Source organism: Pectinophora gossypiella, chromosome 8 (assembly GCF_024362695.1).
Source record: "Pectinophora gossypiella chromosome 8, ilPecGoss1.1, whole genome shotgun sequence".
NCBI lineage: Eukaryota > Metazoa > Arthropoda > Insecta > Lepidoptera > Gelechiidae > Pectinophora > Pectinophora gossypiella.
Window position 1 is genome coordinate 424662 of NC_065411.1, and position 72089 is coordinate 496750.

Sequence of the window (72089 nt, forward strand, 5' to 3'; positions counted from 1 at the left end):
GCGGCCTTATTGCTAAGGTAGCAATCTCTTCCAGGCAACCTTTAGGTATAGGATATGAATTTAATGAAAAATGTAGCGGGATAGACAGTGCAAAAAAAATAAATAAAATAATAAAATGTTGAAAAATATAAGTACTTATAACTAGATAAACTATAATATATTAAAAACAATACATAGAAGACAATAAATAATGATTATAATATGATATTAACATACATAACGTAAACACCCTATATACGTCCCACTGCTGGGCACAGGCCTCCCCTGACTCAACCGGAGGGAGTATGGAGCATACCCCACCACGCTGCTTCACTGCGGGTTGGTGGAGTATTTGGGTTAGTAGCCCGGGACCAACGGCTTAGCGTGCCTTCCGAAGCACGGAATCATCTTACTTTTTCAGACAATCACATGGTTCAAGCCTTCAATGTCCATACCAAACAAAAGAAAGTCTCAAAAAGTGATTTCGACAATGTCCCCATCGCGAATCGAACCCGTACGCCCAGATCGTAAGCCCAACGCTCAAACCACTAGACCACTGAGGCTGATATGAACTGATTTTTTTATTTTATTTTTTAGTTCACACAGCGTGTTAGTTACATCGAATCGAATATTCAGGGGGATGATTCAGACCGTAATTCGGAGTACTTAAATATATTTATTATAATTATTATTTTATTATACGGTCCAAGGTTCGAACTTCGTATACATAAATTGTGATTCCTAGTTTGGTCATTACAGGCTTATCACTCGATGGTCTGAAAGTAAGATGATCCGTTCTTCAGAGGGCACGTTAGGCAGTTTGTCCCGGCTATACGACTCAAGCGAAGAAGAGAATTTCATTTTTTTTTGGCGTGACTTATTGTATTTGCCGCAGATGGCATTCAAAATTCAAAAATTCAAAATTATTTATTTGCATTATTTAAATTAATAATTTAATTTAATAATTAATCATTTATTTATTTATTTTAATTTATATTTTAATTATTTGTTTTCATTAACTACTTGGCCGGAATTTCATAAAACACACACACACTTTAAGCGGAAAAATATCGTATATAAGTTTCTCTTAAAAGCGTTTGGTCCTCACTTTCAAATCGAGGCCAGATACTTCAAAGAATCTCAACAATACACTCACATATCTATCCATCATGTCTACATGTTTCTTTACAAGTTTGGTCACACAAAGCTTTCTCCAAAAACACCTTATGACTGATGAAATGTAAGCGATTCATCAACGTTACGGATACAAACAACCGTTAGCTGTGAGAAATACCAGGATTTTGCTCTTTCAGTGGATATATAAAGTGTTTCACTTAGAGCTCTATCTCACTTTGACACTATTCTAGCGCTACGTGTCACCACGATCGCGTGTTCACGGTCACACCAGCATGATCAAGCCACAACAGTCGCGCCACCATGGTTATAACACCATGGTCCCACTCGCATTACGGCCGCGTCACCACTGTCTTGTCGCCACAGTCGCGGCACCACAGTTGAACCAGCACAGTCATGCCATCACGGTCATGACACCACGGTCGCACTCGTACTACGGCCGCTTCACCACTGTCGCGTCTCCATAGTCGCAGCACCACGGTTGGATCACCACAGTCATACCACCACGGTCATGACTCCATAGTACCACTCGCACCACGGCCGCGTCACCACTGTCTTGTCTCCACAGTCGCGGCACCACGGTTGAACCACCACAGTCATGCCACCACGGTCATGACACGGTCGCACTAGTACTACGGCCGCTTCACCACTGTCGCGTCTCCACAGTCGCAGCACCACGGTTGAACTACCACAGTCATGCCACCACGATCACGTCACCACAGCCGTGCTACCAACTCCTGGGAGGTTAACCAATTTGCAAACGATTTCAAAAAAGTGTCAGTGATACAAATGTATGGAATTGACATAAAGTGACATGTCAGTTGCATACATCTGGCCTGTAGGGCTAACATGCACGAAGTGATAAAATTATCGATCGATTCAATAACTTTTGTCGAAATCGATAAGTTTGTTTGTTTCCCTAACATGTCTTACTTGGGTTCACATATTAACACCAGTTACGATCCAAACATGAATTCGAAAACCAATTCGACTATCATTGGTTTAGGCCTGTGCTGTATTCGATCCTGCGACCTCAAAGTCAGAGGCAAGCGTTCTACCAACTGGGCTACCACGGCTCACCTAAAAAGCTCTTAAGTAATAAAAATAAAAAGATAGGTGAGGTATTTCTTAACGTAATTGAATGTCTAAAGGATTTCACGTCGGCTACAATATTAGTGTCTAGAATCTAGACCGACGTAGGTTATAGAGCAACATAGGCCTCAGGTATCTAGGTACTATTATTTATTTTTTCTACTCCTCTACTTTAATCTGGCATTTAAATAACCAAAAAGTCTAATATAAGTACATACATAATTAAACTCTTTGAAAAAGTGTACGCTCTATGGCCTATAAAAGCATTGTTTACAAAGTGTAACTGTACTATAATGTCGCCAAAAAAGCATTGTTGTTGTTTTTTTTTTTTGACCTGGAAACTGGCAGCTTTACTTTGTTTGGTGCCATAGATATACTATAAAAAAAAAGTATACATTTGCCGCCATTTTCCCGCGCGTTGGAAAATAAATTGGAAAATTTTTGTGTTTCGTTTAAAATTACGTCGTCGTAGAAAAAGTATTGTATGCAACGTTGTATAACTAGGTCAAAAAATGCTCGTGGCGTCTCTTATTGCGATGTTCGCCAAGGCTCACATCGCAACTCACGCCACTCGCATTTTTTGACCCTTCTTATACAACTGTTGCATAAAATACTATAATACCACGACACACGAATCCCTCGATATGCGGATGCCAATCACACCAACCAAACGTGAACCACAAATTAAATGCATCTGAATCGAACCGAATTAGTGGTAAATATCGACCCACCGAAACTAATTTATACGCGCGCCGTGAATTTTACTAAAGAGAGTACATAGCCCATTGATACATAAACAGCCTATATACGTCCCAATGCTGGGCACAGGCCTCTCAATCAACCGGAGGGGGATGTGGAGCATACTCCACCACGCTGCGGGTTGGTGAAGGTGTTTTTACGGCTAATAGCCGGGACCAACAGCTTAACGTGCCCTACGAAGCACGGAATCATCTTACTTTTTCAGACAATCAGGTGATTCAAGCCTGAAAAGTTCTTACCAAACAAAGGACAGTCTCACAAAGTGATTTCGACCATGTCCCCATCGGGAATCGAACCCGGACCTCCAGATCGTGAGCCTGACGCTCTGACCACTAGACCACGGAGGCTGTTGATATTACCTCATTATTGGTTTTGCCACTGTTTGCTGGTTGAGGCCTGAGGCACAGTAAATAAGCTTATATATTAACTGTGGTAGATCATTGTTCACATCCACGATATAAAGATTTACTTATTTATTTATTATGGTACATTAACACCAGTACATACACAAACACACAAAATAAAATACACATAGGAAAAGTTCCGGTATGCCTGCCAATTATACGCACACAACACTGATAATAAAAAGTAGAAACTAAAGTTAACAAATTAAAAAGAACAATAATTGAAAATAAAATTAAAAAAAAAAACATAGATCGTGTAAACTTTCTTTAAATAATATTTAAATAATATGAAAAAATAAAAGGAAAACTAAAACTATTGCAAAATAAAACTTAGAAATAGGTAGGTAAGTACATAAAATTATAAAATTACATAAAATTAATAGTGGTGTGGGATAAGTTTCAGCATTAAAGATATAATAAATAGAATTAATTAGATATAATAATAAATAGTTCCGAAACTACGTGTAGGTACAGACGGGTATGTAAATACAAATAAGTACAAAACCTTTCCTAATTTCGGAATTCTTTATTTATTTAGGTACCGATATGGCAATTCAGGTCATTGGTTTTGGTTTCAGACACAGGGACAGAGTCACCTTCTCTGTCCTCCACTAGGGCTATTCATGTCCGGCGCGTCCTTACCGCGGACGCCTCTTACTTCAGTAGGCCGGAGTGATATGGTGGCCGAGTTCGGATAGCCCCAGACCTACGAGGTATAACGTAGAACCCTTGGTGAAGATCTCCACGATTGCAGAGGCGGAGATGGGAGCCATCGGTAAGGCGATGCAGGACGGAAGGGGCGCGTCACAGGTACTGTAACCTGGAACCTGACAGAGGGCAGCAGCAACTGATTACTATTCAGAGGCGGAAGACAGGGGTCCTAGTACGGCTTTGAAATAGACTACTCTGGGCGCCACGCCACTCATGTCAGACAGAATACTGCGGAGTGGAAGGCAAGAGCGAAACCGCTGCCCTATTTTTCCCTAAAAAGTAGAATGGAGAAAATGTTGAAATGCTACTCCGACTAGAGCGTGACTTTGACGTGGATATTCGTATATTTGCAAGTCACAGCTCAAACTCAAAAATATCTTAGTGAGTATACATGTAACACAGTTCCTTTGTTCATTTGTTATTTATTATTTGCTAGATTCTTGCCAGTGCTGGCGCTGTGCGTCCTGCTTAACCGTCATGACAAGTTGGTAACATAGTTACAGTTTGAATCGTCACGTATTTTTTTTTACAAGTCTCCTCAGCTTAAAACTACAGCAGTTTCTCACAAGCTGTATAGCCGAGGAAAAGTAACTGCAAAAAACCTCGGCCTAGGGTCCTAGACGTTCTTAAAAAACGGAAAAATACATAAAATCAATGGCTACGCTAGGGCGGTGCGACCACAACGGGCGCCGAAATAGGGGGGGGGGGACAAAATCAATAAGATTGGTCCTCTCTGGCCAGCGTCCAGTGTCTATCTAGAGGGAAGCAACTGGGTTTTGTATTTTGAGGGGCTGAGGGCCGCCACTTTGAGGTTTTGCACCACGTAAATATTTCGCTAAGTCCCACCACTGCATAAAATACACGCAATAACGTAGATAACGTCAATGTATTCGACAGAGGAAGCCTCACGAGCGATGACAATGAAGCCACACAAGTGATGAAACTCATTACGGAGAAAACATAAAAGGAAAAATTTTAAACGCCCCATTCCACGCCAACATACGATCACGCGTTTCCCTATTTACTCGCTATTTGGCGATGTTCGAGATTTTGGAGCTTCTCGGGTATGAGTGCCTCATTTCCAATGAGTATTCTGGCACGCCTATCAATAGTTTCCAGGGCTTCTGGTATCGGGCGAATCCGTACCAGAGCTGAGAAAAATACTCCATACTAACTTTATACCTAACGCTTCAGTGTGAGAGGTGATTCTCACACGACACGGCGCACCGACACGGTTGGCAAGGTCGCATCCTTCTTCTATCGTGTGGGTTGTGAAGTGGATTACCAACATCATCAACCCTGGTGTCAGGGTTACTATTCGACGTAAAAATAGTCCTAAAAAAGCCACATTGAAGCAAAGCAATATTGCTATTTGACAGTTGTATATATGCGCTAATGTCAAGTTCCACTGTTACTTTTTAGAAGAAATGCTTCAATGTGGCCTTTAAGACCTTTTGTTGACGAGTCTGATTGTAGATTTGCCGCAGATGGCATTAAGTACTTGACCAGACCTTAGTAGGTACATAACTTAGACCCCTACATAAATTCAGCGTAACAAATACAGTCCAGTTACAGCAACTCTTCATACAAGTCTTAATATGGTCCCAGGATGGTGGTAACGACCTCATCAACCCTAAAGTAACCGCCTCCGTGGTCCAGTAGTTGAGCGTTACGCTCACGATCCGGAGGTCCCGGGTTCGAATCCCGGTGGGAAAATATCACAAAATATAAAATTCCTTTGTGATCCCTAGTTTGGTTTGGACATTACAGGGTGACCACCTGGTTGTCCGAAAGTAAGATCATCCGTGCTTCCAAAGACATACTAAGCCGTTGGTTCCGGTTACAAGAGCCATGTTAGGAGCCTTTGGCGGTTCCATAATAATCTTTACACCAGGGTTGATAAAGTTGGCAATCCACTTCACAACCCACACGATAGAAGAAGATCAACCCTGACGTCGGAGTTACTAAGGTATACACACAACATAATAACTGTCTATGGAAAATAATTCCAAACCTTCTTAACAAAGTTCCGAACACCCAAGCTGTTTCACCATTTAATAAATATCAAAGGCATTTTCCATTTTGAACCTGGTAACCCCATTCAAATACACTCGTAAAGTCATCCCTTATAAATTAGACAAGGGTTAAGTAAATATTTGAATTCATTAAAAGGAAATGACTCTAGAATCTATTTTCTGAATTATTATTAACAGCCTCCGTAGTCTTGTGGTTAGAGTGTCAGGCTCGCGATCTGGAGGTACGGGTTTGGTTCTAACCACTAGACCATGGAGGTGCAGATGCTTATCATTCCGGGCATGTCGTAAAAACCGACAGAGGCAATGTCGTATCCAAATAAGGCATCACAAAGTAAGTTTTGTGATATGACTCCACCAGGATTCGAATCGGGGACCTCCGGATCGTGAGTCCAGCCCTGGACTACTGCGCCATGGAGGCCGCGGTAGCTAGACAGAATAAAATGGCGACACGGTTCGCTATTCATCGTTAACTTAGTTTTTACCTGCACAAAAGGCGAAGAAAATGAGAAATATTACCAGGCAGGCCCCGTCTCTGGACTGTGTGGCTGTTTTATTATTATTTCAGCCTTTGTCCCGAACAAAGACGTCATTATGAGGCACAGGACAACTGTACAGCCAGGGGCTAGTCAGGGGCGCAGGGCCCCAAGCCCATTTTTTTGTAATACAGGGTGTTTAACCCGTACCTAGAGCCGTGATAGCCCAGTTGGTAGAACCGTTGCCTCACTTTGAGGTCGTAGATTCGAAGATTTTCGAAATTGTGTTTGTTAAATTAATTAACATCAAATGATCTTAGTAAACGGAAGCGGTCAGGTAAGCAGGATATATTAAGGTGCACAGACGTTCGCGCAAAACGCAGGCGCACACACTCATCTTACCCCTCCTTGCTTCAATATAATAAATAATAATAATGTATATAATTCATTTAATTCATTAATTTCATATAATTTGCATAATTATAATTATAAAACAAAACTAACACATACATAAAATGAGGAAGCGTTTTTATGTATGTACATTTTTGTATATTGCCTATATTTTTTTCTTCTTCTCCTCAACTTTCTGCATAACGGCTGTATTTATAATTTATACCAGCTTTTTATTTCTACAGTGTTCGAATTCATGTTTGGATCATAAATGATTATCACATGCTCAGCGAGAAAAGCATTTTCGGAGGTATGTGAACTAACCTGTATTGGGCTGGTTTTCCCTTCGCGGGTTGGAAGGTCAGACAGGCAGTCGCTTCTGTAAAAAACCGGACTTTGTCAAATGTTCAGGGTAGGTAAAAAACGGGACAATAGGGAGATGAGTGACCCCGTACCGAATACTGAGGGGGATGACGCAGCTCATGATTCTGAGTTAATATCAAGTAGAATTAGAATTATGTTATTCCTTTGGCTTATGTCTACTTTTTGGCTTTTTTATATTTTAATTATATTTTTTGGTTTTCTCTTCCCGGGGCCCTTGATACCAACATACCTAGCTATGCCCCTGGCTAGAACGCTCATAAATAAACCTACTAAGTATAATATCTAGGCTACCTACATTTAGTAGATTACAACATTTACAACACAATGAATGGGTGGAAATGGAAATATATCAGGTTTATTTATCATATTAAGGACATTGTCAGTAAGTGGTCACTATTTACCCGACTGTGGAGAGGCAAAAAGGAGGGTTATGTGTTTGACCGCTATGTATGAAGACCATGGCTGTCTTCTAAACATCACATTCGGAAGAATTTCAGAGAAATATACCTATTTTCTGTGACGGAAAATTCCGCTTGATATCAACTCAAGAGTAATGGTCTGAATCACCCATCAGAGTTTTCGTTACGATTACACTAACACCCTGTGTAACCATAGTTAGTTCGTGAGAATTACATAACATTCACCCACGTATATCAATCTCCATGACAGTGCTTTTTCGAAGTAATTTACAACCTCATACTGAACACAAGGGTCCAATCAGGGAACCTCCGAAATTACAAGCAACTTTTACAATATGCCATACTTCGGTTAGTCTATAATCGTTACCAATATTATATAATTATAATAGACTCGTGTGTGTGTATGTGTGTATGTGTGTGTGTGTGGGTGTGTGTGTGTGTGTGTGTGTGTGTGTGTGTGTGTGTGTGTGTGCGTGCGTGCGTGCGTGCGTGCGTGCGTGCGTGCGTGCATGCGTGTGAGCGAGCGAGCGTGCGTGCGTCATGCACGCGTGCTTGCGTGCATGCGAGCGTGCGTGCGTGCGTGCGTGCGAGCGTGCGTGCGTGCGAACGTGCGTGCGTGCGTGCGTACGTGCATGCGTACTTGCTGGTGTTACTGGCAATAAATTTATTTTATTCTCGTTCTTAACGTACTTACCATTGTTTGTCCCATCTACATGTAATTAACACATTATTGTATTTGTATTAATTTAAAGCATTTCATGTGACTACACAGGATGAACAATCCACCGTCATTTCCATGTGCGGATATCAGCCTCCACAGTATTTTTCCCAGCCAATCTCCACAGCGCTTAGTTTAATACTTAGTTTTAGACCAGAATATCTTTACGGCCTTATTACTCTGCAGAAATTTCTTCCACGAGACAAGGAAGTGTTGATATATAAAGTACGGGATTCAACGGGATTCGGGATAGCGTATATGTATACGTAGTGGCGTATATTCTCTTTGGGGCGTATATTCACGCTCAAACCCTATGTTCTGTCACATCAAATTCGACTTCTATTCTCGTCTCTCGAGACCCTATCCGGGAACGTGTTATAGATTGTAATATGACTATTTAATATTTATAATATAAGGCACCCACATCACCGAACTAAATATTAAACTAACCCAGAAATGCTAATGTACCCATGAATAATGGAAACTGATAAAGAAACGGGAAAATATTGAACAGCTATTATAAAGAAAATACACATTTAAGAATAAAAAGAAAGTTATGAATATGAATAGACGTAACCAACATTTATTACCATAACATGGCCTCCGTGGCCCAGTGGTTGAGGGTCGTGCTCACGATCCGGAGATACCGGGTTCGAATCCTGGTGGGGAAATATCAAATACTTTGTGATCCTTAGTTTGGTTAGGACATTACAGGCTGATCATCTGATTGTCCGAAAGTACGTTACAAGAAGGCACGTTAAGCCGTTGGTCCCGGTTACTACTTACTCATGTAAGTAAGTAGTCGTTACATGAGTCATATCAGGGGCCTTTGGCAGCTCAATAGTAACCCGGACACCAGGGTTGATGAGGTTGGTAATCCACATCACAACCCACACGATAGCAGAAGAAGACCAGCGCTTCCTAGCATTATCCCGTTTTTAACAGGGTCTGCTTACTTAACCTCAAGATTTGATGACCAATAGCTTAACGTGCCCTCCGCACGGAATCATCTTACTTACAGCCCGAAAAGTCCTTACCAAACAAAGGACAGTCTCACAAAGTGATTTCGACAATGTCCCCATCGGGAATCGAACCCGGACCTCCAGATCGTGAGCCTAACGCTCTAACCACTAGACCACGGAGGCTGTCATTTAAATACATTATCTTTATATTAATTCTGCCTGCTCTTGTCTAAGTTATCTCATCACGATAGTGTACCCCGTTCACCATAATTTGAATGTTTAATGAGTGAAACAACCTCAGGGGGACCGTAAAACAGAGCAGATTCAATTGAGCCCTCACAAGAGTGTTTCAAACTTACCACACACGGCAACAAACCTCGATAATGTCCTCACTAATCTTATAAATTGAAACACTGTCTGTCTGTTTACCTTTTCATGTTAAAACTGCTGAACCAATTTAGATGAAATCTGTCATGGAGTTTTAGAACTAGGGAAGAACATAGAATAGTTTTTAGGAAGTCATCGGAAAAGGGGATAACAGCCTCCGTGGTCAGGTCAGGTTCAGTGGTTGACCGTTAAGGCTCACGATCCCGAGGTCCCAGGTTCGAATTTCGGTGGGGAAATATCACAAAAATTACTTTGTTAGGACATTACAGCGATAGTTTGGTTAGGACATTACAGGCTGATCACCTGATTGTCCGAAAGTAAGATGATACGTGCTTCGGAAGGCACGTTAAGCACGTTGATCCCGGTTACTAATTTCTGATGTAAGTAAGTAGTCGTTACATGAGTCATGTCAGGGGCCTTTGGCGGCTCAATAGGAACCCCCAGGGATGACGAGGTTGGTAATCCACCTCTCAACACACACGAGAGAAGATCAGAAAAGGGGATGAAAAGAAACGTACCATATATCCGATGTCCATATCCAAAGTCCAGATCCCTCATTGGGGATCTACCCGGCTACGTTTCCCAAAAAATAAATACATGGCGCTCTACAGATTTTTTTTTGACGTGACTTATTGTAGATTTGCCGCAGATGGCATTAACTACTTAGCCGGACAAATGGGGAGCGCTGAAGGCTCTCACCCGGTACAACGTTTAAGACAGGGGTGCCCAGTTGGGCGCGAACCTCGGCTCAGGGCGTCGTCTGAGAGGAAAAATATTTGAAAGAATTAATCGACCCTAGTGGGTCGATAGCGATAAGCGCTGAATGAGGGAAATCGTCGACCACGCCGGCGGGGTCGGTATCGGAGAGCGCTCTACAGAGTTGCCTTCGTTTAACCTTCTAATTTCATTTATAACAGACATAATGCATCTTTTATCTTTGTTTTTGGGTAATTAAGTAATTTACCATGTACCTAACTTTAATCTTTTTTGTAACTGGTTTATTTTATTTTGGATTTAAATTTAATTTAAATTTAAAAGTCGTGGTAGGAATGCAATTAATCCGGCCAAGTAATAATTTAATAATTTCTATAATTTCCCGGCCGCTGGGGCGGAAGGGGCCGCTGGGGCGGAAGGGTTCTGGAATGGCGACCACGTGTCGGACGACGCTCAGTGGGTAGGCCCGCTACAAGGTGGACCGACGATCTGCTGAAGGTCGCGGGAAGCCGTTGGATGCGGGCAGCGCGGGACCGATCGTCGTGGAGATCCTTGGGGGAGGCCTATGCCCAGCGGTGGGCGTCGTACGGCTGATGATGATGATGATATAATTTCCCATCTGCGGCAAATCTACAAAAGGCTGCAAGACAACCCAGTCAAACGAGATACTTTTTACGAAACGTCAAAACGAAAGTTTTTTTTTGCAGTTTGTATGGAAATACATCGTCACTTACCACCAGGGGCCTGTTTAATAAAACTTACAATTGTAAATTACAACGACAATTTGATGTACATTACGTAGCTAATATGAAACTGCAAAATATTCGTGATCACACACTCCGCAATGTACATCAAATTGTCATTGTAATTTACAATTGTAAGTTTTATTAAACAGGCCCCTGGTGAGATTGTGGTCAAACGCGAGCCTATTGTATTTCAAAACTTCCCTCATTCAGCGCTTATCGCTATCGACCCACTAGGGTCGATTAATTCTTTCAAATATTTTTCCTCTCAGACGACGCCCTGAGCCGAGGTTCGCGCCCAACTGGGCACCCTCAGGCCTGTTGTCTTAAACGTTGTATCGGGTGAGAGCCTTCAGCGCTCCCCATTTGTCCGGCCAAGTAGTTAATGCCATCTGCGGCAAATCTACAATAAGTCACGTCAAAAAAAATGTAAGTATTTCAAAATAAAATAAAAAATACTTAAGGGAAATATTGTCGTGTGACGTCATCAATAAAAGCGGTCAATCGTAAATAAAATTCAAAAATAATTTGAAAAGTAGAGGTAAAATGAGATTGATTTTGATCATCTTAGACTGGCTTCTATTTAGAAAGAAAGAAAGAAAGAAACATTTATTATTTAGGACACCACAGACACGGATTACATATATATACATTATAATGACATCACATCAGAAGTCAACGCACACACGAAATATTTTCTATATAGAAACATGGAAAACGAACACAGACACTTATACCTAAATTAAAATGTGACGTCATGTCGGCTTACCCATGTGTAGTGGATGGTGTCCCGTATAAAAGGCCCTCACTCAGCTTATGCCGCGGCGTGAGCCGCGACGCTGGTATTCTGTGAGACCTGAGTAATGAGTGAAGTACGGACATCGCGCCACCATATGTACATAATAATTTATCTATTTCTAGCATGTTATAATTTATCTTTCAGCCAGTCAAATACCCTATAAGTCACGTCAAAAAAGAACGATGTACTTAGTATGTAACTAACATACGTAGGAGTTCGGTGGCGCAGCGGTTAACGCGCTCGGTCTGCGATTGTTGAAGTTAAGCAACTTTCGCAAAGGCCGGTTATAGGATGGGTGACCACAAAAAAAAGTTTTCATCTCGAGCTCCTCCGTGCTTCGGAAGGCACGTTAAGCCGGTGGTCCCGGTGCTGGTTTAAGGCCCGATCTCCCTATCCATCCATAGGGAAGGCCCGTGCCCCAGCAGTGGGGACGTTAATGGGCTGATGATGATGATGTACATAAGAACACGTCTATTTTCCGTTGGGGTAGGCAGATATCACGAAATTCCACTTACTACGATACTGACATCCAACTATCGTTGATTCCACTCAAAGACTTCATACATGCTCGCCGGTCTAAACCGCAACACAAGAGAAAAAAAGATCAACCCGTCTTTTTTAAAATCTCCCAACCACCGGCCATTTTGCTCCCGAATGGCAATTAAATGGCGGAATTTAAACACCCTTTTATTGCCGGCCGCTTTTGGCCGCAATGCGTTCATTGTAATTGTCTAGTGGAAAAATGGAATTCAATGTGGAATTATTGTGTACTGGAGTGGCTTTAAAAAGGGAAGGCAAAAGCAAAGTATTGTCCGTAATTGGTTGATTGATTGGCAGAAATTATGTTCATCCTGGTGTAAACATTATTGAAGGAAGGCAACAAACGCCCTGTTGTATGACAAGCCGCCATTTCTAGCCCTTTGATGACGTAAGTGTTACCACTGTGTTACCATTATTTGCCCTTACCGGGTCCATGTTGATACTCTATAATTTAATACTTACTTCTGTATTTAACAACACTTCAATTTGTACGAACACATGGTCGCAATAAAACATTTCTATTTCTATTTCTAATTTGGTATTTCCAACATTCCAAGGATGTAAATTTTATTGAAAATTAGGTGAATCACTGACTAATGTATTAAATAATTATTACTTGTCATGTGTATAAAATGATTGAAACTGTAAGTAAATCTTTTACTAAAATTTCATAATTTCCTTGCAAAGTAAATATAAAAACATTGGACATCACCATCTTCAGCCGTACGATCTCCACGACAATCGGTCCTGCGCTGCCCGCATCCAGCGGCTTCCCGCGACCTTCACCAGATCGTCGGTCCACCTTGTTGCGGGCCTACCCACTGAGCGTCGTCCGACACGTGGTCGCCATTCTAGAACCTTTCCGCCCCAGCGGCCATCGGTTCTCCTCGCTATGTGTCCTGCCCACTGCCACTTCAGCTTTGCAATTCTCCGAGCTATGTCGGTGACTTTCGACTTTTATGGAAAAACATTGGACGTGGGTAAATAATTTATTTTTTACAAAATGGCATTGCAGTGTGGGATGACGTCAGCTGGGCTAACCTTGAAATGTTGCAGATTCGAAGCCAGCACCGGCCTAAACCAAGGATTGTCGAATTTGTTTTCGAATTCATGTTTAGATCGAAAATGATTATCACGATTAGCGGTGAAGGAAAACATCGTGAGGAGGTAACCTGTAGGCCGATTTTCCCTTCGCAGGTTGGAAGGTCAGCCAGGCAGTCGGTTCTGTAAAAAACCGGACTTGTCAAATCTTCAGGTTATGTAAGCGGACCCTGTGAAAAACGGGATGATGCTAGGGAGATGATAAACGAAGACCAATGGAAATATATACCTTAACAAAAAAAAATAACAATCGCATAAAGTCGACACTTCCTTATTATTATTTTTTTTTTCATAGTTTTAGTATTTGTATCGGTGGTGCATGATGGCGGTCTACCACAGACACGGCGATACACCATACCCTTGGGCCAGAAGACCTCCGGCATGAAGATGTCCAGCTTGCTCGTCGACACTAAAGCATTGAAGTTCATATTTGAGTTTATAAAAGTTAATGTAATTAGGTATTAGACAGCTGAATTACTCAATTGTATAACAATATTTTATGGTTTTTTTTTTAAAGAACGTCCAGGGCCGAGGTTTTTCTTGCAGCTTGTTTTCCCCGGCTATACAGGTTGTGAGAAGCTGCAGTAGTTTTAGGCGGATGAGACGTTCGTTATGTAAAAATTGACGATTCAATGTGTAACTATGTTACCTATTGAATGAAGATATGTGTAATTTTGAATTTGAATGTTTTTACGGTTTTGTATCACAATGGTAAAAAGAAACCCTCAAAACGTTGAAACGCACAGCTCAATCGTTAGCTTCGTAAAACCTTTATAAACGTAATAAAGTCTTCATTCAAATTCCTTCAATAAGCACCTAAATTACCTATAGACAGGACCGTCTTGTCCGATCCGGACGAAATTCATTTCGATTCTAATCGCTACTTAAACCCTCCCGTCCCATCAAAACCCTTTCAAAAAGAGTATTAATTTCGACGACATAACTACGCGTCGTCCGTTTCATTAAACTGGTTAAGAGCGAGTCAAATGCTGTCTAGCTAATAGGCTAGTTTCCAAATAGTTAAATCAGAAACTTTTTACATACATAAACATAAACAGCCTAGATATACGTCCCACTGCTGCGCACAGGCCTCCCCTCAACCAACCGGAGGGGGTATGGAGCATACTCCACCACGCTGCTACACTGCGGGTTGGTGGAGGTGTTTTTACGGCTAATAGCCGGGACCAACGGCTTAACGTGCCCTCCGAAGCACGGAATCATCTTACTTTTTCGGACAATCAGGTGATTCAAGCCTGAAAAGTCCTTACCAAACAAAGGACAGTCTCACAAAGTGATTTCGACAATGGCCTCCATCGGGAATCGAACCCGGACTTCCAGATCGTGAGCCTTACGCTCTAACCACTAGACCACGGAGGCTGTTAATACTCGTGTTAATACTCAAAAAGAGTATTAGTTGCGACGAAATAACTACTCGTCGTCCGTTTTATTAAACTGGTTAAGAACGAGTCAAATGCTAGTCAAATGCCAGTAGGCTACTTTCTAACTAGTCAAATCAGTTACTTTTTAATGTTGACAACCTATAATAAATAAATAAAAGTCAAAACACGAAATTATTATAAAAGCAGACTGTCGACTTATTATTAAGTACGTTGTTCTTGATTTAAATAAATAAATTAAAAAAGATCGTCAGTTTTAAATCGGTCTTTATTTAGTAATCATACTACCTTTAGCGCTCCTCATTTGTCCGGCCAAGAAGTAAGTGCCACCTGGCAAATCTACAATAAGTCACGACATAGGAAAGGATACTACCCCTAGTTGGACAGGGTAATGTAATAACCTCTTATACTATGTTCGGCGGGGGGTGAGGTAAACCTAGCTCAGTCGCTGGTGGGGAGCGGAGAGTTGCCGCTCTATACATGTAGTATCATTCGTTATTCTATGCTAGGGATAACGACAAAGTCATTTTTGTGATATGTCCCCACCGGGGTTTTATACTTCATCATCAACTTACAAGGATAACGAAAGGTTGGAGTTTTTCATTTCCTTAGACATGAGTTTGGCAGTTCCGAGGATATTCTCTTTACAGATTAATGGGGAAATTGAAAGGCGAGGGTTACGGGCAAACTTATTAATGCGATTATACCGTCTTAGGAAAACTGATGCTCAAAACGCTGAATACGGGTTAACTTTCCTTAACCCTTCCATTCCGAAGTTATTTTATTAAACTGTATTTAAATAAATTCGGACACTCATAGATACATAAACATAACCTTTTTTTTTTTGTAACGAAGGGGAAATCCTCATGGATACCTCGCCACCCGGGGGAGCGTCGAGGTTATGTCGGACTCTTACCGACTAAAACCCCTCCGATGGCCCTCTGCTGTGCATGTCGGGGAGCTCCGGGATCTCTGTCGAACGCACCGGTGCTCCCCTCGCACTTGCTTTCACTAAAGCGCGTCCCGGGGTAGATCCCCACCCCTACGCCATCCCAGTTTTACGGCGATGCGAGGCCATGTCGCATTGCCGTCCCTCCCGGAGATCGTGTGTTGAGTGGTTCGGGCCCCCGCCCTTACCACTCACGATCTCCAGTGTCCCCTTCCAGTCGCCTCTTACGACAGGCAGGGGGTACTGTAGCCCTATTCTTGCGCCCGGAACTACAGGGCGGACATAAACATAACCTAACCTAACCTAACCTTACCAAGCCTGAAGGATTATTACTGAGCCGCCAAGGGCCCATGGCTCATCTAACGATAACGTACTTAAATACAAATGTACATTATTGCACCAAAAAAAAGGAATAATTACAAAAGACTCTTAACTAGGTACATGGTTTAGGTCTTAATTAAATAGTGGCCGAGACAGACTGCTTAATGTTCCCTCCGAAGCACGGTATGACTTTCGGACAATCGTGTGATCAGTCTGCTATGTCCTGGCCAAACTAGGGATCAGAAAGTTTTTGTGATATGCAATATCACAGGGGTTTATTTACTGACGTAAATAACGTAGTAGTACTGTAAAATAGCTCTTTAGCGAATGAATGGTTTAGACATGACTGAATAAAACGCTTCTTCTTCTTATCGTGTGGGTTGTGAGGTGGAATACCAACCTAATCAACCCAGGTGGTGGCCTCCGGATCGTGAGCCCAACGCTCAACCATTGGACCACGGAGGCCGGATGCCACGGAGGCAACACACGCCGATATTAAAGCTACCAACGTTCCCTCCGAAGCACGGTATGACTTTCGGACAATCATGTGATCAGTCTGCTATGTCCTGGCCAAACTAGGGATCAGAAAGTTTTTTGATATGCCCTCAAAGGGGTATATTTACTGAAGTAAATAACCAGTGGATCACTGAGTCACAGAAGCTGTAAAAAATATAAATGCCTTAACCCAGCAGTAGATTTACAGGCTGTTTATGAAAGTGTTTTATACTCCATTAGACTAAATTACAGAGCCCTTACTAAAATATGCCGGTCATAAACATAAACCCTCATTTATGTAATTACAAAAAAGCTCAGAGTTCAAATTTGACAAAGGTCCGGTTAGGGCTAATGGCGACGCAACTCCGAAACAAGGCTGAAACGACTTTTTAATCCTTTGTACATCGTTAATCGTGTGATGTGAGGATCAAATGACGAAATAATTAATTTAGGGTCAAATTTGATGAAAACTCGAGACCATTGGGAGTGGGGCAACTGGCAGAGGGAAGCGAGGAAGGTCGACTAGCTTTACGCGGGTCTTCTTCTTATCGTGTCGGTTGTGAAGTGGAATAACAGGCTCATCAACCCTAGTGTTAGGGTTATGATTGAGCCGCCAAAGGACCCTGACATGGCTCATGTAACGATTACTCACTTACATCAGTAAATAGTAACCGGAATCAACGACTTAACGTGCCTTAAAGCACGGATCATCTTACTTTCGGACAATCAGGCGATCAGCCTGTAATGTCCTAACCAAACTAGGGAACACAACGTGATTTTTGTGATATGTCCCCACCGGCATTCGAACCCGGGGCCTCCGGATCGTGAGACCAACGCTCAACCACTGGACCACGGAGGCCAGATGCCACGGAGGCAACAAAACGCTGACCTCCCCATACATACATAAACTCACGCCTATTTCCCACCGGGGTAAGCAGAGACTATACGTAGAATTCCATTTGCTTCGATCCTGACACACTTCTCTTGCTTCCTCCGCATTCATCAATCACTTCATACACGCACGCCGGTTCAGAGTAGATCGTATTAAACCTTTTCTAAGGACATCTCCAATTTGGTCATCGTACCTCTCCATGAGGAGCTCGGTGGCGCAGCGGTAAACGCGCTCGGTCTGCAATTGTTGAAGTTACGCAACTTTCGCAAAGGCCGGTCATAGGATGGGTGACCACAAAAAAAAGTTTTTATCTCGAGCTCCTCCGTGCTTCGGAAGGCACGTTAAGCCGTTGGTCCCGGCTGCATTAGCAGTCCGCCCACCAATCCGCACTGGGCCCACGTGGTGGTTTAAGGCCCGATCTCCCTATCCATCCATAGGGAAGGCCCGTGCCCCAGCAGTGGGGACGTTAATGGGCTGGTGATGATGATGACCTCCCCATGATGCCAGCTAACTTTTTAATTTGGATTAAGAGCATTTTTTTGGATTATGTATATATGTAGTATGTACATTCAGTTTTGACATTCGCATTAATATAGCTGAAATACGGTCGTGATGTATCGCTGCGTCCAGATTTTTATGATAATTGCTATCTCTGCTTCAAATCATCTTTAGTTGGTGAGATCTGTTGATGTATCTACAAATAAAATGTATGCAGATGTATAACGCTAAGTAAATAGATAGATAAATTACTTACAGATACAGAAAGGCACAACAGGCAGCCTTATTGCTCATGCAGCAATTTCTTCCAGGCATTCTTTGGGTACAAGGTGTTGTGTGTGACATAAAATTTTAAATCTTCTAACTTATATCAGTAAATAGTGACCGGAACCAACGGCTTAACGTACCTTCCGAAGCACGGATCATCTTCTTTCGAACAATCTGGTGATTCAAGCCTGCAATGTCCTTGCCAAACAAAGAACAGTCTCACGAAGTGATTTCGGCAATGCCCTCATCGGGAATCGAAGCCGGACTTCCAGATCGTGAGCCCAGCACTCTAACCACTACACCACGGGCGCTGTTGTAAGTCTTACGAAAAAGATTTATGGTGTAAGGTAGGTACATACCGCGATCAGATACAGGATGTTTTACGGAAAAGTCATGTTAAGAGCACTCTAAACCGGCGAGTCTTTTATGAGAGATGATTCCGCGCTTCGGAGTGCACGTTAAGCCGTTGGTCCCGGTTATTACCCTTAAAAACACCTCCACCAACCCGCATTGGAGCAGCGTAGTGGAGTATGTTTCATACCCCCTCCGGTTGATCGAGGTGAGGCCTGTGTCCAGCAGTGGGACGTATATATGCTGTTTATGTTCATGTGTACCTAAGTCTTACTAACTCTATAAAGGTAACAGTAGATAGTTATCGCACACAAATTCAAATTTAATGCTAATATAGTAAAGGAGCCTAACAGACTGCACGAACCTAACCCATTTCAAAATGACAGCCAACCTATGAATATTACCGTACCTTTTACTTACCTTTACTTTATTTATAGAACCATCTAGAATTTATTACGTTAACATGTCTTTCTAATATAGACATAACATAATATACATCCTATACAGGGTGTTTGTCAGTGACATCGTAACGAAAACTTTGAGGGATGATTCAGATCATGATTCTGAGTTGATATCAAGTGGAATTTTCCGTCGCAAAAGTATGAGACTGGACTTAATTAAACAAAACACTAAAATTTTCTTGAATTTTCGGGCAGGAAATTTCACTTGATATTATCTCAGAATCATTGTCTGAATCATTCCCCACAGTATTTGTTAGTGTCACTTACACCTATACGCACTTGTATAGCTACCCGTACGTAGGTACTTGTACGGGGCATAAGTGACATCGTAATGAATATTGAGGGGGTGATTCAGCTCGTTATTCTGAGTTAATATCAAGTTGAATTTTCTATCGCAAAAGTATAGAATTGAAAATAATTTAAAATAATAACACAAAAATAACATGAATTTTGCGACGGAAAATTCCACTTGATAAGTATTTAACCCAGAATCAAGGGCTGAATCATCCCCCTAAGTATTCGTTATGATGTCACTAACATATAATATAATATACAGGTATATTATTTAGAATTAGAGATTCAGTTATATCTGGCTGGAGCCTACAGTCCCTCACTTTAATATGGTACGAATCCCGGTGGGGACATATCACAAAAGGTTACCAATGATGTTGGTCTACCAGAAAGCTCCGTGAGGTGTGGTTATATAGGTACGTAGTTCATCTTGCAATTGATATACCCTATTAAGATAATCTGTGTAATAAATAAAACAGTACTCTCAAATTAAATATTACATATAATTCGGGAATCGGGGTGAGGCGCGCGCGATAGATAGGTACCTACTAAGACAGACTGCACAATACACATTGATGGAATTCGTATTTGTTTATATTATTACATTTGTTTACTAGTTTTACCTATATTAATAAATTTCTTTTTTATTCTAACCTTAAGTATTTACGTATACATCTTTGCGATAATATTTGTCTATGTACACTCTAATTCTATTAAAATAATTTGGTATATATTATAATGTATATTTTTGAATTGAATTTGAATATATACACCATTAACACATGTTTATGGAATAAAATGTTCGTGCGTCACCTAACAGGGTCCACATAATACCAGCGTCGTGGTTCACGCCGCGACTTGTGCTGAGTGAGGCCCTTTTATCTCAGAACGTCCACCACCACCTCATGGTCATTTCGACAAACATCCGTTTTGCTTTTTTGTAATTGTTTTAGTGGAAATTTGATATGATGTTGTTGACTTTTTTTGTGTGTGGCGTCCTTTTATAATAAACTTTTTCTATTCTATTCTATTCTATAATATTTAATGCACAGATTATCTCAGATTATGATTTTTTGATGTACGTATTTATTGCAAATCTGTGCATTAAATATTATACGTAATAATTAAATATTATATGTAATATTTAATGCACAGATTAATTCATAATTCATAATCATTTATTTGCAATAATTTGTATAATTTGTAAGAATGTAGGATCTGCTAGATAAATATGTTCGAACACATTATTGTTATTGTTTCCGAAATAAATGAAATGAAATGAATAAGCCCCTCTGACTACCCCGATTGGGATATAGTCGTGAGCTTATATTATGTTGTTAAAAAAATAGCAAGCACGTTACAAGAGCGGAAAGATTGCTGAAGCTATGATAAATGTGCCATAATCGCACCGTGGGAGAGATAACAGATGGTGTTACCACCCCATAACATATTGTGTATATTTCGGTTTTTTGTACATCTTGGGGATTTGTCATTTTTATCTCATAAAAGTAATCATTTTCCTCGAAACTCACTGGACAAATAAATGCTAGCTAATCAGGGTATTATTTATTTTATTTTATTGTATTCATCATAAAATACAATTTCTAACGGTACTTTATATAATTAATTACATTTATCGCGTAAGTATCAGAATTTGAATATAGAACTAAATAGGTACCTACTGACTTTATTATAGTTTTGTTTCCAAAATGAAGACGTGGCCTAAAAGTCTATGTAACCAGGCCAAAAAATTACAAAAAAATATATAGTTCTGTTTTGATTCCCGCGTGAACTAAGGACAATAAAGTATTTAGTTCTTAATTTAAATTCTGATACACAATAAATGTAATAATTGATGAACATGGAAATTATCATTCGGTTTTATTTGGAAATGCCTAATATGCGGTGATTGTGAGGGACATTAAGAAAATATAAGCACTCACTCATTTGTTTCTAGTAATTATGTGAGCGCAGTGCAGTCACTGTACAAAGTTGCTGCATAAGGCCGCGATCAGGAACGCGCGGCTCGGACTGCGGGAAAAACAAACGTATGACAATGTACTGAGCGTTCAAGGAGAAGCGTTTTTGCAGGCGTTTATTTCAATTGTAGCGTCAAATATGGCGGATGACGACGCGAGCTTGTCGCGTCACGAACCGGTATGCCAATGAACTGCGCGCGCCGTTTGACGCGCTGTTAAACGCGTCGCTTCTTCTTCTATCGTGTGGGTTGTGAGATGGAGTACCAGCCTCATCAACCCTGGTGTCAGGGTTACTATTGAGCCGCCGAAGGCCGCTGATGTGACTCATGTAACGACTACTTACATCGCTAAGTAGTAACCGGGGCCAACGGTTTAACGTGCCTTCCGAAGCACGGATCATCTTACTTTCGGACAATCAGGTGATCAGCCTGTAATGTCCTAACCAAGCAAGGCACCACAAAGTAATTTTTCGAGCCTCCAGATCGTGAGCTTAACGCTCTAACCACTAGACCACGGAGGCTGTTAATAAATAAATTATTATATTAACCCTTTCTTTGTAGTCAAGCAGCCGAATATTATAACTTGATTATGAGCAATAACCCGTTGCTAGTGTATAAAATGTGAGCAACTTTATCCTATTCGCGTTCAGCCATAATTACGCGAAGTTCCGACTACGTTCATATTTTATAACGAGAACGGAATTAACGCAGTTAATGTTCAACTCTGCTACCACGGAACGGAACTACTGCCAGTTGGCAGTCTGCTAAATATAGAATACAATTTAGACTTCACTTGTTTTAATACGTAATTATAAGCTCGACCAACCCGCAGTGGAGCAGCGTGGTGGAGTCTGCTCCATACCCCCTCCGGTTGATTGAGGGGAGGCCTGTGCCCAGCAGTGGGACGTATATAGGTAGTTTATGTAATGTTATATAATTATGTAATTGTATGTTACAGCATTGCGACAAAAAAGCAGCTATGTTTAAAAAAAAAAACATATTTAAAACACAATCGAGAAACGTGTAGTTTGCTTATGATGATGATGATCTCTCCAACCGATTTCGGCCATGGCGACCACTTCGACACCTAGTCGGCACGACGTTGATGCGCCCGAAAATGGCTTATGTAGCCTATCTTTACAGTGAACTCCCGCGCACAGTGAGGGCACGTGAGCACACCGTTATGGTAATTATAATGAATAGCGGCAGGGGGACGGGCCTTCAACTCATCACGTTTACCGTCGAGGTCTGCCGTGCGCTGTTGCTCGAACTCGTTTACTCGCTTCATCACCAGCCTGCGCCATTCTGGGCGCTGTGCTGCCAAACCCTCCCATACGACACCGTTATACGACACCGTTGAACACGTTTTGTGTTAAAACAACATGCCGCAGTATCGTTTACTTAGACCATATATTACAGGCAGTATCTCTGCCAACCACTAAATTAAAGTCATACAGTGTTACTACAAAACAAAGACTAAAAGATAAACTATGTTTAAAATATAATCCGCATTCGAAAGAAGGTCCGAAGGCCGCGGCGCTACTGTCGCAGATCCTGCATAGAATTATTATGACTTGTCAAGTTAGTTTCATTAAAATCCGCCGACTTCTTTCGTGGCGCGAAATACTATTTCAAACCTAGTTTATTTTTAGTTTGTGTTTTGTAGTAACACTGATACTTTTTTATTTTATTTTTAAACTTTGTATTTAATAAGCCGAGTTTAAAAACTAAAACCAGACTACGGAAAAATCACGGTCACATACCTAATTTAAGAGCCACGCTCTTGTCGGTGTAGCATTCTCCATTCTTGTCTATCAAAGGCCAATTCCTTCACTTCCTTATAAGACACGACGTTCATCTCTTTAATCTGTTCCATGTAAGCCCTTCTTGGTATTCCCCTACCTCCCTTTCCTTGTAACTTCCCTATGATTATGATATTGATTGAATGAACACTTAATAAGACACGACGAATTTATTAAAAACATCATAGAAAAGTATGAAACAAAACACATTTTCTTTGAAATTCCTCGGAATAGTTACGTGGTAAACACACTTTTAGGACAAATTTCAGGATAAACTTTACAATGTATACAATAACAATTTTCATTCATGATGAGAATGAGGATAAAACCTACCTATTTCTCACAACAGGTGTCGCAACTGTTAAATGTTCTTAAATTTTGTCAGTTTCCCATACTACTTGAGTCATCATCATTTATTTAAGAGCCACGCTCTTGTCCGTGTACTATATGAGTAAACAAACATTGTTTTTAGTTATGTTTTACACTATAACCCTATAAGCAGCGTTTAACTGCAAAATCATAGTGAAGAAATTTTAGAAAAACTTAATTTCAATCTTTGCCTATATTCTTTTTCTGTGCCTATACTTCAGACGGGATACACGTAGCTCCTCATTTTATAGCAAATCGTCACGATTTTTAGCTGGACAATATGGAGAACTGTCAAAAATACCCCTTTTTTTTTAATTTATTTAAATGAAAAATTTAAACGGTAGATTTACAGATCATCCCCGCCAAACTTATGAAGTTTGATGGCGAGTAGCGCTCATATGTTTATATCTTAATTTACCTACCGACAGTAATTGTTAATACAAATAATATATTACTTACAGCTATCGAGCAATACACTTCTTAGTTTTAATTTTAACAGATTTTAAATCCTAAATCAGGAAGTCCCGAAAAATTAGACAAGATCCCGCGAGATCGAGATTGCATTCCCTAAACTGCATATTATTATTGAAACTACAAGCCTACCCATAACTAAATCTATACTAATGTTTTGAGAACCCGATTACTCTAGCCAGAGAGGCGGCCAATCAGCTCGCAACAACAAACACTTCAGGACCCCGATACCGAGTCAGCCGGCGTGGTCGACCATTTCCGTGGTCAGGCTTAACGCTATCGGTCCACTAAAGTAGATTTTTTTTTAAATGTTATCCTCTCAGACGACTTGAACCAAGGTTTGCTTGCACCCAACTTGGCACCCTCGGGCCTTGGACAAATGAGTTATTAATTTATTTTAAGTGCAATGTTCACTAACACAGTTGGCTTGACCACTATAGGCGGCGATACGGCTCACCTATCACGTTGTCTAATAGAAAGCTCGGTAAGGCGTAGGTACTTAGTTCATCTTGCGATGGATGTACCTCTGCCTAGCCCCCTTGGGAATATAATCCTGAGCTTATGTTAATGGTAAAACTTTTATTCTCCATGACACCTAAACAAACAGGCTAACAAGAACTTAATTTAGCTTAGGCCAAAGTCTATTAAACTCAGCCGATTAGGTCTTAGACTTGTTTGACTCAGATTAGGTTTTACGCAATCCACATGTATTATTTACAGGGTGTTAGTGACATCGTAACGAAAACTTTGATCAATTATTCAGACCACGATTCTGAGTTGATATCAAGTGGAATTTTCCGTCGCAAAAGTATGGAACTGAAAATAATTAAAAAAACACAAAAATTTTCATGAATTTTCCGACAGGAAATTCCACTTGATGTCAACTCAGAATCATGGTCAGAGTCAGAATCATCCCCCTCAGTATTCGTTACGGTGTCACTAATATCCATACCTACTTGTATGGCTATCTATACGTACTTGGAAAATTCCACTTGATATTAACTCAGAATCATGGTCTGAATCATCCCACTTAGTATTCGTTACGATGTCACTAACACCCTGTATAAATATACATTTTACTGAATAAAACGAAGTCAGGGAGAATATCAAGACAAAGGCAAACCTACCTACCTATCTCCCTTCCTAGACCTGTGTAAGATTGAGCCGCTGGATTCGCTTCACAACACGAACTACAATGCTTTTGTGGTGTATGCACGGCGAGTAAGCGGGGCATCTTCATGCGGGAGGATTTCTGGTCGAAGGCCGTGGTGTACTTATCGCCATTTCTGCAGTAGACCACCACCATGCACCAAAATACCCTGCATCATGTAAATCACTACGTTTTTCGTGTACCACCGAAGGGACACAAAATATCTCAACATAAGTGGTTTGCCGAGGTAGCCCATTTGGAAAAACGCTTATCTCTCACTGTGAGTTCGCAAATTGGAATTCTAGCACGGACCTAAAGCAATAATTTTCGAATTTGCTTTCGAATTCATGTTTCATTCGTAAATTATCACGTGCTCAGCGAAAGAAAAGATCGTGAGGAAACCATCTTTTTTGACGTGACTTATTGTAGTTTTGTTGCTGATGGCATTAACTACTTGGACGGAGTGGGAAAACCCAAATGCGTTTCCAAGGTATGTGAGTTGACCTGTCTTGGGTTGGTTTTCCCTTCGTGTTGTGAGGTTAGACAGGCAGTCTTTTCTATATAAGACCGATGCTGTACCTATATTCTTCAGGTTCGGTAAGCGGACTCTGTGAAAACGGTATAACGCTTGGGAGATGATGATGATGATGATGATCGTATATACATTATGTCAACATTTGTCCAACATCTAATTGTCATATATTTGGAGCGTAGGGTAATCTCAAATCAAAATTAATAAAGTAATCTCAGCTGAGACTACTCTCAGGATCATGCTCAAGTCATGATCTTGAGGGCAGACTCAACGCTGAGATTAGTTTATTATATACCCGACCACAGCCCGGACACTTCATACAAAAAACCTACCTTCTATACAGACACTACACATTGATGTTATCGTACAGGCGCATCTGTGTGTGTGACAGCTGACCCCCATATGATTGAAGACTAAAGTAAGACCGAGGGGGGTGAGGTAAACCCTCAGGTAAACCTAGCTTAGTCGCTGGTGGGGAGCGGAGAGTTGCCATACAACTCCACCTGTGTGGGAAGACCTTACAGTCTAAAACTTTTTGGGTTTGTGAAATAAAATTCACTATTCAAGTACAATTTTTTAAACGCAAAGGAATATAATTTTCAGTGGAAATCGAGAATCGGGTTTCAAAATGGTGAAATCTCCGAATGTGTTGAATATTTGAAGCGAACGCGACGTAAAATTTGAATTATTTATCCGGGCAGTTTGAATTGAGAACAGATTTTATTTTAAAACTATTACCTAAATACTTTTTTATTCTGTCAAAAGTTAGATTGACTAAAAGTTTCGAGTTTTGATGAGAGTTGATTGAACGTTTGTTTGATTGATTGAGATATAACATGATCAATTTGCTATTCAATAGACACCGAGCACAACCTCTGATGCATGAAACCCCGAAAAGATTATTTACGTTATTAACACCTTTCACTGCGTAACTGAAAATTTGATATCGACCCCTCTGGGCTGGGATATGGGCGTGAATTATGTTAGTATATAATTATACGAATAGCACTTTAAGGGGGAGACGTTATTATTCTACGGTACAGTTAATCTCTTAGAAATTGCAAATGTATTTGTGGCCTAAGCCTGATTACTAAGGATCAACCATGAAGATAAAATACATACTTTCCAACTCCTTGGAATTCTCCTACAGACGATGAAAACGTGTTGACAATACCAATACCAATAAATATTCTGTCACCAAGACGCAAACATTTTATTCCAGTCAAACTTTTATATTTTTTCTACACAATATTTTGGAGATAATGCAACAAGAAACTTGCCCAAAAATTTAAAGGAAAAGTGAGCAATACCATGACAGATGAAAGTTTTTGTGGCAATACTGTTTAGTGTCTTGAGCCTCTGCGATGGAAGCCTTTACGGGTTTTTCCGGACCATGGATAAAAAAGCAATGAACCAAGGGACTCGACGTCTGTTCGGTGGCACCAAGGCCCAGCTGAAGGACTTTCCACCTGCTTGTCTACTGACTGACAGGTTCTTAATTATATTTCACTAGCTTCTGACCGTGGCTTCGCTCTTGTTAAATTAAGAATAGAATAGAATAGAAATAGTTTATTATAAAAGTTAAAAAAAAGACAACAACATCATATCAAATTTCCTCTAAAACAATTCCAAAAAAGCAAGACGGATGTTTGTCGAAATGATCATAAGGTAGTGGTGGATGTCCTGAGATAAAAGGGCCTCACTCAACACAAATCGCGGCGTGAACCACGACGCTGGTATTATGTGCACCCTGTTGGGTGACGCACGAACATCGTGTTCCATAAACATGTGTTAATGGTGTATATTATATAAGTACATTATAATATATACTAAATTATTTTAATAGAATTAGAGTGTACATAAACAAATACTAATTCCATGAATGTGTATTGTGTAGTCTGTCTGTGTTAGTACCTATCTATCGCGCGAATTAAGGTGTAGATAATTGAGACACAGACTCCGGGAGACACGACACGTTTATTCAAGAGAACGTAGTGTAAAGAACATCTTAGAGCTAGTTACTTATGTTTATACTTGACCTAATGCAATAATAAATTGCTTACATCTAAAATCTTAAACTAGGTTATTGCAACAACATACAATTTCTTAATCTAGTTCTTACATGTAAAGTTGACATCAGCATTCTTATGGAATGCTGATGATGCGGAAGTGGATTCCTTAACTTCTCCATCCTTATTATAGATTTTTTCGGAACCTATGTTAGGTTTATGAAAAAATCTATACCTATAAGTACATTTTAAAAATATAAAATATGATTAACAAAGAAATTATTATATTATATAATATTACTGGCCATACACATATTTTGGATGTCTGCTAGTAATAACATGAAATAATTATTCGTTTTGCGCCGCACCCCGATTCAAGCTCGGTCGGCAAAGTAGTTCGGTTACTACTAGTACTTATACATAAAATATTTTTTCCCATTCGATTCGGGGTAACATGATTCCCCTTTGGCCATTTAAGACTTAAAGTAAAACCCAGAAGGGGTGAGGTCAAAGCCCGATACGAATTGGTTTCGGGGCGAAGAGTTACCGTTCTTTACGTAGTAGGTAGTTATTCTTTCTTCCTATGCTTGTACGTAGTATAATGTAACATGGTTGCAGGTCATTGACAGCCCGCTGCTCTGGCGCCGTGGTGGCCCCCCACTGGGTCCTCACGGCAGCTCACTGCATCAGCCCCAGTCTTGCCTACGTCAAGTACAATACGAGAACCCCTTCCAAAGGTCCTGCTGACCAGGCGACCATAGTGGCCTTGTATCAGCACCCTAAGTAAGGTTCCTTCTTTTCTTTTAAAAGTTAATTTACACACGACAGGACATGAAGACAAACTATAGATATGACAGAAGAATGGTATTGCTTACCTCTAGCAGCAAGTCTCTTCCTGAGCGTCTCAACAACCAGAAAATCAGAAAAGAACTAGAATTAGGTACACTAGTACTAGAATTTCTTACAGTAAGAAAAGAACGGATAAATGCTATAAAAACAAAAAAAAACCATTTAGGTATGAAGTGGTGCAGGAAGACGAGGGTCGTGGTCTGGATGTGACTCAACTCCACAACGACATCGGGCTGGCGGAGACCAAGCAGGCAATAGAGCTGGACTTCCCCCTCAAAGACGAACCCATCCACGCCATGCGATCCATCGAGCCGAAGAAACTTCAGAAAGTTATGGTTCAGGTGTGTTTAATATTAGTTTTAATCTCTTCAATCCTGCATTTCCAGACTAAAATACTTTATTTAGGCTCCATAACTGATCTTTTCAAATGGAGCTGAACGGGTCGTATGTAAACCTATGAGCTAAGAGCTAGGGTAGTGATGTCACGCAGTGGTGCCTCAGGATCGATACCAAAAACATGGTAGCCCCTAAAAATGGAGTAACGTTATACATAGATACGAAAGAAAGGTGTACAGATTAAGGAGAGCCCAGTAGGACAATATTGGCTAGTAAGCTGAATGAAACCCTCCTGTACCTGAAATGCTGTGACAACGCATCACATGGCAACTTTGAATTGAAAATACAAACAGCCGATTGAAATTTTCGAACAGAAGTCGTCAAATTGAAAATCCAACCGCCTACTCCTACTCCTGAAAGTTTTAATAATTGTCTAGGTGATGGGCTTCGGTCGCACGGAGACGGCGGAGGCTACTTTAGGCGAGGAGCTGTTCGCTGTGACGCTGCGGCTGCAGAACTGCGAGAGGAGCTCCTGGTTCCACTGCATGTGTGGTCTGGCCAGCCCGGGGGAGCGAGCTCGCGGCGTCTGCTCCGGTGACTCGGGCGGTCCTGTTGTCTATAGTGGCGTTCAGGTAAGACATACATACATAAACTCACGCCTATTTCCCACCGGGGTAAGCAGAGATTATAGAATTCCATTTGCTTCGATCCTGACACACTTCTCTTGCTTCCTCTACATTCATCAATCGCTTCATACACGCACGCCGGTTTAGAATAGATCGTACTAAACCTTTTCTAAGGACATCTCATTACTCAGGTACATAATTATTCCAAAATACAATGTAATGGCTTAAGCATATATAAAAATAATTCTTGCTTGATATTTTGATCAGAATAATAATACGAGTACCTAGGTGCCTGGGTGTAATAAAAATGGTCATCATTTATACCCAAAAACAAAGACGAAAGATGCATAATTATGTTCGTTATCCATGAAATTAGAAGGTTAAACGAAGAAAAAACTGTACAACACCATCTACTGATTTTAAGGAACGCACCTTGGAAAGACCCTCATTCAAGTGAAGGTACCAGCCTTTAACAACTTTGATCTAAGACACAACGCGGACTTAAAACGGGAACGCAGGGTTTTGGTCGTGTAACAAACTACCGCGCAGGTTCGCGCGCTACTATAGTGATAATGTAAAGGCGACATTGTTCAAGGCACATTGTCTATACCTATATACATGTCAGCTCTGGACTATCTTCACGAAGTGGGTTTTCACATGCCTGTAAATAAAGAATTTCATCTTCCAGGTGGGTGTAACATCGATGGGACCTCTGGAGTGCGTGACAATGGCGGACCCTACGCCAGGCTCCACCAGCGTGTTCACCTCGCTGTACCAGTACGCCGACATCCTGAACGACACCATTAACAACGTGCCTGGCGTGATCAAGATGAGCAGTGTGGCTCTAGACGGGGCTAGCACTCCGTCGCCGGTCGCTGCTGTGGTCTTAGCACTATTTGTAGCAGTGGTCTCTAACACTGTTTCTCTTGCGATGCCTTGAATAAATTTATGTGATTGTTACATGACGGTTTCTTTTACAATTAATCAATTCCAACAGCCTCCATGGACTAGTGATTGGAGCAGCGCTTGCATTAAGATCTGGACATCCGCGCGTTCGATCCACGAAAAGGACATTGACAAAATCACTGCGTAAGACAGTCTTTTGTTTTGTTAGGAAATTGTAGGCTGCATCACTATGAGTCTGTGCTTCAGAAGGCAACGGTCCTCTGCGAGGCTCCACCAGTAGTCTCTCTACCTCGATAGACATCCTCAAGGACACCATCATTAAAATGATTCGCGTGGTGAAGACGACCAGCGTGCTAGTAGACAGCTGGGCTACTGCTTTGGAATTAGCACTGTTTGCAGCAGTTACACTTATCACTGGTTCTCCTGCGATGCCTTGATTTTTTTTTGTTATTCGGGTGTTTTATGTCTCGAATAAACTCACTACTTTCCCAGATGTAGAAGGTGCTGTGTGAGAACTGAGAGATCACACATTTCAGGCTGTATCTATTTAATTAATTCACTACAAATTTCAGAACACATTTCTACATTTGTTTTACAACTCCTACTAAAACCTACAATATTCTTTTCACGAATTTGCGAGGTGATCTCTCAGTGCACACGCACATTTTTGTTTTATACAGGGCGTTAGTGATATCGTAACTCCGGCCAAGTAGTTAATGCCACCTGCGGCAAATCTACATAAGCCTGGTATTAATAAACGAATCTCAGCTGAGACTGCCCTCAAGATCATGCTCAAGTCTCTGTTTTCATATGAGAACTGTCAGATTGACATGTCTCATTCGTTTATTATAGTCACGTCAGAAAAAAAAAGATATCGTAACTAAAACTTCGAGGAATGATTGAGCTCATGATTCTGAGTTGTTGTCAAGTGGAATTTTCTGTCGCAAAAGTATGAAACTGAAAATAATTAAAAAAAATAAAAAAAATCATGAATTTTCAGAGCGGAAATTCAACTTGATATCAACTCAGAATCGTGGTCTGAATCATCTCCTTCAATATTCGTTACGGTGTTGCTAACACTCATAGGTACTTTTATGATTATCTGTATGTACTTGACGCGGTTTAAGTGACATCAAAACTAATACTGAGGAGGATGATTCAGACCGTTGTTTGCATGTTTAATTAAAGAAAATTCCACGAATCATCCGTACGTACAGGTAACGAGAAATTACAACTTTGCAACAATTAGGTATTGCGTTATGCTAGTGTGATAATAATTATGTATCTATGCTTCATCATGGAACGTGATATTTGGTCATCCGATTCTAGCACGTGAATTCTAAATGCTCGGCAACATCACCATCACCAGCCCATTAACATTCCCAGTGCTGGGGCACGGGCTTTCCCTATGGATGGATAGAGAGATCGGCCCTTAAACCACCACGCGGGCCCAGTGCGGATTGATGGTTATTAACGACTACTAATGCAGCCGGGACCAACGGCTTAACGTGCCTTCCGAAGCACGGAGGAGCTCGAGATGAACTCATTTCTTTTTGTGGTCACCCATCCTATGACCGGCCTTTGCGAAAGTTGCTTAACTTCAACTATCGTAGACTGAGCGCGTTTACCGCTGCGCCACCGAGCTCCTCCAACATTATAATATATTTTAATAATAAATGCAAAATCCAGATTACTTTTAAACAGTTGCTTAATCCAACAACGACATACGAAATCAAGGCATTGACTTTAGGAGAAAGTTATTCGAATTTCAAAGTCCGAACTAGTTATAAATAAATAAATATACGATCTTTTGATGGCTCCTAAGCTGAAATTCTCTGAATTCAAAACGTGGTAAAGCCTAGGTAGGTATTTTAATTTCAGTCAGATCCTAGTTGCCGAGGCTTTGATATCAAAGAAAAGCTTTTTATTTGTTTGAAACTTTTTTTATATAAAATATACTTAGAGGCAAACGACGCCTTTAGACCAAGTAACGAAAGTAGAGTAATATACGCGTAGATATTTTCTTTATTCTGTAGTACTTACGTTAGGTACTTTCTGTTAGACAAACGTTGGACAAACATGATAGGTTAGTGAGCCGTATCGCCTGCTTTTTTTTTCACATTTATTTAATAACATTACCACAGATAATAAATCACCGCCAGCTGGTGTTTCTGACATACAGCTCGGTTATGTTTTTAATTACCATACTCAAAAAAAAATGATTATTTTTATCTGGTATATTTTCGTACGGATATTCTCTGCAATATTTTGGACAATTAATGTACTTATAATAATATATGTTACAGTAACACTAGATTCGCATTGTATGTCAAAAAGTGATATTATGGAACTACTAGCTTTTGCCCGCGACTTCGTCCGCGTGGCGTGTTATATAAGAGAGAGATCTTTGTGTATGTGGGAGTGCATATCAAATTTCAAGCATCTAACTTATGCAGCTTAGATTTTTTCATACAATTTTTTTCCTAATAACTCCCATTTTTCAAAATACAGCCAAAAATAAACTTTATATTTACTAAGGTATGCATGCATGCTAGATTGAATTAATTGATTGAATTGATTTTTTTTAATTGATTGTTCATTGAGTTTTAATTCTAATACACACTTCCTCTCTTCCCTTCAACGTTGCTGTGCCCTACAGGGTCCATGTTTTAGTTCCTATGCCTATGTAACACCCCATTGTACTACATGGAATGCAATAAATAATTTAATTGAATTGAAAACATCTATCTTACGCGGTTTCGATTTTTTCATACAAATTTTTTTTCCCGCTAACTCCCGTTTCCGTGGGAATTTTGCAATATCCTGTTGCAACTAAGCTTTAAGTTAACTAAGGTACCTGCATGCCAAATTTCAAGCGTCTAACTTAAGCGGTTTAGATTTTTCATACAAAAGGATTTTCCCGCTAATTTCCGTTCCCGTGGGAATTCCGGGAATTCCTTTCTTAGTGCACCTCTACGGTACCTAAGCTATGTCCCTTCCAAATTTCAAATGCCTACGTTTAGCCGTACAGGCTATGCGTTGATATGTCAGTCACTGAGTCAGTCAGTTTCTCCTTTTATTTAGATTTGATTTTTTCATACAAATGTTTTTTCCCGCTAACTACCGTTCCCGTGGGAATTTTGTAATATCCTGTTGCAACTAAGCTTTAAGTTTACTAAAGTACCTGCATGCCAAATTTCAAACGTCTAACTTGAGTGGTTTAGATTTTTCATACAAAAGGATTTTCCCGCTAATTCCCGTTCCCATGGGAATTTCGGGAATTCCTTTCTTAGTGCACCTCTACGGTATCTAAGGTACCTGCGAGCCAAATTTCAAACATCTAACTTGAATGGTTTAGATTTTTCATACAAAAGGATTTTCCCGTTAATTCCCGTTCCCGTGGGAACCTCGGGAATTCCCTTCTTAGTGCACCTCCACGGTACCTAAGGTACCTGCATGACAAATTTCAAACGTCTAACTTGAGTGGTTTAGATTTTTCATACAAAAGGATTTTCCCGCTAATTCCCGTTCTCGTGGGAATTTCGGAAGTTCCTGTCTTAGTGCACCTCCACGGTACCTAAGGTACCTGCATGACAAATTTTAATTTCAAACGTCTAACTTGAGTGGTTTAGATTTTTCATACAAAAGGATTTTCCCGCTAATTTCCGTTCCCGTGGGAATTTCGGGAATTCCTTTCTTAGTGTACCTCTACGGTATCTAAGGTACCTGCGAGCCAAATTTCAAACATCTAACTTGAATGGTTTAGATTTTTCATACAAAAGGATTTTCCCGTTAATTCCCGTTCCCGTGGGAATTTCGGGAATTCCCTTCTTAGTGCACCTCCACGGTACCTAAGGTACCTGCATGACAAATTTCAAACGTCTAACTTGAGTGGTTTAGATTTTTCATACAAAAGGATTTTCCCGCTAATTCCCGTTCCCGTGGGAATTTCGGGAATTCCTTTCTTAGTGTACCTCTACGGTATCTAAGGTACCTGCATGCCAAATTTCAAACGTCTAACTTGAGTGGTTTAGATTTTTCATACAAAAGGATTTTCCTTCACTACTCTGCTCCTATTGATTGTAGCGTGATGAAAAGTATACTATAACCTGTCCAGGAGTGTGAAGAATAATTGTACCAAGTTTCATTAAAATCCGTCCAGTAGTTTTAGTTTCTATAAGGAACATACAGACAGACAGACAGACAGACAGACAGACAGACAGACAAAAAATTTACTGATTGCATTTTTGGCATCAGTATCGACCACTTATCACCCCCTGATAGTTATTTTGAAAAAATATTTAATGTACAGAATTGACCTCTCTACAGATTTATTATAAGTATAGATTAGTCATGTCAGGGGCCTTTGCCGGCTCAATCATAACCCTGACACCAGGGTTAATTAGGTTGATATTCCACCTCATAACGCACACGATAGAAGAAGAAGACTGCAACACGTGCGCCGCGGCTGCGGGACTTCCGGCCAAGAAGTTAATGCCATCTGCGGCAAATCTACAATAAGTCACGTCAAAAAAAAAGAAAGAAAAGCTGCGGGACTACTTTAGTGGCGCGGACTCTACCTGTCTGTTTGCATGTATAATTTAAAGTTGAATATTCAAGTTTTATTCGCGAAGTTCGTACTCCTGAAAGCATGCACTAATTCCGTGTCAAAGTATAACGAGGAACGAAGTGTTGCAACTAGATGGCCAGGCAACGGGTGTCTTTTTTTATTTCGTCGCGTAGAATTTTTAGTAAGTACAAAAAATATCGACAAATATAGATAGTCTTCTTATCGTGTGGGTTGTGAGGTGGAATACCAACCTTATCAACCCTGGTGTCAAAGTTATTACTGAGCAGCCAAAGGCCCCTGATATGGCTCATGTAACGACTACATACATCAGTGAGTAGTAAACGGGACCAACGGCTTAACGTGCCTTCCGAAGCACGGATCATCTTTCGGACAATCAGGTGATCAGCCTTTCATGTCCTAACCAAACTAGAGATCACAAAGTGATTTTTATGATATGTCCCCATCGGGATTCGAACCCAGGACCTCCGGATCGTGAGCCCAACGCTCAACCACTGGACCGCGAAGGCCGTTGAGACTACGTACTTACATCAGTAAGTAGTAACCGGGACCAACGGCTGAACTTACTTTCCTAGTGTATAGTTGACCTAATCTACAACTGGACGACTCAGTCCATGAAACAACAAAGAGAATTATTTTCTTTCCCTTTCCTCTCTAGTGAACAAAATATCTCGTGACCTAAAAGAACCACCCTGTGCAGGAAATAAAGTCACTCCCCGAGTGCAGCGTATGTGGGAATGTCATTTGCATTTTTATCATATATCTCTTCGCAGTAGAAATGAAGTGCCAGATAGCCCGGCTAAGGCAATCTCACACGACGCCGACCGCCGACGCGGTACGAGATGGATAGATAGACAGATTTATATACAGGTTGTTAGTGACATCGTAACGAAAACTTTGGGGGATGATCCAGACCATGATTCTGAGTTGATATCAAGTGGAATTTTCCGTCGCAAAAGTATGGTACAGAAACTAATTTAAAAAACCACTAAATTTATTATGAATTTTCCGACAGGAAAATCCACTTGATATCAACTCAGAATCATGGTCTGAATCATCCGCTTCAGTATTCGTTACGGTGTCACTAACATCCATACCTACTTGTATGGCTACCGTATGTACTTGTATGGGGTGTAAGTGACATCGTAACGAATACTGAGAGGGATGATTCAGCTTATTATTATGAGTTAATATCAAGTGGAATTTTCCATCGCAAAAGTATAGAACTGAAAATAATAAAAAAAAAACAAAAAAGAATCATGAATTTTGCGACGGAAAAATCCACTTGATATTAACTCACAATCATGGTCTAAATCATCCCCCTCAGTATTCGTTACGATGTCACTAACACCCTGTATACATATGTGGGAATGGAAAGGTATGTTGCATGAAAAGGAACGTTTGGAGCGAGAAAGTATGAGAGAGCGAGAGAGAGAGAGACGGAAATAGGAAGCGGAAGTTGTTTTACTTTTTAAGATTGTTTGAGCCACTTGTGCTGTCTTTTTTATTTCTGTTAATACGCCTAGCTACCCAAGGGAACACACACCAAAAAGACTTTACAAATTAACTAAAAACTTTTTACTTCGTGTGTGTGAACCCCGGCAGTGCTAGTGACGTTTTGTGCTCCTTTTGTTTTTTCCTTCTATATCTATAATACGTTTTTTTCTGCAAATAATTTTAAATACTCTTTAAATGCACCGCCGCCGCTAATTAATTGTGAATAGACTGCTGTGATTGTATTCCTCTGCTGTCATCAAAAACCAGGCCTGGTGAGAAGAACAGAGAAGCTGACTACGTGAGTGTTTCCCTTTTTCTTTGAGCTGGGCTATTTTCAGGTGTATGAGGACAGCGCAAGTGGTTAGGATTCTTCCTTTCCATCTTTTTCTTTTCCGCATTAATGTGTATCAAACAATGATAGATATAGATATTATAAGATGGCGAATTTTGAAGGTGCGTAGCGTGGGTCTGATTAAAATAAAAGACGAATTAAATAGACGAAACAAGAGAGTTTTAATTGAAGACGACGAAGTCCCTTCCTACACATATAATGCCACAAAGTGATTTTCGTGATATGTCCCCACCGGGATTTGAACCCGGGACCTCCGGATCGTTAGTCGAACTCTCAAACCACTGGACCACAGAGGCAGTTCTGAATAGTGCTGACAGTTACTGCTGCCTTTTGTCAGGTTCCAAGTTACAGTCCCTGTGACGCGCCTCTTCCGTCCTGCATTGCCGATAGATAGATAGAATACTTTATTGGGCCCAACGGACACGAGGTACATAAATAAGGATAACAGATACATAAAGGCACAACAGGCGGCCTTATTGCTCATGCGGAAATTTCTTCCAGGCAACCTTTTGGTTCCAGGGGTTTAGGAGCTCGTCCGCGTCGATCATGTGGTTTTCGATCAGTATACTTTCACCATCACCAGCCCATTAACGTCCCCACTGCTGGGGCACGGGCCTTCCCTATGAATGGATAGGGAGATCGGGCCTTAAACCATCACGCGGGCCCAGCCCGGATTGATGGTTATTAACGACTGCTAATGCAGCCGGGACCAACGGCTTAACGTGCCGTCCGAAGCACGGCGGAGCTCGAGATGAAAACTTTTTTTTTGTCACCCATCCCATGACCGGCCTTTGCGAAAGTTGCTTAATTTCAACAATCGCAGACCGAGCGCGTTTACCGCTGCGCCACCGAGCTCCTCATTATACTTTATTATAATAATTATAATTAATTCATCACCGTTATTCGGTTTTCACAGGGTCCGCTAACCTAACCTGAAGATTTGACAAGTTGGAGTGACCTGAAAACCGCTCCGTGTGTGAACAGCCTAAACGTAATGACTCTCTTGTCTACAAACACACTGAATGCGAAAGAGATTGCGTTTTATTGCTGTTTTATCTTCGTGTCATGTTTTGTCGGATTCGTGCCAATATTATCGTGCATTATGAGCCGGACTGGATGCATAAAATAAAGAATAATATTATGTACTTATAGAACGGTAACTCTCCGCCCGCACCAATTCGTAACGGGTACCGACCTCCCTAGGTCTACCCCTTCCTCTCTTCCCTTCAATTTTTCCTTCTACAATGTTTGTTATAAATGAATCGTGTCGTATCAGGTGGCCAATCATATTTCCTCTCCGGTTCTCTATAGTCTTCAATATGGTTCTCTAGGATAACATTTATGAAACAAATAAAAGAGAAGGTGCAGGTCGCGTCGTATCAGGAGGTGAAGGTTTTGGCGGGAAGAAGAGAGGAATGGCGATTACTCCACCGACAAGAGCGTAGCTCTTAAATGGAGAGAGAGACCGACCTCCCTAGGTTTTACTTTAGTCATTATGTATGACTATTATCCGCTTAAGAGTAAGGGGGAGCGCGCAGACTCTGTCTCACTCTCACTTATGTATGAGGCGGCACATGCTAAAAATGAGATTTTTATTTATGTTTTTTGTATGGAGTATCCGGTAGGGAAAAATATAGAATGTGTTAATGTTTGACGAAGCTTGTGCGGATTTTATTATGTATGATGATTTGAATATTTTTTCCCTTTTTTTTTATTTTTCCTTTATTTATTGACGAATCCTTTGGTGGATTTACATTCTGTTTATTATTATTAATATTATTTTTTAGTATTATTTGATTATCTGCATTAAAATATTATGGAATGTGTTAATTGAATATTTTTTCTTCGATTTATAATTATGTTTAATAGGTACCTACCTATACCACTTCGTTTTAGAACGAAATACGTTAAAATATAGCAGTCTCTCCAAATAATATTGTCCAAAGGTTATCAAATTTAAGTCCCAGATACCTTAGACGCTAGACGATGTCAACTCAAGGCCGAATAAATTGGACTAATTGAGAGAAATTAGTAGATATTTCTCCTTATATTTCATTTTGAATCCGTGATTGCCCAGGGCCCTTATTATTGAATCGCCTTCAACTCACATCCGAAAATATACAGGGTGTTAGTGACATCGTAACGAAACCCTTGACGGATGATTCGGACCATGATTCTGAATTGATATCAAGTGCGATTTTTCGTCGCAAAAATAATGATAATACCATTAAAATTTTCACCACATTCCGACAGAAAATGCCACTTGCTCTCAACTCAGAATCATGGGTCTGCAACATCCTACTCAGTATCTGTTATGGCTAGGTAGCCATAACATAAGTCATATAAGTCGTACAGGTGTACGACTTATATTAGGCAGAAATCATAAACAATCCTTTCAATTTACATTTAGGAAGGTTGGCGTATAACACGACAGAATTTAGTTTCAACATTAAAAATGCTTTCGATATCTCACGATGCCATTAAAACGGATGACGATCCTTACATTTACATGGTTAAATAAAGTTAAGTACGTTAGTAGGTACATTTTAAACGTTTTCCAATCTTCAAATGGATGACGGTCTATTCAGGCCTTTTCTTTAGGACAGTATAATTTCCGACCAGCGGTAAACCCAGACAAAAAGGTTGTATAATAAACGATGCTTATCAACAGATTGAAATGGCTCACGCATACCTTTCTAGGGATCCGTAGTAAAACATGTCAATAGTCACAATATTGCACATAATGTACATGTCAATAGTAACGGCCTCCGTGGTCCAGTGGTTGAGCGTTAGGCTCACGATCAAGAGGTCTCGGGTCCGAATCCCGGTGGGGACATATCACAAAAATCACTTTGTGATCCCTAGTTTGGTTAGGACATTATAGGTTGATCACCTGATTGTCCAAAAAGTAAGATGATCCGTGCTTCGGAAGGCACGTTAAGCCGTTGGTACGGTTACTACTTACTGATGTAAGTAAGTAGTCCTTACATGAGCCATGTCGGCTCTGCCTTTGGCAGCTCAATAGTAACCCTGACACCAGGGTTGATGAGGTTGGTACTCCACCTCACAACCCACACGATATAAGAATATGTCAATAGTCTGAATAAAACACTATTTGTGTTACCCCTGGGATTATGTATTAAAAAGCAAGAGATGCCTTCCATTATTAAATTATGCTCACTCCTCATCAAATATTCCAGATAATATTATCCCTGACAACTTTTTATCCGAAATGGGGTTTTCATTTTGTTAAAAGCTTTGTTTAAAAGATATAATCTATCAGAAATCAGAATCATTTATTCAACTTTATTAACATGGATAAACTTGTTAAGCTAAGGCACGTTAAGCCGTTGGTCCCGGTTACTACATACTGATGTAAGTAAGTAGTCGTTACCAGGAGCCATGTCGGGGGCCTTTGGCGGCTCAATAGTAACCCTGACACCAGGGGTGATGAGGTTGGTACTCCACCTCACAACCCACACGATAGAAGAAGAAGAACTAACACCCTGTATACAGATCATCCGTCAATCATTAATGTTATAATTTTATACGGAACTTTAATAAGACAATGTCGACTTGCACTTTTCTTTTGACAAACGATTGGAGGTGTCATGATTAACGATTATAACGATAGGCCTATGTACTGACCTAGGCAATATAATGGACCTGGATTTCGGACTTTCGATATCTGAAACGGTTTGTCATGCACATCATGATGGTTTCATTTAGTTTCAGGCTCATCTGTAATATATAAGAATGAAGCCGTGGTACCCAAGGTGGTAACGACCTCTGTGGAGGTCCTGGGTTCGATTCCCGGTGGGCACATATCACTAAAATTACTTTCTGCTCCCTAGTTTGGTTAGGCCATTACAGGCTGATCACCTGCTTGTCCGAAAGGAAGATGATTCGTGCTTCGGAAGGCACTTTAAGCCGTTGTGCCCGGGTATTACTTACTGATGTAAGTAAGTAGTCGCTACATGAGCCATGTCAGGGGCCTTTGGCGGCTCAATAGTAACTCTGACACCAGGGTTGATGAAGTTGGTACTCCAACTCACAACCCACACGATAGAAGAAGAAGCCCAGGTGGAAGAGCGCTTAACTCTCACTTTGAGGTCGTAGGTTCGAATCCAGCACTTAAACCAATGATTTTGGATTTTGTTTCTTTAATCCACGTTTGGATTCTAAATGATAATATTTTGCTGTTAGCGCCACCAAGGTGCCCTAATCAGGTAGGATCCTTACAGCTGTTGTAAATAAATAAAAAGAAACCAAGTACTAGGGGGTTAAAATGGCCACATAGAAGCAATTCATTTTAGGAAGCAATATTGCAATTTGACATTTGCGCATATAAAACTAAGTGCGCAATGCAAACAAATGTCAAATAGCAATATTGCTTTCTAAGACGAATTGCCTCCGTGGTCTAGTGGTTAGAGCGTTAGGCTCACGATCTGGAGGTCCTAGTTCGATTCCCGATGGGGACATTATCGAAATCACTTTGTGAGACTGTCCTTTGTTTGGTAAGGACTTTTCAGGTTTGAATCACCCGATTGTACGAAAAAGTAAGATGATTCCGTGCTTCGGAGGGCACGTTAAGCCGTTGGTCCCGGCTATTCGCCGTAAAAAATACCACCACCAACCCGCAGTGGAGCAGCGTGGTGGAGTATGCTCCATACCCCCTCCGGTTGATTGAGGGGAGGCCTGTGCCCAGCAGTGGGACATATATAGGCTGTTTATGTATGTATGATGAATTGCTCCGATGTGGCCATTTTAACCCCCCTGGTTTATTATTACCTACGTATGTTACACATTTTCCTCACCTTACGGTTGTCTGCAAGGAAGCGATTAGGCCGCCATTTGCCTGGTATGCTCCATACCCCCTCCGGTTGATTGAGGGGAGGCCTGTGCCCAGCAGTGGGACGTATTTAGGCTGTTGATGATGATGCAAGTCAATATATTTATGAAAACATTATGTATGTGCGTAAGAATGTATCTCTCCTTCCGAGAAACTGTGAAAGGCATACTTACAATACAAGGAATAAAAATAAAATTGTTGTTCAAAATTCTAGATTAAGTAAATTAAATTCATCTTTTTTGGGGTTATGTATACGTTTTTACAATAAAATACCAGATAATATTTTAAATTTGTCAGAGAATAAATTTAAAGCTCACGTGAAGCTTACTTTATGTAAAAAAGCTTATTATAAGATTAATGATTACCTAAATGATAAACATGTCTGGTATTAAATGTGTTCCTCTAGTTATTAAATAACTTGTAATGTACCAATTGATTTAAAAGATGTGTTGCTGTTGCAGTTTCTTGTCATTTCTTCTCCTCAGCCATAACACCTTGCGAAATGACGTAAATTCAAAATGTTACATTGACCTTCAACAAGTTTATCCATGATAATTACGTTGAATAAATGATTCTGATTCTGATTCTGATTCTGATGACTTAAGTCACCTTTGTAACTATTTGATTGTATTTTGGTGCATTAAAGTATATCTAAAATTGAGGGACATTCACAGTCTATCAGGAATCAGAAATATGATTGTGTGTCCGTAAATTGAAAGGGCCCACAAACACCCTAACTCCGTCCGAGACCACGTTGAATAGCTTTTATCATAATTGAAATCGCTTTATAGCAAACTTAATATTATTGAGAGACATCATAAAAATGGAAAAACGCTGTTTTCCCCTATTTCCCCCTAAAAGATTCATGTCTCACGTGTTTTGGAAATTAAATTAGGACGTTCGTCATTCATTATTCATTTTGGAAGTAAAATCATATTAATATTTTTTTATATGCATTAGCAATTATACAATTAAAATTTTAAAATTTAAATTCCAAAATCAATAAAATTATTTAATTTTAAATTTTATAACTTAACTACAATACAATAAATAAATTAATTTAATTTGATTTAGTTAAATACAATAGCCCAAAATACTCAAAAAGAAACACGTGTAAAAGTAAGCCTCGTGGTTTGGACGGTTGTCCACGTTGCCATCAAAAGTTGCTGTACGGCTTCACTCCCCTCTGCGGCAGCGGTCTCGCCTCTATTGGTGTCGATTCGGGCAACCGCCAACCTAATTTTTAAACTTAATTTTACTGCACTAAAACCACGAATAGAAGAAAGAAGCGAATTACAAGCCAAATCAAATCAAATCAGAATCATTTATTCAACGTAATTATCATGGATAAACTTGTTGAAGGTCAATGTATGTAAGGTCATTTTTGAATTTACGTCAATTCGCAAGGTGTTATGGCTTAGGAGACGAAATGACAAAAAACTGCAACAGCAACACATCTTTTAAAAACCAATGAGGGTATACATTACAAGTTATTTTATAACAAGTATGAGCAAATAGTCAATACATCAACCACACCCCGGACACTTCACACAAACAACCTCGTTTTACACAGACACAATACATTGACGTTATCGTACACGCGGAACTGTGTGTGTGACGTCTGACGCCGATACGATCAAAGTCTAAACTGTGCTCGAAGGGGGGGTGAGGTAAACCTAGCTCAGACGCCGGTGGGGGACGGAGAGGTACCGCTCTATACGTGCACTCCACTGGTCCTCAAACTTTACGACGCACAGAACCTCGCGAATATGGTATATTAAAAGGTCGTATTGTGCATTATAACGTACCTACAGGGTAAGAAGTTAAATATCAAATTCAAATTCATTTATTCGTCAACATAGGTAAAAGAGTTGTTACAATATAATATATGTCGCACTATGTCGCACCTCACACTATGTATCGATTATCATGCAAGGAAATCCATGTCACAGGAAGGCTTATATGCTTAATATGATCGGCTACCACCATCATCCTAGCGTTATTCCCTTTCTCACGGGGTCCGCTTACCTAACCTGAAGATTTGACAGGTCCGGTTCTTTTTACAGAAGCGACTGCTTGTCTGACCTTCCAACTCAAAGGGAAACCCAGCCCAGTACAAGTTAGGTCACATACCTCCGAAACGCGTTTCTCGGGAATGAAGATTTCCTCACGATGTTTTCGTTCACCACTGACAACGTGATAATCTTTTATAATGCAAACATGAATTTGAAAACAAATTATAAAATCATTGATTAAGAAGGCCCGTCCTGGGTTTCGAAACTACGACCTCATAATGAGAGTCAAGCGTTCTTCCAACTGTTCTACCACGACTCACTTAATTATGATCGGCTTATTATAAAAAAAATACGTTTGTATGCAGTATCTTACGAAAAGTTATAATAAAATTGCTGCTTATCCCATAAAACTGGCGTCATCGGTTCTCATACTTTTTTTTAAATTTATTTAAATGAAAAACTTAAACGGTAGATTTACAAATCATCCCCGCCAAACTTATGAAGTTTGATGGCGAGTAGCACTCACATGCTTATATCTTAATTTACCTGCTGACAGTAATTATTAGTACTTACAAATAATATTACTTACAGCTATCGAGGAATACACTTCTTAGTTTTAATTTTAACAGATTTTAACTTAACTTATTATTTTGTCATAACAAGCTTATTTTATTAAATATTTTTGGCACGACATGACGACAATCTTTCTCCATAATAATTATTTGTTTATACAAAAGATGAAGAAGATGAAGATGAATATGTGCATTGGGGTCTTTCCAATCTTTTTCTTCTATTCCGTAACTCAATTACTCAAACGCTTTCTTACCTATTGTAAATGAAGTACAACACTAACTCTAGTTTGTGTCCGACCGAAACGGAAAAAAAAAACAAAAGTGTTGACAAAAAGCGATCATGTGGAAGGTCAAAAATGTTAACAGCCTAATTAACATCCCGCTGCTCTTGTCATCGAGAGAATACAAGAGATGTGAAGAAAAGAGAGGCACCAACTCTCAAGGTGACCCCCCCTGCGTTATTACGAGGAGGGAAATGTCACTGTCTTATCACCCAAAACATTTTCAGACATAACATAGATAAACAAATACGCGTTCATTGATGAAACGATTAGATAATTCAAAAGTTACATAACTGCCTTTCTTTCGAGACAGATATCGTCTTAGAAACATTTCCATGCAAATGGTACTTACAAATAAATATAAATTTAAAACATTAAACTTACGTGTACGAATTTTGTCTATTTCCTACAATATTACATACAGGTAAAAGGGGACGGTGAGTTGGTGGGGGGTACGAGGGGGATAAAGGGATAAATTGATTTGATTTGACCTTTTTTTTGAAATCTGTTAAAATATGAATCCCATCCAATAGTAACCTCGTCAACCCTCAAAGTCATTGATTTAGACCCGTGGATTTGAACCCCAGATGTCACATTGAGAGTCACGCGTTCTACTAACTGAACTACCACAGCTCCAATAATTATTATTATAGTCATAATCTGTCGAGGTGGCAATTTCGTTGTCGAGGTTCAATGCGTGTGGTTCCATTTCCAATCATGTGTTAGTTATCTAACTCATAACCACTTACGGTTACCAATCTTATCACAACTAGGAACCACACGTAACACATTTTATCATCTTCATCCTCCTCAGTTATCAATTTTCATGATTCATTGAATACAATTCTGCAACTGAAGGGTTCTCCTTACCTCCTATTCAGCTGAACATAAACAAAACACTTCAAAACATCTTATCTACGATCTATTGAAATATTTCGATGTGTAACTAAGTACCTACCTATATAAACTTTGCCACTACAGGCTTTCCAGCAAACCATTCAAGATGGCGTTAATACTTAAGTCGCTTATCCTCTTACTTTTAGTCGCGTTTGTTTGCGCAAAGACAGTAAAACAGTCGAAAAATGATAAAGAAACGCTAGAAAAATATATAGAAGATAAAAAGAAAGAGATAAATCCTAGATGGAGACTGCATTATCACGTGGCAGGGCCTGTTGGATGGATCAATGATCCAAACGGGTTCTCGTACTACAAGGGAGAATACCACCTCTTCTATCAATTTTACCCTTACGCTGCAAAATGGGGACCTATGCACTGGGGTCATGTCACTAGTAAAGATCTGGTCAACTGGAAACAACTACCAACAGCTCTCTTACCAGACGAAGAACAGTGCTTCTCAGGTAGCGCAGTGGTCGATGGTGACACCCACGTACTCATATATACTGCTCATGAAAATTTGGCCTCTGGTCTCTCCAACGAATCGCAGTACTTAGCGTTTAGCGACGATGGTGTCAATTACGACAAATTCAAAGGGAATCCCGTCATACCCCAAGCTCCCAACGGATCCCCTGACTTTAGAGACCCTAAAGCCTGGAAACATGGTGATCACTGGTACGTTATCATCGGGAGCAAAACCACAGACGAACGAGGCAGAGTTTTACTGTACAGATCCGAAGATTTGATCGAATGGGAGTTCTTGACTATTTTGGGCGAATCTAAAGGCGATTTAGGATACATGTGGGAGTGCCCGGATTTCTTCGAGCTGGACGGAAAGTTTGTACTGCTGATGTCTCCTCAGGGCATGAAACCAGAAGGTGATAGATACAAGAATCTCCACCAGACTGGATATATAATTGGCAGTTTCAACTACGATACGTTAGAGTTTACTCCTGATGTTGGTTTCCAAGAGATGGACTACGGACATGACTTTTATGCTGCGCAGACAATGGAACATAATGGCAAAAGGTACGTGGTCGGCTGGTTTGCCATGTGGGAGTCTCCCTTCTTGGAAGACGTTGATGGATGGGCAGGCGCCATGACTATCATTCGTGAGTTGAGTATTGTGAACAATCGCATCATTATGAAGCCTTTGGACGACATGGTGTCTTTAAGAGAATCTTTAGTTGCTAGTGGTGATTTCAGAACCAATGTACCTGTGGTATTTGGTAAGACTGCTGAGATTGTTATTGACGGGGATTTGAATAAGAATATGGATTTCCTTCTAGAAGGTACGGAAGGAGGAGAGAAGGGGTGGATTAAGTGGGACTCAGAAAGTAGAAAAGTAGGAATAGAGATCGATGGTGATGTAAGGCAGGTGGAATGGTACCCTATAGGATCGACGACTTTAAGGATCTTTCTAGACGCCAGTTCTGTGGAGTTGTTCTGTGGTGAGGGAGAAGTAGTTTTCAGCAGCAGGTTGTACCCTGAAGGTGGATGGAAGGTCACTAACAAGAACGTTCAAGATGTCAAGATTGAGGCGTATTCTTTGAAGAGAAGTGTCCCGGAATAATAGCTACATACTTTTTTACAAGATAACGATTTTTTACAAGATAACGAATTTTTATAAGGGACTAGGTTTATACATAAAGTACAAAGTACATTAAACCGGAAAAAATGCATGAAGACTTTAATGAGAGTGGAAGAAGCAGTAGTGGTGTGTCAGGATAGTAGTAAGTGGAATTCCATGGTCTCTGCCTACCCCAATGAGAAATATGTGTGATCTTATGTAAGTAGGCCAATTAGGATGGTAACGTTACTCCCAAAAACTCGACTTTGACTTTGACTTTGACCTTGACTTTAGACTTTATTTCGTTTCGTTTGGTTTCGTTTTTTTATTATTTTGTGTGTAATCTTCACATAAATTGAATCTACTGGCGTCATACTTAGATTATTTCATACTTTAGAACATACTTTGTAAATAATTTATGAGGTAGATATACTTATATAAGAAATATATTTTCAAAATTTAAATTATTTTTTTTAAATAAAATCTTTATAAAATTAATAATCTTTACATATTTTGTTTTCTTTACATCCATCAAAAGAATCCCATCATCATCATCAGCCCAATAACTGCTGGGGCACGGGCCTTCCCTATGGATGGATAGGGAGATCGGGCCTTAAACCATCACGCGGGCCCAGTGCGGATTGGTGGTTATTAAAGGAATCCCACCTAATGGGAAATTGTCTTCAGATAATTTAATGCTCTACCCTCCTTGATAGGGACATCGGTGTGAAGAATGGGTGTTGTAGTACTTATATACTATTATATTTCTCTTTGTTAACGGAAAGGTCACCCTATTTACTAATTATCCTCTCTACTTACTACCAAAAGGAATCTTGGAATTTCCAATAAAAAATATCTCGTTTCGTATTTTCTACGAAACAAATTGTTGTTAGTAAGACCAACTACTATAGGATCACAAAAACGTGAAATATTTCGTTGGAAATTTTGGAGTATGCTGCATACCCCCTCCGGTTAATTGAGGCTTGTGCCAAGTGGTGGGGCGTATACAGGGTGTTAGTGACACCGTAACGAATATAAGGGAGATGATTCAGACCATGAGTCTAAAAAAAATGGTGTTCTTTTTTTTAATTATTTTCAATATATCAATTCTAAACTTTTGCGATGGCAAATTCCACTGGATATTAACTCAGAATAATGAGTTGAATCATCCCTCTCAGTATTCGTTACGATGTCACTTACACGCGTGCAATTACGTGCAAGTCGGTTTGGATGTTAACGACAAAGCAACAAATACTAAGAGCCATGATTCAGACCATGATTCTCAGTTTATTCTCATGATATTCAGTTAATATCAAGTGGAATTTCCTGTCGGAAAATTCATGATTTTTTTTTACTTATAATATAAGCTAATGCCAATTGAAACCGAAACATTTATTATCGAATTAAAACGTCTGCAGAAATCAAAAATCTAAATCATTTATTCAACGTCATTACCACGGATAAACTTGATGCAAATCAATTTAACATTTTTGTGTCTACTAAATTTCGGAAGGCGTTATGGCTGAGAAGAAATGACAAGAAACAACAACACGTCGATGTAGGTATACATAACAAGTTATTTAATAAGTAGAGGAACACAGTACCAGGAATATTCATCATTTAGGTAAGTAATTATTATATTCAGTTCCATAGTTTTGCGACAGAAAATTCCACACGCAAGTCTGAATCATCCCTCAAAGTTTTCGTTACGATGTCACTAAAACTCTGTATAGGCTTTTTATGTTAAGACCTGTACCCAGCAGTGGGACATTACGGGAACTGTTTTTTTTTCATCAGATATCTTAAAACGCCAGTGTAATTAATGTCCTGTGGTAATTGTTCCACTGTTCAGCACAGGCCTACAGCCTCTGTGGTTCAGTGGTTGGGTTTACAATCCGGAGGTCCTGGGTTCGAATCCCTGTGGGGACATATCACAAAAATCACTTTGTGATCCTAATTGTCTGAAAAATGATCCGTGCTTCGGTAAGCACGTTAAACCATTGGTCCCGGTTACTACTTACTGATGTAAGTGAGTAATCGTTACATGAGCCATGTTAGGGGCCGTTGGCGGCTCAATAATAACCCTGACACCAGGGTTGCTGAGGTTAGTAATTCTCACAAACCACACGATAGAAAAAGAGCACATGCCTACTCTCATGAGAAGAGATTTAATTCAACGCTGTTGATTCTTAAGTGATTTGAATGTTTCTCCACAGTCGAACAACCGCAGTATGCTCGTAACAATAAAAATTCAAACTACAAAATATTCAAACAACAAAATATTATTAAAACAACTACCACACAACTTTGAATATTACTTTAAGTAAATGGAGAAAACTTCTTATTAGCAAATAAAATGCATTATTCCGACGATAAAAATTTCATGACTTTCTGTAACTTGAAATTAAAAGCAGCGAATGAAATTGGAAAGAAACTGAAGGGTTCCGACTGCATTTTGTACCTGGTGAGAGCGTACAGCACTCCCCATTTGTCCGGCCAAAAGTAAGCGCGCGAAGTGCAAAACTCGCGGGCGGACCCACACACCTCACCCCCTAAAATGATGGCTCTCGATCAAATGGATAGTTTCTCGTGTAATATGTCACATTATTACGTTTTTCTTGTTTAAAATACAGGGTGTTAGTGACATCGTTACGAAAACTTTGAGGGGTGGTTCAGGCCATGATTCTGAGTTGATATCAAGTAGAAATTTTCGTCGCAAAAGTATGGTTTGGAAAATAATTTAAAAGATAAGAAAAATTTTCATGAATTTTTTGACACGAAATTCCACTTGATATCAACTCAGAATCATGGTCTGAACCATCCCCCTCAGTATTCGTTACGGTGTCACTAACACCCATACCTACTTATATGGCTACCGTATGTACTTGTACGGGGTGTAAGTGTCATCGTAACGAATACTGAGAGGGATGATTCACCTGATTATTCTGAGTTAATATCAAGTGGAATTTTCCATCGCAAAAGTATAGAATTGAAAATATATTAAAAAAACTAAAAAAATATCATGAATTTTGCGACGGAAAATTCCACTTGATTTTAACTCAGAATCATGGTCTGAATCAACCCCCTCAGTATTCGTTACGATGTCACTAACACCCAGTATATAAGTTAAGTAGAAAAAAGAAAATGTATTTCGTTAGTTTTCGATGAGTCTTTAATTAGTAATCAGAATTTTCATAATTTATCTTAAACCTAGTTCACGACCCAATTGGGTAGTTTCCTAGGTCAAAGATAAATTATGAATGCAGTTTTCACTAACACAGTTGGTTTGACCATTATAGATGGCGATACGGCTCTAACCTATCACATTGGTCTAACAAAAAACTTTGTGAGATGTGGGTACTCAATTCACCTTGCAATGGATGTACCTGACTACTCTACCTAACTAGCTTATGTATGTTGGTTGTGTTAATGTTAAGTACCATATTGAGGAGCTCGGTGGCGCAGCGGTAAACGCGCTCGGTCCGCGATTGTTGAAGTTAAGCAACTTTCGCAAAGGCCGGTCATAGGATGGGTGACCACAAAAAAAATCATCTCGAGCTCCTCCGTGCTTCGGGAGGCACGTTAAGCCGTTGGTCCCGGCTGCATCAGCAGTCGTTAATAACCATCAATCCGCACTGGGCCCGCGTGATGGTTTAAGGCCCGATCTCCCTATCCATCCATAGGGAAGGCCCGTGCCCCAGCAGTGGGGACGTTAATGGGCTGGTGATGATGGTTATGATGGCCATATTGAGGTAATCGAGGGCTTAGGCATATAGCCTTAAGACATTTATTTTCGCAGATGACATTCGCTGCGTCTATTTAGTGATCATCGGCTGGTGGGAATAAAACTTGATGAATCTTTTAAAGGATAATGAGACAAAATGTTGATTGAGGAGAGGCCTCCGGTTGATTGAGGGGAGGCCTGTGCCCAGCAGTGGAACGTATATAGGATGTTTATGTCATGTTATGAGACAATATGTCCACGAACAGATTTCAGACATATCTTATTTGAATTGAAGACAAAACTCGATATTGAAGACTAAACTAAGACCGAGGGCGGGTGAGTTAAACATAGCTCAGCCGCTGGTGGGGAGCGGAGAGTTGCCGTTCTATACGTAGTATTTAGTTTATTCCTTATTCTATGAGGTTCGTTTGCGTTCTAGCTTTATTGAACCACTTACCAAAGTGACTCGGCGATCCGATCTATCAAAAATTGCATATTCCTCCGAGGTTTGGTTGCGATCCCGTCGATATTTTATCACCGCTCTATTTTTTTTTTACTTTTGATGGGTTTGCTCTTGGCCCCAGACTAGCCCGAAGGCATTGACGAGGCCTGAGATGGAACGAGCTCGCTCAGAAAGTGCCTGTTGACTCTGGCCTTGAAAGCACCCGGGTTATATGCATTCAGGAATACAGAAGACGGCAAAGAATTCCACTCCCTAGCAGTGCGCTATTGTTCTCTCTCTCTCTCTCTCTCTCTCCATTTAAGAGCTGCGCTCTTGTCGGTGGAGTAATCGCCATTCCTCTCTTCTTCCCGCCAAAACCTTCACCTCCCGATACGACGCGACCTGCACCTTTTCTTTTATTTGTTTCATAAACCTATTGCGCTATTGTTCTAAGGATCTCTAAAACCAAGTTAGTGTTTCATCCACAGATAAGTTCGTTTTTAACTTTTACGAGTTCGGCTATTTACATCGTGGGCCATATGAACGGTGAACCTACGTGCAAAATAAACGCTTCTGTTTAAATTGACTAACATAACATAAGCTAATGACTAGAGGTATAGCAAAGGTACACTCATAGCAATATGAACTAAGTACTCAAACTTCACCGAGGTTTCTATCATACTGTGAGGTATGAGTAGTTTAAAATTTATAACATTTATGGATACTGAATAGAATAATCGAGTTAATACTCTCCGGCCAAGTAGTTAATGCCATCTGCGGCTTTTTTTTTGACGTGACTTATTGTAGATTTGCCGCAGATGACATTAACTACTTGGCCGGACAAATGGGGAGCGCCGAAGGCTCTCACCCGGTACAACGTTTAAGACAACAGGCCTGAGGGTGCCCAGTTGGGCGCGAACCTCGGCTCAGGGCGTCGTCTGAGAGGAAAAATATTTGAAAGAATTAATCGACTCTAGTGGGTCGATAGCGATAAGCACTGAATGAGGGAAATCGTCGACCACGCCGGCGGGGTCGGTATCGGGGTCCTGAAGTGGGTTTGTATAGTTAGAAGCTTGGGTGTACAAGAGATCTGATAACTTTTTGACATAGCAATCGATATGATTTCGTCTTGGCTACATTATACAAGAAAAAGATTTTGTTGGGATATTTTTTACAGAAGCTGTCCACTTTTCTCATGTTTCTAAAAAAAATATTTTGAATTGAATTAGATGTCCTGGAATAAATATAAAAGTACTTCTAGTAAGTGTCAGTACTAATACTTACTCCAAAGAAATATATTGTTACGATCGTGACTAACGGTCACTTCAAGATGAAAATCACAAACGAATACTGTGACAAAAGCGGACTAACTCAATAAATATAGTACATCAATGGTATTAAGTATAACATGATTAAAACACATAATGTAACGGTTATGTTCCGTACGACAACAGAAGGCATACCTACCTACTAACGAGGTGTTTATATAGCTTTGAAATGTTTATATCTGGCGTCGCGGCACGGCAACCACGTCGCATTCGGCGCGAAATCAATCGAGGGCTTTGATCAATTACCGTACGTCGTCTATCCATGCAGATAGTAATCGGTGCGTCTATTGGTCAAAACCCTCGACATAATACCGCAACGCGCGGCGCGGCTGCCGTGCCGAGCCTACTTGTATATCGCATCTCTTATTATCTCAAAAACCGCAGCGGTTTTATGTTCTCATGTGCTTTAGTAGGATACTAGAAGCAACGCTATGACGCCATAGACAAAGTTTCGAACCCTGCAACTATGAAAGCTTGCACTAACCGCATTCAATTTTTCAACCGCTAACTGCAAGCAAATGTTGCGAATTGAATACAACCACACATCGACGATATACCATCTAGACTCTTAGTGACAGACAAACAGGATCGATCAATATATCTTTAGTTAATAGGTCAGATATAAGATGTCACCCGACAACCAGTCGACCAATCGCGATCACTTTCGTGGCCTTTCAACCAATCAGAACGCAACGGTCCGCTTCCCTCTCTTCTTACCTCAGCTAGTTGACAGAATAAATTACAACATAACTTAGCATCACGCCTGTTTTCCAGAATATAACCGCCTATTGCCTTTAACCGGGCACAAATCCTGCATACCACGTTATAGCAATTACTTATGACAACATAACATTTTACATAAGTTGACGGTTATATACGGAATTGGGGTAGTTAGTACTTCCTTCGCATGATGAACTAAGTATCCACGCTTCATCAAGTTTTTTGTTACACAGTATTATGGCAAATGTGCTTCGAATACTTAGAATTAATTCAAACAGAGGGGTTAAAAAGGCCACATCGAAGCAATTCATCTAAACAACCAATATTGCTATTTGACATTTATTTGCATTGCGCACTTTTATATGCGCAAATGTCAAATTGCAATATTTCTTTTAGCCCTCAGGTGTCTATTTGGTTGTGACGCCATTTCCAACGACCCACCGAACAACTTAAGTCGTTTCCCGTCCAGAAAGGTTCGTAAAGCAGTTTTTAAAATGCCGATGAAAAGCATCTTTGTAGAAGGATGCGAGTTTAAATGTATGAAAGAATACTTGTTTCTTTTGAATTTTATTTTCTTTTGAAAGAGTTAGAAAGACTAAGGGGACGAGTTGATAATTTACGTCACTTTTTCCTTGTGCTTTGTCCCACAGATACCTTTCGCTATATATCACCTTCCTGTGAAGTAAGGTTATGTCTTTTTCATATCGTTAAGAAACTCTGGTTCTAACAACCTTAGTTACTTTTGGTAGGTATTTTTTTTATTATTTGTGCAGTGGTATTGGTGCATACTTTTCATTTTAATTAACCCTCGACGTAGTCATCATCACTAATTTAAGAGCCACGCTCTGGTCGGTGTAGCATTCTCCATTCTTGTCTATCAAAGGACAATTATACTCGCTCCTTGTTCGAGACGGTTTACAGTGTAGTCTACGTCTTATGCAGTCCCGTCTCGGACAAGGAGCTTCGTATAATTGAGATAGAACTTCACTTACAGGTAAAAGTTCGTTTAATCTCATAATTCTTTCACTTCCTTATAAGACACGACGTTCACCTTCTCTTTAATCTGTTCCATATAAGTAAGCTCTACTTGGTCTTTCCTTTTAGCTTCCCTTCTATAATATTACTCGAAAGTAAACGACTAAAAGCATTACAAGACACATATTCTTCTTTTTCTCTCGTATGGGTTGTGAGGTGGAATACCAACCTCATCAACCCTGGTGTCAGGGTTACTATTGAGCCACTAAAGCCCCCTGACGTGACTCATGTAACGACTACATACTTACATCAGTAGTAGTAACCGAGACCAACGGCTTAACGTGTCTTCCGAAGCATGGATCGTCTTACTTTCGGACAATCAGGTGATCAGCCTGTAATTTCCTTACTAAACTAGGGATCACAAAGTAATTTTAGTTATATTTCCCCAACGAGATTCGAACGTCCCGGGTTCTCCGGATCGTGAGCCTAGCGCTCAACCACTGGAACACGTATTCAAACATCTGGAATCCGCAATCGGATTTCCAGCACTCGAATTACAAATTTGGAGCCGCAAATTACAATCTCCATCACCAAATCGCCATCGCGAATCCCTGCTGATCATTGAAGCGAAACGTTGTTAAAACGTGATGCTCACAGGGTCGGACTAAGGTGTATTTTAACCGACTTCAAAAATAAGGAGTTTATCAAACTGGCGAAGGAGGGAGAGTCATGTGTTTGACCGCAATGTATGTTTGTACGTCTGTTCCCTCCTTACTTGTAAACTGATAATCAGAATTTAACAATTGTGTCTTGTCATTAACTAGAAGCGTCTTGATCGTCTGTTTCTTCCGAATACATAAGAACGGTACTGAAAAGTATTGGCGTCCGAAGGACGTAATATACGATCCCGACGACCCGATTACTATAGCCATAGAGACAGCCAATCAGCTCCCGACACCAAACACTTCAGAACCCCGATACCGACCCCGCCGGCGTGGTCGACGATTTCCCTCATTCAGCGCTTATCGCTATCGACCCACTAGGGTCGATTAATCCTTTCAAATATTCTGAGCCGAGGTTCGCGCCCAACTGGGCACCCTCAGGCCTGTTGTCGTAAACGTTGTACCGGGTGAGAGCCTTCAGCGCTCCCCATTTGTCCGGCCAAGTAGTTAATGCCATCTGCGGCAAATCTACAATAAGTCACGCCAAAATAAGCCTCCAAAATTTACTTCCAGATGCGGTTCTGGACACATTCGCGGATTTTGCCGACTCATTACGGCGCATGCAAAGCCACACCGCACATTATCTAAGTATACTTGCTAAGCGCTAATGTGAAATGTTGACATTTTGATCCCCGATAGTTTGTAAATGTTACTAATACTTACTAATTAACATTATGCTGAACTAGCTAATCGTACACACGTTAGGTACATATAATGAATAAGCATAATATAGTCGGAATTAGCATAAACTTACCTTACATGTCAGTCGACTGCATAAAATCACACGTTTTAACTAAAGATTCCCATTGACATTCAGAATTTATTTACCTTTGAACAGTTTTAAGACAGTAATTTAACAGAAACTTTATAAAATTAGTGATTATCTTGAAGATATGAATGCATGGGATTAACTATCCGGGAACTGATAATAGGCAGCCAAATTACTAAATTGTATAACAGTATTTTATATTTATTTATAAAAGAACGTCTAGGACCCTGTGCCGAGGTTTTTCTTGCATCTACTTTTCTCCGGCTTCACAGGTTGTGAGAAGCTGTAGTAGTTTTCGGCGGATGAGACGTTCGTGAATTTTAGAACTACTTAATAGGGTTATAGTATAAATCACTAGGGTGTTAGTGACATCGTAACAAATACTGAGAGGGATGACTCAGACCATGATTGTGAGTTGATATCAAGTGGAATTTCCTGTCGGAAAATGAAAATTTTAGTGTCTTTTTAAATTATTTGCGATGGAAAATACCACTTGATATCTAGGCTCAAAATCATAGACTGATCATCTCTCAAAGTTTTCGTTACGATGTCACTAACATCTCGTATATCATCATCACTAATTTAAGAGCCACGTTCTTTTAGGTGTAGCATTCTCCATTCTTGTCTATCAAAGACCAATTCATCCACTTCCTTATAAGACACGACGTTCGCCTTATCTTTAATTTTGGTAATATTGCTGTTATTTATAAGTTAATTTCTTAAAAATTTTAACTCCCAATTTCCTTTTTAAAACTTTTTACTGCTGATAATTTAAAACCCAATCGTTTTTAAGCATAAAACAATGTACTTAAACCGTTATATTAATTTCTTATCTCATCTCAATTTCTTTTTAATTACGAACCTTAATACCCTTCCTTATTCCATAGTAATACTTGGAGCGTTAAAATTCCACCAGTATATTTTGTAATGTTGTTTCTTGTTGTTCTTTATTCAAACAATGTAATCACACTTTGGGGGCGCTATTTGGGGCGACATCGTTATCAGCGCCTCGGGGGCGGTCGTAGCCTGCAGGGGTCGCTAATGTTGGTCTTGCAACAGATAGTAAGTACCTATTTCCTAGTAGGTAGGTACTCAAAACCAACACTTTACTTCTAGCATAAAAAATTAAATAGAACATTCCCGTTTCGTAACGGTTCTTTCATTTTCCTGCATTTCCAACATATTATAAAAACTCACGCCTATTTCCCGCCAAGGTAAATAGGCGTAATAATTAAAAAAAAAAAAGTAATCAGAGACTAAGAGAAGTCAGAATCGAAGTAAATAGAACTCCGTAGTCTCTGCTTATCTCTGTGCGCTTCCCATTTGTCCGGCCAAGTAGTTAATGTCATTTGCGGCAAATCTACAATGAGTCACGTCAAAGTGTAAACATCCACGTGTAACGTGTTGAGCCGTGGTAGCCTAGTTGGTCGAACGCTTGCCTCTCACTTTGAGGTCGCAGGTACGAATCCAGCACAGGCCTAAACCAATGATTATCGTATTCATGTTTGGATCATAGATGATTATCAAGTGCTCAGCGGTGAAGGAAAACATCGTGAGGAAACCCACCCGAGAAATGCATTTTCGGACGTATGTGACCTAACCTGTATTGGTCTGGTTTTCCCTTCGCGGGTTGGAGGGTCAGACGCTTCTGTAAAAAACCGGACCTGACAAATCTTCAGATTAGGTAAGCTGACCCTGTGGCAAACGGGATAATGCTAGGGAGTGTTGGCAACCCAACAAATTTACCTTTTTTGTTATATTTTAATATGGCAATATTTTCTTTCTCTCTGCTACCAACTATTAGAACAACGACATTGTGCTCCTCAATTAACAATAAATTAATAATTATCAGTAACCAATAATAAATACAAGTTCGGTGCACCTAGTACCGTACAGGGAGATGATGGTCCACGTGTAAGGTTTTGAGTAAAAGTCTTTGGACTTTTGTATTAATTGCTACTATAGAACACAGTAATTGTCTGGGAGATTGTAACACTCCTTGAGGATAATAGTTTAATTTCCCTGAGGTGGTCTTTGAAATAATAGCCACGTTAAGTTGAGACCACAATATTAGATCTAAGTACATCTGAAATCTTCACTGAGAGACCTTCCAGGTAATTAATAAATTTAAAATTAATAAATTGAGAAAAAAGAAAGAAAAAGAATAAAAAGAATAAAATAAATTTATTGCCAGTTGAGAGATAATTATTTCTCATTTCTCGGGTACATAATTATCCAAAAATATAATGCAATGGCAAAGGCATATACAAAAAATAATTGTTGCTTTTCCATCCCCTTAGGGGGTGATTGATGAAATAACCTTCAGTTACTGTATGTTAGTAGTCGTTATATGAGCCATTTCAGGAACCTTTGGCGGGTCAATAGTAACCGTGACACCAGGGTTGATGGGATTGGTAATCTACCTCACAACCCACATGATAAATAAATAAATAAAAATCGTTTATTACCTCCATAACATAATAGTATTAAGTTACATTTTGGCTTAATTAACTTATGTTTGTGGAGGCTGGAGCCTAAACTAGGTTACCCTGTAATATAGGCTCCAGGCCTCCACCTCCAGAATAAATATGGACACTAGGGAGTATGTTTAGAAGAAGATAGAAGATCAGAGGGTAAGTTCAATTTGCCTGTTTTAATAAAGAATTTTCATTACTCCCTACTCAGAATTTAAATTGCTTGGATTTGGATTAAAGAAAACAGAGCCTTCTGAGTCTTTCGTAATGAAACAAGATGAGATACACCTAAAAAACAAGATGGTCGTATTTATAATTTAATTTCGAGAAACTAATAAAAAATAATGCTTGTATTGGATGACTGTAGCCGCTTACTATGGGTCTCGTGAGGAGGCTCGGTGTCGCTCAGCGGGCAATGGAGAGAGCTATGTTCGGTATTTCCCTGCTCGATCGAATCAGAAATGAGGAGATCCGCAGGAGAACTAAAGTCACCGACATAGCTCGGAGAATTGCCAAGCTGAAGTGGCAGTGGGCAGGACACATAGCGAGGAGAACCGATGGCCGCTGGGGCGGAAAGGTTCTAGAATGGCGATCACGTATCGGACGACGCTCAGTGGGTAGGCCCGCTACAAGGCGGACCGACGATCTGGTCGGGAAGCAGCTGGATGCGGGCAGCGCAGGACCGATCGTCGTGGAGATCCTTGGGGGAGGCCTATGCCCAGCAGTGGGCGTCGTACGGCTGATGATGATGATGATGATGATGATGATGATGATGGATGACTGTAGTACAGATAATATTAAACTTCTTTTTTGTAGTGACTTATAGTAGGTTTGTCGCAAATAGCATTCATTACTTGGCCCGACAAGTTTAAAAAAGACAACAGGCCTGAGGGTGCCCAGTTGGGCGCAAACCTCGTTTCAAAGCGTCGTCTGTGACGATGATACTTGAAAGAATAAATCGACCCTAGTGGGTGGGATTTTAAGTTCATCATTATCATTAATTTAAGAGCCACGCTCATGTGGTGTTCTCCATGCTGCTTTTTTTAGGGAAAAATAGGGCAGTGGTTTCCCTCTTGCAGTATTATGTCTGACGCGAGTGGGATCGCGGCCAGAGTAGTCTATTTCAAAGCCGTACTGGACTCCTGTCCTCCGCCTCTGATAGCGACAAGCGCTGAATGAGGGAAATCGTCAACCACGCCGGTGGGGTCGGTATTAAACAGTACCAACAATTAATGATTACACTAGCTTGAGCAGTACGCCTTTTTTTCTAGGTTAATTAAGGCCAAGTAGTCCATCTACAATAAGTCACAACTATATCCCATCTGGGGTGGTCAGACGTCATTCCATCGCAGGATGAACTAAGTACAGTCATGAGCAATATAATGTACCCACTTTAGGACTCTGTCGCACTAACACGTTTGACATTTAGTAAGACTTACAGTTCAATTTGTCAAAAAAGTTAATGTGACATGGTACCAAAGTGTATACATATTAATGCTCGTGACCGTACCTACACCTCACCGCTTTCTGTTAGACCAACGTGATAGGAAGTGAGCCGTATCGCCGTCTATAATGGTCGAGCCAACTGTGTTAGTGAAAACTGCACTTAAGATAAGTTAATAACTCATTGGTGCAAGTCCGGTACCTACCGGGGCTTGAACCGGCGCTCCCCATACAATAAAGTCACGTAAAAAAAAAAAACGAAAAAAAAAAACTTTGAAGAAGACAGATAAATCGTGTTCTATAGTAACATAATATTATACATCAATGAGTAAATCTGTTTTCTGCTAAGTGTGCCAAATAAAAAAACACAGTCATAAAAAAGATTGCATTAGGCCAGGCGCGCACTACGACTTTTTCGCCACGCGGCAGAAAAGAGCAGCGGCATAATGTCGCACTGTAATTATGCGCCGCTGCGGTGGCTCTGCCGTCAAGTGCGCGCAATACAATTTAAAACTGTTTGGTACAGAATTACAGTGCGACATTATGGCGCTGCTTTATTCTGCCGCGCGGCGAAAAACTCGTAGTGCGCGCCTGGCCTTACCCCGTGCTTTACTTCATTTTCCTCTGATTCCAGTTCCAGCGATATTAGAGGAGGTGCAACCCTCGCTGTTCACTTCAGTGTTCACTTGAATTTCACAAAGAGCCAAACGCTCGTCCCAAGAATTTCATTATCACTTTACACTAAAGCTGGTTTCACATGAAGCGATTTGATGGTTTTGTGCAATTTACTCTCGTATATATAGCAACCCACTGGTGCTAAAATATCCGCCGAAAAGGAAAGGGACGGGAAGAAAAAAAAAATATTTGGCAATAACCCGACAGAATTAAGCTGTCAGCACCGGTCAAACGGTTCTGTTATATCCTAATTTAATACTAAAGAATTGCAACATCGACAATATTCATTTCCACAAGGAACTTCAACGTAAACAAATTCATTTTAATAAAACTCTTTTGCATCGATACGATAGTCAGTCAGCCTTTAACCGCGCGCGAATAGAGTCGTCAGAAATCAGAGAATTGCTTCATATAATTCTTTGTATTTTCTATAATAAAGTGTTTTTATCGTAGTTAATTAAAAAGTGTTTTTTTTTAAAAAAGACTGATACCAGCCGCTCCTAACAAAATTGGTGTCAGAAGTGGGATGCTTGAGGAGATTCTAGTCAAGAGAGCCCTCAGCATCTAAAAGAATCCAGGAACGGCACCCCATCAGTCGTGGTCGACGATAAGTCTCATCCCATAGGAGAGCCCGCACCACAGCACCCTACGAAAAACGCATCGTGATCGACGGTCAGTCTCCGCTCTATGCGTGAGCCCGCATCATTATAGAATATTAATCGTGATCGACGGTCAGCCTCCGCTCTGTGCGTGAGCCCGCATCACTACATCATCTGCAACGTGGTCAACAGTATATCTCCGTTTTGTACGTGAGTCTGTATCACATTGATTTAATTCGTCGTGGTCACCATCATCTTTTACCAACTCTGGCTGCACTCACCATTGTCATCATCAAGCTGTACACAGTCTACCTACCCTGAGTGGACACTTGGCGTGATCGTGTATTCCGCCACACACGCATTCTCCTTATCGTGACGGACAGCGAGGCGTCAAATTCGAAACCGAAGCTCCCGCTTTGTGTCTCCGCCGATCATACGCCGCCGCTACCTTCATCACACCGGTGAAATACAATCCACGCTAAGGACTCAATTTCTTATAATGTGTATTAGCATCATTTTAATGTAAGTTATTTTCTTTACATCTTTACATATCTTTATTCTTATCTTTATTCGAATTCTTTACATCTTTACATCTTATAATCTTTATACTATTTCTTTACAAACTCTTTACAAACATTTTATTTACAAATCTTATACCCTAAAACTTTAACCAAATTTCTTGCAAAACAACGACATAATGTCGACTAAATCAGAGGTTGAGACTCAAAAAGTCAACCTCAACGTCCTAATAAAATTTATTAAACCTTATAACGGAAACAGGGACACATTACCTGCTTTCCTTACAAATTGCGACAGCGCAATATCTCTAGCTACCCCCGATCAGCAGTATATCATCTGCAAATACATCTTATCACAACTTGAGGGCAAGGCACAAATCGTTTGTAGCTTAAAACAATTTGAAAATTGGAATGAACTCAAACGATTCCTTAAATCGACATTTGGAGAGAAAAAACATTCAAGCCACTTGCTTTACGATCTACAAAATTGCAGACAGGGACATAACGAAACTGTCACGCAATATTCTATCCGACTTGACACGTGCCTAACACGTATACAGGCGGATATCCACTGTTCTTGTACCGACAATACGTTGCTCCCTGGTGAGATTGCCGCAATGGAAAAGCTCGCCTTAAACACTTTCTGTATCGGGCTTCACCCTCATCTTGCCACAATCCTAAGATGTCGAGATCCTCAGTCTCTAAAGGAGGCTGTAACTTATGCAATTGACGAAGAAAAATTGTTTAAGTTACCCACAACATCAAACCAAATCCCAAAATCTTGCTCAATATGTAACAAAACTGGTCATTCAGCATCAGTTTGCTACAATCGAAAACGGAGTAACTTTCAAAAATCTTATCATGTGCCCCAACCTTCCACCTCTAATTCAAATTCTTCAAATTCTTCCGCGTCAAATCAAAAAATCTGTGCCTATTGCAAAAACATAGGTCATCATATAAATGAATGCCGCAAACGTAATTACTACAATCAAATTCGTGCAAAAGGCAACAATAATAATAACGCGCAAACAAATTCACGTCCTCCACAAAATCCTAAACCCATAAACTATTGTGACGAACAAATTTTCGATGAATCCGAGGACGATGAATCAAAAAACTAAAAAGGATTTCAGTGGCGTGTCGTCTGAAATCCAGTCCCAAAAACGACACGGTAAATACAAAATCTTGTGATGTGCCTAAACAGGTCATCAACGTCTCACATGAGACGAAACATACTAATTCTTATGCTAAATCTTCTACTAAATCTTATAATGCTAAATCTTGTCCTAAATCTTATAATACTAAATCTTGTCCTAAATCTTATAATACTAAATCTTGTCCTAAATCTTATAGTACTAAATCTTGTACTAAATCTTATAATACTAAATCTTATGATACTAAATCTTGTACTAAATCTTACGATACTAATTCTTATACTAAATCTTATAATACTAATTCTTATACTACCTAAATCTTATACTAATTCTTATCCTAAATCTTTTACTACATCTTGTGAAATAAACCTTCAAGACACGAACCCTAGTGTGTCTAAAAAGGATATCAAGGATGTCCCTGTCTATGAGACAAATGTCCTTAATAAAAAAATATCATTGCCACATGCCTTTATAACCACAAGGTATTCTAAAAAACCATTGTGTCTCTTAATTGATACTGGCGCAAGTGTCAGCATAATCAAACAATCGAGCCTATCAAAAGTGCCCGAACTCTCTGATGAAATAATCAAACTCAAAGGAATAAACGACAATGATTCTTATTGCGAAACTCTTGGTACTTTCCAAATGGAATTTAACCTATATGACTCTATCTTATCTTACAAATTCCACGTCATCAATGACGCAATAAATCTTGCAACTGATGGTATAATCGGTTCAGATTTCTTACACTTCTTTAAAACAAGTATCGATTATAGCACAAAATCAATGTCCTTGAATGAGCATAAAATCCAAATTCATTATACAGCTCCCAAATATATAATACCAGCTCGTTCCGAGACTGTAATCGAATGCATCGTGTCAAATGACAAGTCCGAGTTGAATAAACTCAAGGAAGCACTCGTACTAGATCACACTATATCCGAAGGTGTATTTCTAGCCAATTGTATTGTCTCTTTAAAACGCAACAACAGAGTAAATGTATCTGTTCTTAATACGACAGATTCGCCTGTCGAAGTAAAAAACTTTAAAGTTCGCTTGACTCAAATTGACTTTGATGAATTCCACAAAAACTCACCTCAAGACGAACAAAATATCTTTAATATGTCTTCAACATCGTCAAATCGCATAAATCGCGTTCTTGATCTCATAAGACATTCTCATCTAAACGAAGAAGAGAAAAAGTCTCTTTTCGATTGTTGTTCCCAATACACTGATATCTTTTATCTTGAAGGCGACCCCCTGAGTCACACTAATGCTCTACAACATTCCATTAGTACTGGGAATAATCCGCCTATCTATGTGAAACCCTATCGCTTCCCGGAGTGTCACAAAAATGAAGTGGACACTCAAATTAAAAAGATGCTTGATCAAAATATTATTAAACCTTCTATTTCTCCTTGGAATGCCCCTGTGTGGGTCGTACCTAAAAAAATGGACGCGTCAGGAAAACAAAAATGGCGTATAGTGATTGACTATAGACGCCTTAATGACGTCACTGTTTCGGAAGTGTACCCTATCCCTTTAATCACTGATATCCTTGATCAACTGGGACACTCCAAATATTTTAGCACCCTTGACTTAGTATCAGGTTTCCATCAGATCTGCCTTAGTCCTGACGACGCACAAAAAACAGGCTTCACTGTAGTGAACACAAGTGGTTCTGCAGGTCACTACGAATTTACTAGGATGCCCTTTGGTCTTAAAAATGCCCCTAGTACTTTTCAACGTCTCATGAACACTGTCCTTTCAGGTCTTCAAGGCCTACATTGCTATGTCTATCTCGATGACTGTATTATATACAGTTCCGATCTCTCTTCACACATCGAGAAACTTAAAATGGTATTTAATAGATTCCGAGAGTTTAATCTCAAACTTCAACCCGATAAGTGCGAATTTCTTCGACGTGAAGTCACTTATCTTGGACACATAATCACCGACAAAGGTGTATCTCCGAATCCGGACAAAGTCAAAGCTGTCCGCGAATTTCCAACTCCTAAAAATCCTAAAGACATTAAATCTTTCTTAGGTCTAGTCGGTTATTACCGTCGCTTTATTGAAAACTTTTCAAAAATTACCAAACCTCTTACATCCTTACTAAAAAAGGATACCACATTTCATTGGTCCGTAGAACAAGACCAAGCTTTCAATGTCTTAAAAGATAAATTAACTTCCGCTCCACTATTACAGTACCCCGACTTTTCCCAACCTTTTATCGTCACCACTGACGCAAGCAATTATGCAATCGGTGCTGTATTATCGCAAGGTTCTATTGGCAAAGATAAACCTATTGCCTATGCCTCTCGAACTCTTAATAAACAAGAAGGCAATTATTCTACCACCGAAAAAGAACTACTAGCTATTCTTTTTGCGGTAAAAACATTTCGTCCTTACCTCTATGGTAACAAATTCAAAATCGTAACTGATCACCGGCCCTTGGTTTGGCTTTTCAACGTCAAGGACCCCGGAAGCAGATTAATTCGTTGGCGCCTCAAACTAGAGGAATACGATTACGAAATTGTATACAAACAAGGCAAACTCAACTCAAACGCCGATGCCTTATCTCGAATCCCAATTCTTGCTATAAATAATGACTCTCTCAACAATCTTTCTTTTGAGGTCTATTTTAAAAAGCGTTTTACTAATTCTTTACCAGATCCAAATACGCATATCAAAGAACATTCACAACCCTTACATCTTTCTAAATACAACTCAATCGCCTGTCCAGTATCTCTTGATTTTGATAATTCTATGCCACATTGTGAAGAATTCTTATCGCAGGTAAATGACACCGCGACCTTACTCGCAGCTGAGCGATCACCGTGTACTGTACAATCAGTCACAATTAATAATAAAATTGTATACTTCTTATTCACAAAAGTCAATCACTTCGATGAGACGACTTATAGATCTATCTATGATCTTCTAATGAAACTTAGAGATGAAATCTTAACCCAAAATCCAACTTTGACGGACTTAGCTATATCAGACTTTACTGATCCCTTTTCTAAACTCGTGTATACAAAAATCTACCTAATGATATCTCATATCTTTCATAACACTAATATAAAAATTCATATTTACAAAAACCAAATTATTTATCCTACTCCAGCTGAAGTTCCTAAAATTCTTAAGGAAAATCACGATTCCCCTGTAGCCGGACACCCCGGAATCAAAAGAATGTACAATCGTATAAAAGAATCTTATTACTGGAAGAGCATGCGTGCAGATATTGAACGATACGTCAAAAGCTGTAAGCTCTGTCAAGTAAATAAACCTTTACGTGCTTGTAATAAAGCTCCAATGGAAATAACATCCACAAGTACCAAACCCTTTGAACGTCTTGCATTAGATATTGTTGGTACTTTACCCGAAGCAGGTTTCCAAAGATTTAAATTCATTTTAACTCTTCAGGATGATCTCACTAAATTCTCTTGTGTCTATCCTATGATCTCGTCCACAAGTGACGAAGTAGCCCGAAATCTAGTTCATTTTATGTCCTTATTTGGAACGCCTAAAATGATTCTAACTGATCTTGGCACTTGTTTTACTTCAGATCTTTTCAAACAAGTCACTGAAATCTTCAAAATCAAACCTTTATTTTCTACCCCGTATCATCCCCAAACAAATGGCGCACTTGAACGAAGCCATGCTACTCTTAAAGAATATTTAAAATCTTTCGTAAATGACAATCAAAACGATTGGCACTGTTACCTAGCCACAGCAGTGTTAGCGTACAATACAACCCCTCATAGTACTACACAGTACACCCCATTCGAACTTCATTATGGTCATAAACCAACATTACCAAGTTCTCTTTATGAAACTAATAATAGCACTACTTATCATGAGTATATACGTGCTCTTCTCTATAGAATGAAAGTTAGTAGAGAAAAAGCTTTACAATTCATACAACAAAGTAAGGAAACGTCAAAACAAAATTATGACAATAATACGAGAAACATAATTTACAAAACCGATGATATGGTATATTTAAAACACCATCATCGACTTCGAAAAGCACTTTCCCCGATTTGGAAAGGCCCTTATAAAATAATACAAGTTCATAATAAACATAATGTGACTCTTCAAATAAATCGTAAACATGTCAAATACCATACTAATCTCATAAAACCAGCGCATTCTTAACATAACTTTAAATTCTTTCAGGTTATTATGTCATGGAGCACTCGCCGAATCGCAAGTCACCCCAATTATACACAGTCCTGGTCTTTATTTTGACCCTACGACGAATATTTATTTCTATAATGATTATTGGAAAGTAGTAACTCATGTCGATATTCACTCGATAGAACCTCATCTTAACAATATAGACAAACTCATCGTACAAACTTCTCTTCTCTGTACAAAAATCCAACATGAAGATTACTCAAACTGTAAGGATATCTTCAGTCCTATAGAAGTCTTATTAGAATCGAACTACGTCAAAAGTCATTCTCTGTCTCATATTATCTCTCAAGATGTTCCATCTCGCTTCAAAAGGTCACTCGAATTTGGAGGCGAAATACTTAAATTTCTCTTTGGCACCCTCGACGCTGATGATGCGCGAAAATACGATTCCGCCATTAACTCGTTTCAAAATAATGAACATGAAATCTTCAATCTCATGAAAGAAAATATTCATGTAGTTAAATCATCAATAACTTCTTTTAACTCAACTATTAGTAAATTGAATCAAAACGAATTAAAATTAAACTCACAAATTGACAAACTAAACGAAATCTTATCTTCCACTGTAAGAAGTAATAATAATCTAATTTATACTTCACGACTTAACATTTTTATAAACATTATTGAAGGATCGTTATTGACTATTTCTAACTTCTTAGACTCTATCATTAATGCAATTTTATTTGCGAAGGTAAATGTATTACACCCTTCTATTTTAAGTCCTACTAATCTTTTTAATGAACTGTCTAAACGAAGCAGTTCTGTAGATAATAAACTGGACTTCCCAGTTCCTTTAAACTTAGATAATATACATACCCTTATGGATGTATCTAAACTAATTTCTTATTATTATAATAATAAAATAATTTTTATTATACAAATTCCTCTTATATCTCCTATTAAGTATGTTGTTTATAAAACGATTCCATTGCCAACTCCTCATGAAAAAACAAATCCTAATACTTTTGCTCTAATTACCCCTACTAAATCTTATATTGCGTTAACAGATGATAGATCACATTACTCTTTATTAGATAACATGCAACAATGCTCTGTGTTAAATAATGAGTATTCTATTTGCCCATTAGAAAACATATTCTCTAGTGTTACAAATCCATGTTGTGAAACTAAGCTATTAACGGAAGTAACCTTATCTCTTCCTGATGAATGTAATTCTAAAATGTTATATGGTCTTATTGATATATGGCAAAAACTTAAAAATAATAGATGGATATTTGTTCAATCTAAAACTAGCAAATTAACTTTGAAGTGTAATAACGAAATGAAGGATTATTCTATTTCTGGAACCGGTATCTTAACTCTAGAAGAAAATTGTATTGGTTTTTCTAAGACTATACGGTTGGAACCGTCCACTGTAACCAACATAGCTATCAATAATTATTTTAATATTGATTTTGACATCATTCAAGATGATTGTTGTAAAAAGGATAATGTAAACAAGTCGATTCCTCTTTTATCTCCTTTAACTCTTAGTAATATTGACTTAGATTCTCTAAAACATTCATACAAACAACTTGACGATCTTGAACGTGACATCCACAGGATAAAAAACGAATCGCACTTTACTAAATATGCACATTATTATTCTTCGTTTTCTATTTTTTGTATTTGTCTTATATTCTTTTACTTTGGTTACAAACTATATAACTATTGTTATAAAAACTATAAAAATCATAATTCACACTGTTGTATACAGATCTTTAATCAATGTACTACCACTCGTAAGAAAATGGTTGGATCTAATGTTACGAATTCCATTGAATTGGATGAAATTTCGGAAGCTTCAGTTGAACCCGTTTATGGGACAATAAACAAAACAAACACGTATAAAAGGAATATTGATAATAATTGAACTTAACTTACTTATCTTAGCTTATTCTAATTCTTAATCGTTTAATCTTATCTTAAAATGTTTCTATTTCTTATACTAATGTACTTTAGTTCCTAGCTTATACTATTCCTTAATTGTTTAATTCTTTTGTTTAAAATGTTCTTACTTAAGACTATCTTTCTTATAACGTTTATCTTAAATCTTATAATCTTATATTTTATAATCTTAAATCTTATACTTTACATTGTTACAAGCAAATCTCTGTCTTTTTGATAACGTCGTACTTTTTTCTTAACTTCGCTTCATCTCTTTACCATAAAGCTCAGTTTTAAGGGGGGAGATGTTATATCCTAATTTAATACTAAAGAATTGCAACATCGACAATATTCATTTCCACAAGGAACTTCAACGTAAACAAATTCATTTTAATAAAACTCTTTTGCATCGATACGATAGTCAGTCAGCCTTTAACCGCGCGCGAATAGAGTCGTCAGAAATCAGAGAATTGCTTCATATAATTCTTTGTATTTTCTATAATAAAGTGTTTTTATCGTAGTTAATTAAAAAGTGTTTTTTTTAAAAAAGACTGATACCAGCCGCTCCTAACAGTTCGCATACGAGATAACTATTTGATTCGCCCGGGTTATTCATTCATTCACTTGTTCATTTTAAAATTTACAACAGTCAATCCGACTCTTTCCTTTTCGGCGGACAAAAAAATGACAGACTGAATGATAACTTGAAATAAAATTAAAAAGGTGTCTACATGAATTGGCATTATGTTACTAGTGACCATAAGATAACATAACATAAACAGCCTATATACGTCCCACTACTGGGCACAGGCCTCCCCTCAATCAACCGGAGAAGATATGGAGCATACTCCACATCGCTGCTCCAATGCGGGTTGGTGGAGGTGTTTTTACGACTAATAGCTGGGACCAACGGCTTAACGTGCCCTCCGAAGCACGGAGTCATCTTACTTCTTCGGACAATCATTTGATTCAAGCCTGAAAAGTATTTACCAAACAAAGGACAGTCTCACAAAATGATTTCGACAATGTCCCCATCGGGAATCGAACCCGGACTTCTAGATCGTGAGCCTAACGCTATAACCACTAAACCCCAAAATTACCCCTATAAACCTACTTACTTCAAAATCTGTCTATAAAACGCAAGAAATAATATTTTGTTAAATAATTCCAAAATGTTAAAATTTCTTAAGGCTGTCAGCGCTAATACTTAGAAACAGTTTTAGGGAAGATTTCTTACAAACTTTATTAGGAAAGCGTAACTCGGAATGGTACCTAATATTACTTTCGAAAAGCAATTTTGTAAAGGCTACAGGAAAAGCAGGATTGATAGTCGTATGAAGTTAACCTTCCAGTGCATGCTAAGCTATGGCTATGTTAAGAACGAAATGTGAAGGAACAAAATGTTTAATTTATTACCCGCTCTGGTTTCGCTTGGTTACAATTTGTCCTGTGATGTAGAATAAAGAAAAAAACTACATATAGATCGGAAATTATCCGCCCCGCACCAATTCGTATCGGGCACCGAGCTAGTTTACCTCACCCCCTCTGGGTCTTATACTAAAGTCTTTAAATGACCGTAAGCTAGTAAGGGGGTGCTGACTGTTTCGTTACGAGTAGCACTCACGCCACACCCCGGACACTTCATATTATATAAAACCTCGTTTTACACAGACACTACACATTGACGACGACACACACACACACACACATTGATTGATGTTCTTTTTACATTGGATTGGGGAGTCATATCATTATAACGAAACATTTTTTGCATGCTACTTTAAGCAAACCCCGCCGACGCCGTCTCTGCTTACCCCGGTGGGAAATAGGCGTGAGTTTATGTATATGTGTACCTTAAGCAAAATGTGTGAAACTATATTTTTTATTACTTTTACTACCATATATGTACCACATTTTTTTGCAATAAACGAATTTGAATTTTGAATTTGACGTTATCGTGCACGCGATGTGTGACGCCCATACGACTGAAGACTAACGTAAGACATCGGGGTGAGGTAAACCTAGCTCAGACGCTGGTGGGGAGCGGAGAGTTGCCGTTCTATACATAGTATTATTCCTTATTCTATGCTTCCGCGTTAGCCGGCACACTGTAGGAGAGTTTTGAATGGAGTGAGAATCATCATCATCATCAGCCGTACGATGCCCACTGCTGGGCATAGGCCTCCCCCAAGAATCTCTAGGGGTATCGTGAGGAGGCTCGGTGTCGCTCAGCGGGCAATGGAGAGAGCTATGCTTGGTATTTCCCTGCTCGATAGAATCAGCAATGAGGAGATCCGCAGGAGGACTAAAGTCATCGACATAGCTCGGAGAACTGCAAAGCTGAAGTGGCAGTGGGCAGGACACATAGCGAGTGGGAATAAAGAGAAGAAATATAAAATAAGAAGAAAGATTTTAGAATGAATAACAGTTACAGTAAGCAGGATTTGGAGTGCAAGTAAGGCGGCAGTGTGGCTGCAATCCTGAGCGTCTTAAGATAACATAACTAATACCACTTCTACTGCACTATCATAATTTTAATGCAGGTAGGTACCTAACTGCTGCGATGATATAGTCCTAATGGCTGAGACCCTGGAAGACCTGAACACCATGCTCGAGCATCTCAGTAACGCATCCCAACGAGTGGGTCTTAGCATGAACATGGCAAAGACAAAAATTATGTCCAACGACCATGTCGCACCCACTCCAGTTCAGGTTGGGAACGTTACACTCGAAGTTGTAGACCAGTACATTTACCTAGGACAAATAATCCAGTTAGGTAAGTCCAACTTCGAGAAAGAGATCTCTCGTCGGATCCAACTCGGATGGGCAGCGTTCGGGAAGCTGCGGAATATCTTCTCGTCCAAAATACCTCAGTGTCTCAAGACGAAAGTCTTTGACCAGTGCGTGTTGCCAGTGATGACCTACGGCAGTGAGACGTGGCCGCTTACTATGGGTCTCGTGAGGAGGCTCGGTGTCGCTCAGCGGGCAATGGAGAGAGCTATGCTCGGTATTTCCCTGCTCGATCGAATCAGAAATGAGGAGATCCGCAGGAGAACTAAAGTCACCGACATAGCTCGAAGAATTGCAAAGCTGAAGTGGCAGTGGGCAGGACACATAGCGAGGAGAACCGATGG

The 72089-nt window shown here is 39.7% G+C and overlaps 3 protein-coding genes across 3 annotated transcripts; all 3 read left to right on the forward strand.

The window, feature by feature from the left end:
• Positions 1-27362: 27362 nt before the first annotated feature.
• Positions 27363-30729, forward strand: LOC126369074 (trypsin-like). Its single transcript, XM_050013366.1, has 5 exons — positions 27363-27460; positions 28597-28761; positions 28994-29168; positions 29601-29795; positions 30478-30729. The coding sequence occupies exons 1-5, from the start codon at positions 27363-27365 to the stop codon at positions 30727-30729; spliced, it is 885 nt and encodes a 294-aa protein (XP_049869323.1).
• Positions 30730-45846: 15117 nt separating this feature from the next.
• Positions 45847-47814, forward strand: LOC126368623 (sucrose-6-phosphate hydrolase-like). The gene has a single exon (XM_050012691.1). It carries the CDS (start codon positions 45856-45858, stop codon positions 47317-47319), a length of 1464 nt encoding a protein of 487 aa, XP_049868648.1. The 5' UTR covers positions 45847-45855; the 3' UTR covers positions 47320-47814.
• A 13019-nt stretch (positions 47815-60833) lies between these two features.
• Positions 60834-69527, forward strand: LOC126368625 (uncharacterized). Its single transcript, XM_050012692.1, has 2 exons — positions 60834-61393; positions 67048-69527. The coding sequence occupies exon 2, from the start codon at positions 67505-67507 to the stop codon at positions 68939-68941; it is 1437 nt and encodes a 478-aa protein (XP_049868649.1). The 5' UTR covers positions 60834-61393; positions 67048-67504; the 3' UTR covers positions 68942-69527.
• The last annotated feature ends 2562 nt before the right edge of the window (positions 69528-72089 follow it).

Coding starts and splice junctions, on each gene's coding strand:
- LOC126369074 (XM_050013366.1), top strand. CDS start 27,363: ATGGATAAAAAAGCAATGAACCAAGGGACTCGACGTCTGTTCGGTGGC. Junction 29,169..29,600: donor TTCAGAAAGTTATGGTTCAG/GTGTGTTTAATA, acceptor ATAATTGTCTAG/GTGATGGGCTTCGGTCGCAC. Junction 29,796..30,477: donor TTGTCTATAGTGGCGTTCAG/GTAAGACATACA, acceptor TTCATCTTCCAG/GTGGGTGTAACATCGATGGG.
- LOC126368623 (XM_050012691.1), top strand. CDS start 45,856: ATGGCGTTAATACTTAAGTCGCTTATCCTCTTACTTTTAGTCGCGTTT.
- LOC126368625 (XM_050012692.1), top strand. CDS start 67,505: ATGAAAGAAAATATTCATGTAGTTAAATCATCAATAACTTCTTTTAAC.